A 72,089-nucleotide genomic window follows, 5' to 3' on the forward strand; every position below is an offset into this window, starting at 1 on the left:
ATTTGCACCGGCACACTCGGGTGGGGTATCCGCAAGAAGTAATCACGCTAATTCGGCTTTTCGGGGTGGCTCGAAAATTAAAAAGTTATTCTCCGGTCAGGGAAAATGGAAGAGCGGCCATCTTGTTTTTCTAAAAGTCAACTCTGGAAATCGCGTTTTGACGGTGCAAATCGACCAAGTTGAGCATCCTGAACAACTTTCCTGTGTGGAGTCATGCAAAATTCGTAAAACCTTGGGAATTACAACTTTTTGGTGCAAAAGTGACGTCATAATTTGACCAAAAATCGTCGATTACCGCCAAAGTGAAACATTAAATGGGTTCAAATTTGCACCGGCACACTCGGGTGGGGTATCCGCAAGAAGTAATCACGCTAATTCGGCTTTTCGGGAGCTCGAAAATTAAAAAGTTTATTCCCCGGGAAGGGAAAAGGGAAGAGCGGCCATCTTGTTTTCTAATAGTCAACTCTGGAAATCGCGTTTTGACGGTGCAAATCGACCAAGTTGAGCATCCTGAACAACTTTCCTGTGTGGAGTCATGCAAAATTCGCAAAACCTTGGGAATTACAACTTTTTGGTGCAAAAGTGAAGGCATAATTTGACAAAAAATCGTCGATTACCGCCAAAGTAAAACATTGACTGGGTTAAAATTTGCACAGGCACACTCGGGTGGGGTATCCGCAAGAAGTAATCACGCTAATTCGGCTTTTCGGGAGCTCGAAAATTAAAAAGTTTATTCCCCGGGCAGGGAAAAGGGAAGAGCGGCCATCTTGTTTTCTAATAGTCAACTCTGGAAATCGCGTTTTGACGGTGCAAATCGACCAAGTTGAGCATCCTGAACAACTTTCCTGTGTGGAGTCATGCAAAATTCGCAAAACCTTGGGAATTACAACTTTTTGGTGCAAAAGTGACGTCATAATTTGACAAAAAATCGTCGATTACCGCCAAAGTAAAACATTGATGGGGTTCAAAATTGCACAGGCACACTCGGGTGGGGTATCCGCAAGAAGTAATCACGCTAATTTGGCTTGTTGGGTGCTCGAAAATTAAAAAGTTTATTCCCCGGTCAGGGAAAAGGGAAGAGCGGCCATCTTGTTTTTCTAATAGTCAACTCTGGAAATCGCGTTTTGACGGTGCAAATCGACCAAGTTGAGCATCCTGAACAACTTTCCTGTGTGGAGTAATGCAAAATTCGCAAAACCTTGGGAATTACAACTTTTTGGTGCAAAAGTGACGTCATAATTTCTCCAAAAATCGTCGATTACCGCCAAAGTAAAACATTGACGGGGTTCAGATTTGCACCGGCACACTCGGGTGGGGTATCCGCAAGAAGTAATCACGCTAATTCGGCTTTTCGGGGTGGCTCGAAAATTAAAAAGTTATTCTCCGGTCAGGGAAAATGGAAGAACGGCCATCTTGTTTTTCTAAAAGTCAACTCTGGAAATCGCGTTTTGACGGTGCAAATCGACCAAGTTGAGCATCCTGAACAACTTTCCTGTGTGGAGTCATGCAAAATTCGTAAAACCTTGGGAATTACATCTTTTTGGTGCAAAAGTGACGTCATAATTTGTCAAAAAATCGTCGATTACCGCCAAAGTAAAACATTGACGGGGTTCAGATTTGCACCGGCACACTCGGGTGGGGTATCCGCAAGAAGTAATCAGGCTAATTCGGCTTGTCGGGGTGGCTCGAAAATTAAAAAGTTTATTCCCCGGGCAGGGAAAAGGGAAGAGCGGCCATCTTGTTTTCTAATAGTCAACTCTGGAAATCGCGTTTTGACGGTGCAAATCGACCAAGTTGAGCATCCTGAACAACTTTCCTGTGTGGAGTCATGCAAAATTCGTAAAACCTTGGGAATTACAACTTTTTGGTGCAAAAGTGACGTCATAATTTGTCCAAAAATCGTCGATTACCGCCAAAGTAAAACATTGACTGGGTTCAAATTTGCACAGGCACACTCGGGTGGGGGTATCCGCAAGAAGTAATCATGCTAATTCGGCTTTTCGGGAGCTCGAAAATTAAAAAGTTTATTCCCCGGGCAGGGAAAAGGGAAGAGCGGTCATCTTGTTTTCTAATAGTCAACTCTGGAAATCGCGTTTTGACGGTGCAAATCGACCAAGTTGAGCATCCTGAACAACTTTCCTGTGTGCAGTCATGCAAAATTCGCAAAACCTTGGGAATTACAACTTTTTGGTGCAAAAGTGACGTCATAGTTTGACAAAAAATCGTCGATTACCGCCAAAGTAAAACATTGATGGGGTTCAAATTTGCACAGGCACACTCGGGTGGGGTATCCGCAAGAAGTAATCACGCTAATTCGGCTTTTTGGGAGCTCGAAAATTAAAAAGTTTATTCCCCGGGCAGGGAAAAGGAAAGAGCGGCCATCTTGTTTTTCTAATAGTCAACTCTGGAAATCGCGTTTTGACGGTGCAAATCGACCAAGTTGAGCATCCTGAACAACTTTCCTGTGTGGAGTCATGCAAAATTCGTAAAACCTTGGGAATTACAACTTTTTGGTGCAAAAGTGACGTCATAATTTGACCAAAAATCGTCGATTACCGCCAAAGTGAAACATTAAATGGGTTCAAATTTGCACCGGCACACTCGGGTGGGGTATCCGCAAGAAGTAATCACGCTAATTCGGCTTTTCGGGAGCTCGAAAATTAAAAAGTTTATTCCCCGGGCAGGGAAAAGGGAAGAGCGGCCATCTTGTTTTCTAATAGTCAACTCTGGAAATCGCGTTTTGACGGTGCAAATCGACCAAGTTGAGCATCCTGAACAACTTTCCTGTGTGGAGTCATGCAAAATTCGCAATACCTTGGGAATTACAACTTTTTGGTGCAAAAGTGACGTCATAATTTGACAAAAAATCGTCGATTACCGCCAAAGTAAAACATTGATGGGGTTCAAATTTGCACAGGCACACTCGGGTGGGGTATCCGCAAGAAGTAATCACGCTAATTTGGCTTTTTGGGTGCTCGAAAATTAAAAAGTTTATTCCCCGGTCAGGGAAAAGGGAAGAGCGGCCATCTTGTTTTTCTAATAGTCAACTCTGGAAATCGCGTTTTGACGGTGCAAATCGACCAAGTTGAGCATCCTGAACAACTTTCCTGTGTGGAGTCATGCAAAACTCGCAAAACCTTGGGAATTACAACTATTTGGTGCAAAAGTGACGTCATAATTTGTCCAAAAATCGTCGATTACTGCCAAAGTAAAACATTGACGGGGTTCAGATTTGCACCGGCACACTCGGGTGGGGTATCCGCAAGAAGTAATCACGCTAATACGGCTTTTCGGGGTGGCTCGAAAATTAAAAAGTTATTCCCCGGTCAGGGAAAATGGAAGAGCGGCCATCTTGTTTTTCTAATATTCAACTCTGGAAATCGCGTTTTGACGGTGCAAATCGACCAAGTTGAGCATCCTGAACAACTTTCCTCTGTGGAGTCATGCAAAATTCGCAAAACCTAGGGAATTACAACTTTTTGGTGCAAAAGTGACGTCATTATTTGACCAAAAATCGTCGATTACCGCCAAAGTAAAACATTGACTGAGTTAAAATTTGCACAGGCACACTCGGGAGGGGTATCCGCAAGAAGTAATCACGCTAATTCGGCTTTTCGGGAGCTCGAAAATTAAAAAGTTTATTCCCCGGGCAGGGAAAAGGGAAGAGCGGTCATCTTGTTTTCTAATAGTCAACTCTGGAAAACGCGTTTTGACGGTGCAAATCGACCAAGTTGAGCATCCTGAACAACTTTCCTGTGTGGAGTCATGCAAAATTCGCAAAACCTTGGGAATTACAACTTTTTGGTGCAAAAGTGACGTCATAATTTGACAAAAAATCGTCGATTACCGCCAAAGTAAAACATTGATGGGGTTCAAATTTGCACAGGCACACTCGGGTGGGGTATCCGCAAGAAGTAATCACGCTAATTTGGCTTGTTGGGTGCTCGAAAATTAAAAAGTTTATTCCCCGGTCAGGGAAAAGGGAAGAGCGGCCATCTTGTTTTCTAATAGTCAACTCTGGAAATCGCGTTTTGACGGTGCAAATCGACCAAGTTGAGCATCCTGAACAACTTTCCTGTGTGGAGTCATGCAAAATTCGCAAAACCTTGGGAATTACAACTTTTTGGTGCAAAAGTGACGTCATGATTTGACAAAAAATCGTCGATTACCGCCAAAGTAAAACATTGATGGGGTTCAAATTTGCACAGGCACACTCGGGTGGGGTATCCGCAAGAAGTAATCACGCTAATTTGGCTTGTTGGGTGCTCGAAAATTAAAAAGTTTATTCCCCGGTCAGGGAAAAGGGAAGAGCGGCCATCTTGTTTTTCTAATAGTCAACTCTGGAAATCGCGTTTTGACGGTGCAAATCGACCAAGTTGAGCATCCTGAACAACTTTCCTGTGTGGAGTCATGCAAAATTCGCAAAACCTTGGGAATTACAACTTTTTGGTGCAAAAGTGACGTCATAATTTGTCCAAAAATCGTCGATTACCGCCAAAGTAAAACATTGACGGGGTTCAGATTTGCACCGGCACACTCGGGTGGGGTATCCGCAAGAAGTAATCACGCTAATTCGGCTTTTCGGGGTGGCTCGAAAATTAAAAAGTTATTCTCCGGTCAGGGAAAATGGAAGAGCGGCCATCTTGTTTTTCTAAAAGTCAACTCTGGAAATCGCGTTTTGACGGTGCAAATCGACCAAGTTGAGCATCCTGAACAACTTTCCTGTGTGGAGTAATGCAAAATTCGCAAAACCTTGGGAATAACAACTTTTTGGTGCAAAAGTGACGTCATAATTTCTCCAAAAATCGTCGATTACCGCCAAAGTAAAACATTGACGGGGTTCAGATTTGCACCGGCACACTCGGGTGGGGTATCCGCAAGAAGTAATCACGCTAATTCGGCTTTTCGGGGTGGCTCGAAAATTAAAAAGTTATTCTCCGGTCAGGGAAAATGGAAGAGCGGCCATCTTGTTTTTCTAAAAGTCAACTCTGGAAATCGCGTTTTGACGGTGCAAATCGACCAAGTTGAGCATCCTGAACAACTTTCCTGTGTGGAGTCATGCAAAATTCGTAAAACCTTGGGAATTACAACTTTTTGGTGCAAAAGTGACGTCATAATTTGACAAAAAATCGTCGATTACCGCCAAAGTAAAACATTGATGGGGTTCAAATTTGCACAGGCACACTCGGGTGGGGTATCCGCAAGAAGTAATCATGCTAATTTGGCTTGTTGGGTGCTCGAAAATTAAAAAGTTTATTCCCCGGTCAGGGAAAAGGGAAGAGCGGCCATCTTGTTTTCTAATAGTCAACTCTGGAAATCGCGTTTTGACGGTGCAAATCGACCAAGTTGAGCATCCTGAACAACTTTCCTGTGTGGAGTCATGCAAAATTCGCAAAACCTTGGGAATTACAACTTTTTGGTGCAAAAGTGACGTCATGATTTGACAAAAAATCGTCGATTACCGCCAAAGTAAAACATTGATGGGGTTCAAATTTGCACAGGCACACTCGGGTGGGGTATCCGCAAGAAGTAATCACGCTAATTTGGCTTGTTGGGTGCTCGAAAATTAAAAAGTTTATTCCCCGGTCAGGGAAAAGGGAAGAGCGGCCATCTTGTTTTTCTAATAGTCAACTCTGGAAATCGCGTTTTGACGGTGCAAATCGACCAAGTTGAGCATCCTGAACAACTTTCCTGTGTGGAGTCATGCAAAATTCGCAAAACCTTGGGAATTACAACTTTTTGGTGCAAAAGTGACGTCATAATTTGTCCAAAAATCGTCGATTACCGCCAAAGTAAAACATTGACGGGGTTCAGATTTGCACCGGCACACTCGGGTGGGGTATCCGCAAGAAGTAATCACGCTAATTCGGCTTTTCGGGGTGGCTCGAAAATTAAAAAGTTATTCTCCGGTCAGGGAAAATGGAAGAGCGGCCATCTTGTTTTTCTAAAAGTCAACTCTGGAAATCGCGTTTTGACGGTGCAAATCGACCAAGTTGAGCATCCTGAACAACTTTCCTGTGTGGAGTAATGCAAAATTCGCAAAACCTTGGGAATAACAACTTTTTGGTGCAAAAGTGACGTCATAATTTCTCCAAAAATCGTCGATTACCGCCAAAGTAAAACATTGACGGGGTTCAGATTTGCACCGGCACACTCGGGTGGGGTATCCGCAAGAAGTAATCACGCTAATTCGGCTTTTCGGGGTGGCTCGAAAACTAAAAAGTTATTCTCCGGTCAGGGAAAATGGAAGAGCGGCCATCTTGTTTTTCTAAAAGTCAACTCTGGAAATCGCGTTTTGACGGTGCAAATCGACCAAGTTGAGCATCCTGAACAACTTTCCTGTGTGGAGTCATGCAAAATTCGTAAAACCTTGGGAATTACAACTTTTTGGTGCAAAAGTGACGTCATAATTTGACCAAAAATCGTCGATTACCGCCAAAGTGAAACATTAAATGGGTTCAAATTTGCACCGGCACACTCGGGTGGGGTATCCGCAAGAAGTAATCACGCTAATTCGGCTTTTCGGGAGCTCGAAAATTAAAAAGTTTATTCCCCGGGAAGGGAAAAGGGAAGAGCGGCCATCTTGTTTTCTAATAGTCAACTCTGGAAATCGCGTTTTGACGGTGCAAATCGACCAAGTTGAGCATCCTGAACAACTTTCCTGTGTGGAGTCATGCAAAATTCGCAAAACCTTGGGAATTACAACTTTTTGGTGCAAAAGTGAAGGCATAATTTGACAAAAAATCGTCGATTACCGCCAAAGTAAAACATTGACTGGGTTAAAATTTGCACAGGCACACTCGGGTGGGGTATCCGCAAGAAGTAATCACGCTAATTCGGCTTTTCGGGAGCTCGAAAATTAAAAAGTTTATTCCCCGGGCAGGGAAAAGGGAAGAGCGGCCATCTTGTTTTCTAATAGTCAACTCTGGAAATCGCGTTTTGACGGTGCAAATCGACCAAGTTGAGCATCCTGAACAACTTTCCTGTGTGGAGTCATGCAAAATTCGCAAAACCTTGGGAATTACAACTTTTTGGTGCAAAAGTGACGTCATAATTTGACAAAAAATCGTCGATTACCGCCAAAGTAAAACATTGATGGGGTTCAAAATTGCACAGGCACACTCGGGTGGGGTATCCGCAAGAAGTAATCACGCTAATTTGGCTTGTTGGGTGCTCGAAAATTAAAAAGTTTATTCCCCGGTCAGGGAAAAGGGAAGAGCGGCCATCTTGTTTTTCTAATAGTCAACTCTGGAAATCGCGTTTTGACGGTGCAAATCGACCAAGTTGAGCATCCTGAACAACTTTCCTGTGTGGAGTAATGCAAAATTCGCAAAACCTTGGGAATTACAACTTTTTGGTGCAAAAGTGACGTCATAATTTCTCCCAAAATCGTCGATTACCGCCAAAGTAAAACATTGACGGGGTTCAGATTTGCACCGGCACACTCGGGTGGGGTATCCGCAAGAAGTAATCACGCTAATTCGGCTTTTCGGGGTGGCTCGAAAATTAAAAAGTTATTCTCCGGTCAGGGAAAATGGAAGAACGGCCATCTTGTTTTTCTAAAAGTCAACTCTGGAAATCGCGTTTTGACGGTGCAAATCGACCAAGTTGAGCATCCTGAACAACTTTCCTGTGTGGAGTCATGCAAAATTCGTAAAACCTTGGGAATTACATCTTTTTGGTGCAAAAGTGACGTCATAATTTGTCAAAAAATCGTCGATTACCGCCAAAGTAAAACATTGACGGGGTTCAGATTTGCACCGGCACACTCGGGTGGGGTATCCGCAAGAAGTAATCAGGCTAATTCGGCTTGTCGGGGTGGCTCGAAAATTAAAAAGTTTATTCCCCGGGCAGGGAAAAGGGAAGAGCGGCCATCTTGTTTTCTAATAGTCAACTCTGGAAATCGCGTTTTGACGGTGCAAATCGACCAAGTTGAGCATCCTGAACAACTTTCCTGTGTGGAGTCATGCAAAATTCGTAAAACCTTGGGAATTACAACTTTTTGGTGCAAAAGTGACGTCATAATTTGTCCAAAAATCGTCGATTACCGCCAAAGTAAAACATTGACTGGGTTCAAATTTGCACAGGCACACTCGGGTGGGGGTATCCGCAAGAAGTAATCATGCTAATTCGGCTTTTCGGGAGCTCGAAAATTAAAAAGTTTATTCCCCGGGCAGGGAAAAGGGAAGAGCGGTCATCTTGTTTTCTAATAGTCAACTCTGGAAATCGCGTTTTGACGGTGCAAATCGACCAAGTTGAGCATCCTGAACAACTTTCCTGTGTGCAGTCATGCAAAATTCGCAAAACCTTTGGAATTACAACTTTTTGGTGCAAAAGTGACGTCATAGTTTGACAAAAAATCGTCGATTACCGCCAAAGTAAAACATTGATGGGGTTCAAATTTGCACAGGCACACTCGGGTGGGGTATCCGCAAGAAGTAATCACGCTAATTCGGCTTTTTGGGAGCTCGAAAATTAAAAAGTTTATTCCCCGGGCAGGGAAAAGGAAAGAGCGGCCATCTTGTTTTTCTAATAGTCAACTCTGGAAATCGCGTTTTGACGGTGCAAATCGACCAAGTTGAGCATCCTGAACAATTTTCCTGTGTGGAGTCATGCAAAATTCGCAAAATCTTGGGAATTACAACTTTTTGGTGCAAAAGTGACGTCATAGTTTGACAAAAAATCGTCGATTACCGCCAAAGTAAAACCTTGATGGGGTTCAAATTTGCACAGGCACACTCGGGTGGGGTATCCGCAAGAAGTAATCACGCTAATTTGGCTTTTTGGGAGCTCAAAAATTAAAACGTTTATTCCCCGGGCAGGGAAAAGGGAACAGCGGCCATCTTGTTTTTCTAATAGTCAACTCTGGAAATCGCGTTTTGACGGTGCAAATCGACCAAGTTGAGCATCCTGAACAACTTTCCTGTGTGGAGTCATGCAAAATTCGTAAAACCTTGGGAATTACAACTTTTTGGTGCAAAAGTGACGTCATAATTTGACCAAAAATCGTCGATTACCGCCAAAGTGAAACATTAAATGGGTTCAAATTTGCACCGGCACACTCGGGTGGGGTATCCGCAAGAAGTAATCACGCTAATTCGGCTTTTCGGGAGCTCGAAAATTAAAAAGTTTATTCCCCGGGCAGGGAAAAGGGAAGAGCGGCCATCTTGTTTTCTAATAGTCAACTCTGGAAATCGCGTTTTGACGGTGCAAATCGACCAAGTTGAGCATCCTGAACAACTTTCCTGTGTGGAGTCATGCAAAATTCGCAATACCTTGGGAATTACAACTTTTTGGTGCAAAAGTGACGTCATAATTTGACAAAAAATCGTCGATTACCGCCAAAGTAAAACATTGATGGGGTTCAAATTTGCACAGGCACACTCGGGTGGGGTATCCGCAAGAAGTAATCACGCTAATTTGGCTTTTTGGGTGCTCGAAAATTAAAAAGTTTATTCCCCGGTCAGGGAAAAGGGAAGAGCGGCCATCTTGTTTTTCTAATAGTCAACTCTGGAAATCGCGTTTTGACGGTGCAAATCGACCAAGTTGAGCATCCTGAACAACTTCCCTGTGTGGAGTCATGCAAAACTCGCAAAACCTTGGGAATTACAACTTTTTGGTGCAAAAGTGACGTCATAATTTGTCCAAAAATCGTCGATTACTGCCAAAGTAAAACATTGACGGGGTTCAGATTTGCACCGGCACACTCGGGTGGGGTATCCGCAAGAAGTAATCACGCTAATACGGCTTTTCGGGGTGGCTCGAAAATTAAAAAGTTATTCCCCGGTCAGGGAAAATGGAAGAGCGGCCATCTTGTTTTTCTAATATTCAACTCTGGAAATCGCGTTTTGACGGTGCAAATCGACCAAGTTGAGCATCCTGAACAACTTTCCTCTGTGGAGTCATGCAAAATTCGCAAAACCTAGGGAATTACAACTTTTTGGTGCAAAAGTGACGTCATTATTTGACCAAAAATCGTCGATTACCGCCAAAGTAAAACATTGACTGGGTTAAAATTTGCACAGGCACACTCGGGAGGGGTATCCGCAAGAAGTAATCACGCTAATTCGGCTTTTCGGGAGCTCGAAAATTAAAAAGTTTATTCCCCGGGCAGGGAAAAGGGAAGAGCGGTCATCTTGTTTTCTAATAGTCAACTCTGGAAAACGCGTTTTGACGGTGCAAATCGACCAAGTTGAGCATCCTGAACAACTTTCCTGTGTGGAGTCATGCAAAATTCGCAAAACCTTGGGAATTACAACTTTTTGGTGCAAAAGTGACGTCATAATTTGACAAAAAATCGTCGATTACCGCCAAAGTAAAACATTGATGGGGTTCAAATTTGCACAGGCACACTCGGGTGGGGTATCCGCAAGAAGTAATCACGCTAATTTGGCTTGTTGGGTGCTCGAAAATTAAAAAGTTTATTCCCCGGTCAGGGAAAAGGGAAGAGCGGCCATCTTGTTTTCTAATAGTCAACTCTGGAAATCGCGTTTTGACGGTGCAAATCGACCAAGTTGAGCATCCTGAACAACTTTCCTGTGTGGAGTCATGCAAAATTCGCAAAACCTTGGGAATTACAACTTTTTGGTGCAAAAGTGACGTCATGATTTGACAAAAAATCGTCGATTACCGCCAAAGTAAAACATTGATGGGGTTCAAATTTGCACAGGCACACTCGGGTGGGGTATCCGCAAGAAGTAATCACGCTAATTTGGCTTGTTGGGTGCTCGAAAATTAAAAAGTTTATTCCCCGGTCAGGGAAAAGGGAAGAGCGGCCATCTTGTTTTTCTAATAGTCAACTCTGGAAATCGCGTTTTGACGGTGCAAATCGACCAAGTTGAGCATCCTGAACAACTTTCCTGTGTGGAGTCATGCAAAAATCGCAAAACCTTGGGAATTACAACTTTTTGGTGCAAAAGTGACGTCATAATTTGTCCAAAAATCGTCGATTACCGCCAAAGTAAAACATTGACGGGGTTCAGATTTGCACCGGCACACTCGGGTGGGGTATCCGCAAGAAGTAATCTCGCTAATTCGGCTTTTCGGGGTGGCTCGAAAATTAAAAAGTTATTCTCCGGTCAGGGAAAATGGAAGAGCGACCATCTTGTTTTTCTAAAAGTCAACTCTGGAAATCGCGTTTTGACGGTGCAAATCGACCAAGTTGAGCATCCTGAACAACTTTCCTGTGTGGAGTAATGCAAAATTCGCAAAACCTTGGGAATAACAACTTTTTGGTGCAAAAGTGACGTCATAATTTCTCCAAAAATCGTCGATTACCGCCAAAGTAAAACATTGACGGGGTTCAGATTTGCACCGGCACACTCGGGTGGGGTATCCGCAAGAAGTAATCACGCTAATTCGGCTTTTCGGGCTGGCTCGAAAATTAAAAAGTTATTCTCCGGTCAGGGAAAATGGAAGAGCGGCCATCTTGTTTTTCTAAAAGTCAACTCTGGAAATCGCGTTTTGACGGTGCAAATCGACCAAGTTGAGCATCCTGAACAACTTTCCTGTGTGGAGTCATGCAAAATTCGTAAAACCTTGGGAATTACAACTTTTTGGTGCAAAAGTGACGTCATAATTTGACCAAAAATCGTCGATTACCGCCAAAGTAAAACATTTAATGGGTTCAAATTTGCACCGGCACACTCGGGTGGGGTATCCGCAAGAAGTAATCACGCTAATTCGGCTTTTCGGGAGCTCGAAAATTAAAAAGTTTATTCCCCGGGAAGGGAAAAGGGAAGAGCGGCCATCTTGTTTTCTAATAGTCAACTCTGGAAATCGCGTTTTGACGGTGCAAATCGACCAAGTTGAGCATCCTGAACAACTTTCCTGTGTGGAGTCATGCAAAATTCGCAAAACCTTGGGAATTACAACTTTTTGGTGCAAAAGTGAAGTCATAATTTGACAAAAAATCGTCGATTACCGCCAAAGTAAAACATTGACTGGGTTAAAATTTGCACAGGCACACTCGGGTGGGGTATCCGCAAGAAGTAATCACGCTAATTCGGCTTTTCGGGAGCTCGAAAATTAAAAAGTTTATTCCCCGGGCAGGGAAAAGGGAAGAGCGGCCATCTTGTTTTCTAATAGTCAACTCTGGAAATCGCGTTTTGACGGTGCAAATCGACCAAGTTGAGCATCCTGAACAACTTTCCTGTGTGGAGTCATGCAAAATTCGTAAAACCTTGGGAATTACAACTTTTTGGTGCAAAAGTGACGTCATAATTTGTCCAAAAATCGTCGATTACCGCCAAAGTAAAACATTGACTGGGTTCAAATTTGCACAGGCACACTCGGGTGGGGGTATCCGCAAGAAGTAATCATGCTAATTCGGCTTTTCGGGAGCTCGAAAATTAAAAAGTTTATTCCCCGGGCAGGGAAAAGGAAAGAGCGGCCATCTTGTTTTTCTAATAGTCAACTCTGGAAATCGCGTTTTGACGGTGCAAATCGACCAAGTTGAGCATCCTGAACAATTTTCCTGTGTGCAGTCATGCAAAATTCGCAAAACCTTGGGAATTACAACTTTTTGGTGCAAAAGTGACGTCATAGTTTGACAAAAAATCGTCGATTACCGCCAAAGTAAAACATTGATGGGGTTCAAATTTGCACAGGCACACTCGGGTGGGGTATCCGCAAGAAGTAATCACGCTAATTCGGCTTTTTGGGAGCTCGAAAATTAAAAAGTTTATTCCCCGGGCAGGGAAAAGGAAAGAGCGGCCATCTTCTTTTTCTAATAGTCAACTCTGGAAATCGCGTTTTGACGGTGCAAATCGACCAAGTTGAGCATCCTGAACAATTTTCCTGTGTGGAGTCATGCAAAATTCGCAAAATCTTGGGAATTACAACTTTTTGGTGCAAAAGTGACGTCATAGTTTGACAAAAAATCGTCGATTACCGCCAAAGTAAAACCTTGATGGGGTTCAAATTTGCACAGGCACACTCGGGTGGGGTATCCGCAAGAAGTAATCACGCTAATTTGGCTTTTTGGGAGCTCAAAAATTAAAACGTTTATTCCCCGGGCAGGGAAAAGGGAACAGCGGCCATCTTGTTTTTCTAATAGTCAACTCTGGAAATCGCGTTTTGACGGTGCAAATCGACCAAGTTGAGCATCCTGAACAACTTTCCTGTGTGGAGTCATGCAAAATTCGTAAAACCTTGGGAATTACAACTTTTTGGTGCAAAAGTGACGTCATAATTTGACCAAAAATCGTCGATTACCGCCAAAGTGAAACATTAAATGGGTTCAAATTTGCACCGGCACACTCGGGTGGGGTATCCGCAAGAAGTAATCACGCTAATTCGGCTTTTCGGGAGCTCGAAAATTAAAAAGTTTATTCCCCGGGCAGGGAAAAGGGAAGAGCGGCCATCTTGTTTTCTAATAGTCAACTCTGGAAATCGCGTTTTGACGGTGCAAATCGACCAAGTTGAGCATCCTGAACAACTTTCCTGTGTGGAGTCATGCAAAATTCGCAATACCTTGGGAATTACAACTTTTTGGTGCAAAAGTGACGTCATAATTTGACAAAAAATCGTCGATTACCGCCAAAGTAAAACATTGATGGGGTTCAAATTTGCACAGGCACACTCGGGTGGGGTATCCGCAAGAAGTAATCACGCTAATTTGGCTTTTTGGGTGCTCGAAAATTAAAAAGTTTATTCCCCGGTCAGGGAAAAGGGAAGAGCGGCCATCTTGTTTTTCTAATAGTCAACTCTGGAAATCGCGTTTTGACGGTGCAAATCGACCAAGTTGAGCATCCTGAACAACTTCCCTGTGTGGAGTCATGCAAAACTCGCAAAACCTTGGGAATTACAACTTTTTGGTGCAAAAGTGACGTCATAATTTGTCCAAAAATCGTCGATTACTGCCAAAGTAAAACATTGACGGGGTTCAGATTTGCACCGGCACACTCGGGTGGGGTATCCGCAAGAAGTAATCACGCTAATACGGCTTTTCGGGGTGGCTCGAAAATTAAAAAGTTATTCCCCGGTCAGGGAAAATGGAAGAGCGGCCATCTTGTTTTTCTAATATTCAACTCTGGAAATCGCGTTTTGACGGTGCAAATCGACCAAGTTGAGCATCCTGAACAACTTTCCTCTGTGGAGTCATGCAAAATTCGCAAAACCTAGGGAATTACAACTTTTTGGTGCAAAAGTGACGTCATGATTTGACAAAAAATCGTCGATTACCGCCAAAGTAAAACCTTGATGGGGTTCAAATTTGCACAGGCACACTCGGGTGGGGTATCCGCAAGAAGTAATCACGCTAATTTGGCTTTTTGGGAGCTCAAAAATTAAAACGTTTATTCCCCGGGCAGGGAAAAGGGAACAGCGGCCATCTTGTTTTTCTAATAGTCAACTCTGGAAATCGCGTTTTGACGGTGCAAATCGACCAAGTTGAGCATCCTGAACAACTTTCCTGTGTGGAGTCATGCAAAATTCGTAAAACCTTGGGAATTACAACTTTTTGGTGCAAAAGTGACGTCATAATTTGACCAAAAATCGTCGATTACCGCCAAAGTGAAACATTAAATGGGTTCAAATTTGCACCGGCACACTCGGGTGGGGTATCCGCAAGAAGTAATCACGCTAATTCGGCTTTTCGGGAGCTCGAAAATTAAAAAGTTTATTCCCCGGGCAGGGAAAAGGGAAGAGCGGCCATCTTGTTTTCTAATAGTCAACTCTGGAAATCGCGTTTTGACGGTGCAAATCGACCAAGTTGAGCATCCTGAACAACTTTCCTGTGTGGAGTCATGCAAAATTCGCAATACCTTGGGAATTACAACTTTTTGGTGCAAAAGTGACGTCATAATTTGACAAAAAATCGTCGATTACCGCCAAAGTAAAACATTGATGGGGTTCAAATTTGCACAGGCACACTCGGGTGGGGTATCCGCAAGAAGTAATCACGCTAATTTGGCTTTTTGGGTGCTCGAAAATTAAAAAGTTTATTCCCCGGTCAGGGAAAAGGGAAGAGCGGCCATCTTGTTTTTCTAATAGTCAACTCTGGAAATCGCGTTTTGACGGTGCAAATCGACCAAGTTGAGCATCCTGAACAACTTCCCTGTGTGGAGTCATGCAAAACTCGCAAAACCTTGGGAATTACAACTTTTTGGTGCAAAAGTGACGTCATAATTTGTCCAAAAATCGTCGATTACTGCCAAAGTAAAACATTGACGGGGTTCAGATTTGCACCGGCACACTCGGGTGGGGTATCCGCAAGAAGTAATCACGCTAATACGGCTTTTCGGGGTGGCTCGAAAATTAAAAAGTTATTCCCCGGTCAGGGAAAATGGAAGAGCGGCCATCTTGTTTTTCTAATATTCAACTCTGGAAATCGCGTTTTGACGGTGCAAATCGACCAAGTTGAGCATCCTGAACAACTTTCCTCTGTGGAGTCATGCAAAATTCGCAAAACCTAGGGAATTACAACTTTTTGGTGCAAAAGTGACGTCATTATTTGACCAAAAATCGTCGATTACCGCCAAAGTAAAACATTGATGGGGTTCAAATTTGCACAGGCACACTCGGGTGGGGTATCCGCAAGAAGTAATCACGCTAATTTGGCTTGTTGGGTGCTCGAAAATTAAAAAGTTTATTCCCCGGTCAGGGAAAAGGGAAGAGCGGCCATCTTGTTTTCTAATAGTCAACTCTGGAAATCGCGTTTTGACGGTGCAAATCGACCAAGTTGAGCATCCTGAACAACTTTCCTGTGTGGAGTCATGCAAAATTCGCAAAACCTTGGGAATTACAACTTTTTGGTGCAAAAGTGACGTCATGATTTGACAAAAAATCGTCGATTACCGCCAAAGTAAAACATTGATGGGGTTCAAATTTGCACAGGCACACTCGGGTGGGGTATCCGCAAGAAGTAATCACGCTAATTTGGCTTGTTGGGTGCTCGAAAATTAAAAAGTTTATTCCCCGGTCAGGGAAAAGGGAAGAGCGGCCATCTTGTTTTTCTAATAGTCAACTCTGGAAATCGCGTTTTGACGGTGCAAATCGACCAAGTTGAGCATCCTGAACAATTTTCCTGTGTGGAGTCATGCAAAAATCGCAAAACCTTGGGAATTACAACTTTTTGGTGCAAAAGTGACGTCATAATTTGTCCAAAAATCGTCGATTACCGCCAAAGTAAAACATTGACGGGGTTCAGATTTGCACCGGCACACTCGGGTGGGGTATCCGCAAGAAGTAATCTCGCTAATTCGGCTTTTCGGGGTGGCTCGAAAATTAAAAAGTTATTCTCCGGTCAGGGAAAATGGAAGAGCGACCATCTTGTTTTTCTAAAAGTCAACTCTGGAAATCGCGTTTTGACGGTGCAAATCGACCAAGTTGAGCATCCTGAACAACTTTCCTGTGTGGAGTAATGCAAAATTCGCAAAACCTTGGGAATAACAACTTTTTGGTGCAAAAGTGACGTCATAATTTCTCCAAAAATCGTCGATTACCGCCAAAGTAAAACATTGACGGGGTTCAGATTTGCACCGGCACACTCGGGTGGGGTATCCGCAAGAAGTAATCACGCTAATTCGGCTTTTCGGGGTGGCTCGAAAATTAAAAAGTTATTCTCCGGTCAGGGAAAATGGAAGAGCGGCCATCTTGTTTTTCTAAAAGTCAACTCTGGAAATCGCGTTTTGACGGTGCAAATCGACCAAGTTGAGCATCCTGAACAACTTTCCTGTGTGGAGTCATGCAAAATTCGTAAAACCTTGGGAATTACAACTTTTTGGTGCAAAAGTGACGTCATAATTTGACCAAAAATCGTCGATTACCGCCAAAGTAAAACATTTAATGGGTTCAAATTTGCACCGGCACACTCGGGTGGGGTATCCGCAAGAAGTAATCACGCTAATTCGGCTTTTCGGGAGCTCGAAAATTAAAAAGTTTATTCCCCGGGAAGGGAAAAGGGAAGAGCGGCCATCTTGTTTTCTAATAGTCAACTCTGGAAATCGCGTTTTGACGGTGCAAATCGACCAAGTTGAGCATCCTGAACAACTTTCCTGTGTGGAGTCATGCAAAATTCGCAAAACCTTGGGAATTACAACTTTTTGGTGCAAAAGTGAAGTCATAATTTGACAAAAAATCGTCGATTACCGCCAAAGTAAAACATTGACTGGGTTAAAATTTGCACAGGCACACTCGGGTGGGGTATCCGCAAGAAGTAATCACGCTAATTCGGCTTTTCGGGAGCTCGAAAATTAAAAAGTTTATTCCCCGGGCAGGGAAAAGGGAAGAGCGGCCATCTTGTTTTCTAATAGTCAACTCTGGAAATCGCGTTTTGACGGTGCAAATCGACCAAGTTGAGCATCCTGAACAACTTTCCTGTGTGGAGTCATGCAAAATTCGCAAAACCTTGGGAATTACAACTTTTTGGTGCAAAAGTGACGTCATAATTTGACAAAAAATCGTCGATTACCGCCAAAGTAAAACATTGATGGGGTTCAAATTTGCACAGGCACACTCGGGTGGGGTATCCGCAAGAAGTAATCACGCTAATTTGGCTTGTTGGGTGCTCGAAAATTAAAAAGTTTATTCCCCGGTCAGGGAAAAGGGAAGAGCGGCCATCTTGTTTTTCTAATAGTCAACTCTGGAAATCGCGTTTTGACGGTGCAAATCGACCAAGTTGAGCATCCTGAACAACTTTCCTGTGTGGAGTAATGCAAAATTCGCAAAACCTTGGGAATTACAACTTTTTGGTGCAAAAGTGACGTCATAATTTCTCCAAAAATCGTCGATTACCGCCAAAGTAAAACATTGACGGGGTTCAGATTTGCACCGGCACACTCGGGTGGGGTATCCGCAAGAAGTAATCACGCTAATTCGGCTTTTCGGGGTGGCTCGAAAATTAAAAAGTTATTCTCCGGTCAGGGAAAATGGAAGAACGGCCATCTTGTTTTTCTAAAAGTCAACTCTGGAAATCGCGTTTTGACGGTGCAAATCGACCAAGTTGAGCATCCTGAACAACTTTCCTGTGTGGAGTCATGCAAAATTCGTAAAACCTTGGGAATTACATCTTTTTGGTGCAAAAGTGACGTCATAATTTGTCAAAAAATCGTCGATTACCGCCAAAGTAAAACATTGACGGGGTTCAGATTTGCACCGGCACACTCGGGTGGGGTATCCGCAAGAAGTAATCAGGCTAATTCGGCTTGTCGGGGTGGCTCGAAAATTAAAAAGTTTATTCCCCGGGCAGGGAAAAGGGAAGAGCGGCCATCTTGTTTTCTAATAGTCAACTCTGGAAATCGCGTTTTGACGGTGCAAATCGACCAAGTTGAGCATCCTGAACAACTTTCCTGTGTGGAGTCATGCAAAATTCGCAAAACCTTGGGAATTACAACTTTTTGGTGCAAAAGTGACGTCATAGTTTGACAAAAAATCGTCGATTACCGCCAAAGAAAAACATTGATGGGGTTCAAATTTGCACAGGCACACTCGGGTGGGGTATCCGCAAGAAGTAATCACGCTAATTCGGCTTTTCGGGAGCTAGAAAATTAAAAAGTTTATTCCCCGTGCAGGGAAAAGGGAAGAGCGGCCATCTTGTTTTTCTAAGAGTCAACTCTGGAAATCGCGTTTTGACGGTGCAAATCGACCAAGTTGAGCATCCTGAACAACTTTCCTGTGTGGAGTCATGCAAAATTCGCAAAACCTTGGGAATTACAACTTTTTGGTGCAAAAGTGACGTCATAATTTGACAAAAAATCGTCGATTACCGCCAAAGTAAAACATTGATGGGGTTCAAATTTGCACAGGCACACTCGGGTGGGGTATCCGCAAGAAGTAATCACGCTAATCTGGCTTTTTGGGAGCTCGAAAATTAAAAAGTTTATTCCCCGGGCAGGGAAAAGGGAAGAGCGGCCATCTTGTTTTTCTAATAGTCAACTCTGGAAATCGCGTTTTGACGGTGCAAATCGACCAAGTTGAGCATCCTGAACAACTTTCCTGTGTGGAGTCATGCAAAATTCGTAAAACCTTGGGAATTACAACTTTTTGGTGCAAAAGTGACGTCATAATTTGACCAAAAATCGTCGATTACCGCCAAAGTGAAACATTAAATGGGTTCAAATTTGCACAGGCACACTCGGGTGGGGTATCCGCAAGAAGTAATCACGCTAATCTGGCTTTTTGGGAGCTCGAAAATTAAAAAGTTTATTCCCCGGGCAGGGAAAAGGGAAGAGCGGCCATCTTGTTTTTCTAATAGTCAACTCTGGAAATCGCGTTTTGACGGTGCAAATCGACCAAGTTGAGCATCCTGAACAACTTTCCTGTGTGGAGTCATGCAAAATTCGTAAAACCTTGGGAATTACATCTTTTTGGTGCAAAAGTGACGTCATAATTTGTCAAAAAATCGTCGATTACCGCCAAAGTAAAACATTGACGGGGTTCAGATTTGCACCGGCACACTCGGGTGGGGTATCCGCAAGAAGTAATCAGGCTAATTCGGCTTGTCGGGGTGGCTCGAAAATTAAAAAGTTTATTCCCCGGGCAGGGAAAAGGGAAGAGCGGCCATCTTGTTTTTCTAATAGTCAACTCTGGAAATCGCGTTTTGACGGTGCAAATCGACCAAGTTGAGCATCCTGAACAACTTTCCTGTGTGGAGTCATGCAAAATTCGCAAAACCTTGGGAATTACAACTTTTTGGTGCAAAAGTGACGTCATAGTTTGACAAAAAATCGTCGATTACCGCCAAAGAAAAACATTGATGGGGTTCAAATTTGCACAGGCACACTCGGGTGGGGTATCCGCAAGAAGTAATCACGCTAATTCGGCTTTTCGGGAGCTAGAAAATTAAAAAGTTTATTCCCCGTGCAGGGAAAAGGGAAGAGCGGCCATCTTGTTTTTCTAATAGTCAACTCTGGAAATCGCGTTTTGACGGTGCAAATCGACCAAGTTGAGCATCCTGAACAACTTTCCTGTGTGGAGTCATGCAAAATTCGCAAAACCTTGGGAATTACAACTTTTTGGTGCAAAAGTGACGTCATAATTTGACAAAAAATCGTCGATTACCGCCAAAGTAAAACATTGATGGGGTTCAAATTTGCACAGGCACACTCGGGTGGGGTATCCGCAAGAAGTAATCACGCTAATCTGGCTTTTTGGGAGCTCGAAAATTAAAAAGTTTATTCCCCGGGCAGGGAAAAGGGAAGAGCGGCCATCTTGTTTTTCTAATAGTCAACTCTGGAAATCGCGTTTTGACGGTGCAAATCGACCAAGTTGAGCATCCTGAACAACTTTCCTGTGTGGAGTCATGCAAAATTCGTAAAACCTTGGGAATTACAACTTTTTGGTGCAAAAGTGACGTCATAATTTGACCAAAAATCGTCGATTACCGCCAAAGTGAAACATTTAATGGGTTCAAATTTGCACAGGCACACTCGGGTGGGGTATCCGCAAGAAGTAATCACGCTAATTTGGCTTTTTGGGAGCTCGAAAATTAAAAAGTTTATTCCCCGGGCAGGGAAAAGGGAAGAGCGGCCATCTTGTTTTTCTAATAGTCAACTCTGGAAATCGCGTTTTGACGGTGCAAATCGACCAAGTTGAGCATCCTGAACAACTTTCCTGTGTGGAGTCATGCAAAATTCGTAAAACCTTGGGAATTACAACTTTTTGGTGCAAAAGTGACGTTATAATTTGACCAAAAATCGTCGATTACCGCCAAAGTGAAACATTAAATGGGTTCAAATTTGCACCGGCACACTCGGGTGGGGTATCCGCAAGAAGTAATCACGCTAATTCGGCTTTTCGGGAGCTCGAAAATTAAAAAGTTTATTCCCCGGGCAGGGAAAAGGGAAGAGCGGCCATCTTGTTTTTCTAATAGTCAACTCTGGAAATCGCGTTTTGACGGTGCAAATCGACCAAGTTGAGCATCCTGAACAACTTTCCTGTGTGGAGTCATGCAAAATTCGTAAAACCTTGGGAATTACAACTTTTTGGTGCAAAAGTGACGTCATAATTTTTCCAAAATTCGTCGATTACCGCCAATGTAAAACATTGACGGGGTTCAGATTTGCACCGGCACACTCGGGTGGGGTATCCGCAAGAAGTAATCACGCTAATTCGGCTTGTCGGGGTGGCTCGAAAATTAAAAAGTTTATTCCCCGGGCAGGGAAAAGGGAAGAGCGGCCATCTTGTTTTCTAAGAGTCAACTCTGGAAATCGCGTTTTGACGGTGCAAATCGACCAAGTTGAGCATCCTGAACAACTTTCCTGTGTGCAGTCATGCAAAATTCGCAAAACCTTGGGAATTACAACTTTTTGGTGCAAAAGTGACGTCATAGTTTGACAAAAAATCGTCGATTACCGCCAAAGTAAAACATTGATGGGGTTCAAATTTGCACAGGCACACTCGGGTGGGGTATCCGCAAGAAGTAATCACGCTAATTCGGCTTTTCGGGGTGGCTCGAAAATTAAAAAGTTATTCTCCGGTCAGGGAAAAGGGAAGAGCGGCCATCTTGTTTTTCTAAAAGTCAACTCTGGAAATCGCGTTTTGACGGTGCAAATCGACCAAGTTGAGCATCCTGAACAACTTTCCTGTGTGGAGTCATGCAAAATTCGCAAAACCTTGGGAATTACAACTTTTTGGTGCAAAAGTGACGTCATAATTTGACAAAAAATCGTCGATTACCGCCAAAGTAAAACATTGATGGGGTTCAAATTTGCACAGGCACACTCGGGTGGGGTATCCGCAAGAAGTAATCACGCTAATCTGGCTTTTTGGGAGCTCGAAAATTAAAAAGTTTATTCCCCGGGCAGGGAAAAGGGAAGAGCGGCCATCTTGTTTTTCTAATAGTCAACTCTGGAAATCGCGTTTTGACGGTGCAAATCGACCAAGTTGAGCATCCTGAACAACTTTCCTGTGTGGAGTCATGCAAAATTCGTAAAACCTTGGGAATTACAATTTTTTGGTGCAAAAGTGACGTCATAGTTTGACCAAAAATCGTCGATTACCGCCAAAGTAAAACATTAAATGGGTTCAAATTTGCACCGGCACACTCGGGTGGGGTATCCGCAAGAAGTAATCACGCTAATTCGGCTTTTCGGTGTGGCTCGAAAATTAAAAAGTTATTCTCCGGTCAGGGAAAATGGAAGAGCGGCCATCTTGTTTTTCTAATATTCAACTCTGGAAATCGAGTTTTGACGGTGCAAATCGACCAAGTTGAGCATCCTGAACAACTTTCCTGTGTGGAGTCATGCAAAATTCGTAAAACCTTGGGAATTACAACTTTTTGGTGCAAAAGTGACGTCATTATTTGACCAAAAATCGTCGATTACCGCCAAAGTAAAACATTGACTGGGTTCAAATTTGCACAGGCACACTCGGGTGGGGGTATCCGCAAGAAGTAATCATGCTAATTCGGCTTTTCGGGAGCTCGAAAATTAAAAAGTTTATTCCCCGGGCAGGGAAAAGGGAAGAGCGGCCATCTTGTTTTTCTAATAGTCAACTCTGGAAATCGCGTTTTGACGGTGCAAATCGACCAAGTTGAGCATCCTGAACAACTTTCCTGTGTGGAGTCATGCAAAATTCGTAAAACCTTGGGAATTACAACTTTTTGGTGCAAAAGTGACGTCATAATTTGACCAAAAATCGTCGATTACCGCCAAAGTGAAACATTAAATGGGTTCAAATTTGCACCGGCACACTCGGGTGGGGTATCCGCAAGAAGTAATCACGCTAATTCGGCTTTTTGGGAGCTCGAAAATTAAAAAGTTTATTCCCCGGGCAGGGAAAAGGGAAGAGCGGCCATCTTGTTTTTCTAATAGTCAACTCTGGAAATCGCGTTTTGACGGTGCAAATCGACCAAGTTGAGCATCCTGAACAACTTTCCTGTGTGGAGTCATGCAAAATTCGTAAAACCTTGGGTATTACAACTTTTTGGTGCAAAAGTGACGTCATAATTTGTCCAGAAATCGTCGATTACCGCCAATGTAAAACATTGACGGGGTTCAGATTTGCACCGGCACACTCGGGTGGGGTATCCGCAAGAAGTAATCACGCTAATTCGGCTTGTCGGGGTGGCTCGAAAATTAAAAAGTTTATTCCCCGGGCAGGGAAAAGGGAAGAGCGGCCATCTTGTTTTCTAATAGTCAACTCTGGAAATCGCGTTTTGACGGTGCAAATCGACCAAGTTGAGCATCCTGAACAACTTTCCTGTGTGGAGTTATGCAAAATTCGCAAAACCTTGGGAATTACAACTTTTTGGTGCAAAAGTGACGTCATAGTTTGACAAAAAATCGTCGGTTACCGCCAAAGTAAAACATTGATGGGGTTCAAATTTGCACAGGCACACTCGGGTGGGGTATCCGCAAGAAGTAATCACGCTAATTCGGCTTTTCGGGAGCTCGAAAATTAAAAAGTTTATTCCCCGGGCAGGGAAAAGGGAAGAGCGGCCATCTTGTTTTTCTAATAGTCAACTCTGGAAATCGCGTTTTGACGGTGCAAATCGACCAAGTTGAGCATCCTGAACAACTTTCCTGTGTGGAGTCATGCAAAATTCGCAAAACCTTGGGAATAACAACTTTTTGATGCAAAAGTGACGTCATAATTTGACAAATAATCGTCGATTACCGCCAAAGTAAAACATTGATGGGGTTCAAATTTGCACAGGCACACTCGGGTGGGGTATCCGCAAGAAGTAATCACGCTAATCTGGCTTTTTGGGAGCTCGAAAATTAAAAAGTTTATTCTCCGGGCAGGGAAAAGGGAAGAGCGGCCATCTTGTTTTCTAATAGTCAACTCTGGAAATCGCGTTTTGACGGTGCAAATCGACCAAGTTGAGCATCCTGAACAACTTTCCTGTGTGGAGTCATGCAAAATTCGTAAAACCTTGGGAATTACAACTTTTTGGTGCAAAAGTGACGTCATAATTTGTCAAAAAATCGTCGATTACCGCCAAAGTAAAACATTGACGGGGTTCAAATTTGCACAGGCACACTCGGGTGGGGTATCCGCAAGAAGTAATCACGCTAATTTGGCTTTTTGGGAGCTCGAAAATTAAAAAGTTATTATCCGGGCAGGGAAAATGGAAGAGCGGCCATCTTGTTTTTCTAATATTCAACTCTGGAAATCGCGTTTTGACGGTGCAAATCGACCAAGTTGAGCATCCTGAACAACTTTCCTGTGTGGAGTCATGCAAAATTCGCAAAACCTAGGGAATTACAACTTTTTGGTGCAAAAGTGACGTCATTATTTGACCAAAAATCGTCGATTACCGCCAAAGTAAAACATTGACTGGGTTCAAATTTGCACCGGCACACTCGGGTGGGGTATCCGCAAGAAGTAATCACGCTAATTCGGCTATTTGGGAGCTCGAAAAGTAAAATGTTTATTCCCCGGGCAGGGAAAAGAGAAGAGCGGCCATCTTGTTTTTCTAATAGTCAACTCTGGAAATTGCGTTTTGACGGTGCAATTCGACCAAGTTGAGCATCCTGAACAACTTTCCTGTGTGGAGTCATGCAAAATTTGTAAAACCTTGGGAATTACAACTTTTTGGTGCAAAAGTGACGTCATAATTTGACCAAAAATCGTCGATTACCGCCAAAGTGAAACATTAAATGGGTTCAAATTTGCACCGGCACACTCGGGTGGGGTATCCGCAAGAAGTAATCACGCTAATTCGGCTTTTCGGGAGCTCGAAAATTAAAAAGTTTATTCCCCGGGCAGGGAAAAGGGAAGAGCGGCCATCTTGTTTTTCTAATAGTCAACTCTGGAAATCGCGTTTTGACGGTGCAATTCGACCAAGTTGAGCATCCTGAACAACTTTCCTGTGTGGAGTCATGCAAAATTCGTAAAACCTTGGGAATTACAACTTTTTGGTGCAAAAGTGACGTCATAATTTGACCAAAAATCGTCGATTACCGCCAAAGTGAAACATTAAATGGGTTCAAATTTGCACCGGCACAGTCGGGTGGGGTATCCGCAAGAAGTAATCACGCTAATTCGGCTTTTCGGGAGCTCGAAAATTAAAAAGTTTATTCCCCGGGCAGGGAAAAGGGAAGAGCGGCCATCTTGTTTTTCTAATAGTCAACTCTGGAAATCGCGTTTTGACGGTGCAAATCGACCAAGTTGAGCATCCTGAACAACTTTCCTGTGTGGAGTCATGCAAAATTCGTAAAACCTTGGGAATTACAACTTTTTGGTGCAAAAGTGACGTCATAGTTTGTCCAAAAATCGTCGATTACCGCCAAAGTAAAACATTGACGGGGTTCAGATTTGCACCGGCACACTCGGGTGGGGTATCCGCAAGAAGTAATCACGCTAATTCGGCTTTTCGGGGTGGCTCGAAAATTAAAAAGTTATTCTCCGGTCAGGGAAAATGGAAAAGCGGCCATCTTGTTTTTCTAATATTCAACTCTGGAAATCGAGTTTTGACGGTGCAAATCGACCAAGTTGAGCATCCTGAACAACTTTCCTGTGTGGAGTCATGCAAAATTCGTAAAACCTTGGGAATTACAACTTTTTGGTGCAAAAGTGACGTCATTATTTGACCAAAAATCGTCGATTACCGCCAAAGTAAAACATTGACTGGGTTCAAATTTGCACAGGCACACTCGGGTGGGGGTATATCCGCAAGAAGTAATCATGCTAATTCGGCTTTTCGGGAGCTCGAAAATTAAAAAGTTTATTCCCCGGGCAGGGAAAAGGGAAGAGCGGCCATCTTGTTTTTCTAATAGTCAACTCTGGAAATCGCGTTTTGACGGTGCAAATCGACCAAGTTGAGCATCCTGAACAACTTTCCTGTGTGGAGTCATGCAAAATTCATAAAACCTTGGGAATTACAACTTTTAGGTGCAAAAGTGACGTCATAATTTGACCAAAAATCGTCGATTACCGCCAAAGTGAAACATTAAATGGGTTCAAATTTGCACCGGCACACTCGGGTGGGGTATCCGCAAGAAGTAATCACGCTAATTCGGCTTGTCGGGGTGGCTCGAAAATTAAAAAGTTTATTCCCCGGGCAGGGAAAAGGGAAGAGCGGCCATCTTGTTTTCTAATGGTCAACTCTGGAAATCGCGTTTTGACGGTGCAAATCGACCAAGTTGAGCATCCTGAACAACTTTCCTGTGTGGAGTCATGCAAAATTCGCAAAACCTTGGGAATTACAACTTTTTGGTGCAAAAGTGACGTCATAGTTTGACAAAAAATCGTCGATTACCGCCAAAGTAAAACATTGATGGGGTTCAAATTTGCACAGGCACACTCGGGTGGGGTATCCGCAAGAAGTAATCACGCTAATTCGGCTTTTCGGGAGCTCGAAAATTAAAAAGTTTATTCCCCGTGCAGGGAAAAGGGAAGAGCGGCCATCTTGTTTTTCTAAGAGTCAACTCTGGAAATCGCGTTTTGACGGTGCAAATCGACCAAGTTGAGCATCCTGAACAACTTTCCTGTGTGGAGTCATGCAAAATTCGTAAAACCTTGGGAATTACAACTTTTTGGTGCAAAAGTGACGTCATTATTTGACCAAAAATCGTCGATTACCGCCAAAGTAAAACATTGACTGGGTTCAAATTTGCACAGGCACACTCGGGTGGGGGTATCCGCAAGAAGTAATCATGCTAATTCGGCTTTTCGGGAGCTCGAAAATTAAAAAGTTTATTCCCCGGGCAGGGAAAAGGGAAGAGCGGCCATCTTGTTTTTCTAATAGTCAACTCTGGAAATCGCGTTTTGACGGTGCAAATCGACCAAGTTGAGCATCCTGAACAACTTTCCTGTGTGGAGTCATGCAAAATTCGTAAAACCTTGGGAATTACAACTTTTAGGTGCAAAAGTGACGTCATAATTTGACCAAAAATCGTCGATTACCGCCAAAGTGAAACATTAAATGGGTTCAAATTTGCACCGGCACACTCGGGTGGGGTATCCGCAAGAAGTAATCACGCTAATTCGGCTTGTCGGGGTGGCTCGAAAATTAAAAAGTTTATTCCCCGGGCAGGGAAAAGGGAAGAGCGGCCATCTTGTTTTCTAATAGTCAACTCTGGAAATCGCGTTTTGACGGTGCAAATCGACCAAGTTGAGCATCCTGAACAACTTTCCTGTGTGGAGTCATGCAAAATTCGCAAAACCTTGGGAATTACAACTTTTTGGTGCAAAAGTGACGTCATAGTTTGACAAAAAATCGTCGATTACCGCCAAAGTAAAACATTGATGGGGTTCAAATTTGCACAGGCACACTCGGGTGGGGTATCCGCAAGAAGTAATCACGCTAATTCGGCTTTTCGGGAGCTCGAAAATTAAAAAGTTTATTCCCCGTGCAGGGAAAAGGGAAGAGCGGCCATCTTGTTTTTCTAAGAGTCAACTCTGGAAATCGCGTTTTGACGGTGCAAATCGACCAAGTTGAGCATCCTGAACAACTTTCCTGTGTGGAGTCATGCAAAATTCGCAAAACCTTGGGAATTACAACTTTTTGGTGCAAAAGTGACGTCATAATTTGACAAAAAATCGTCGATTACCGCCAAAGTAAAACATTGATGGGGTTCAAATTTGCACAGGCACACTCGGACGGGGTATCCGCAAGAAGTAATCACGCTAATCTGGCTTTTTGGGAGCTCGAAAATTAAAAAGTTTATTCCCCGGGCAGGGAAAAGGGAAGAGCGGCCATCTTGTTTTTCTAATAGTCAACTCTGGAAATCGCGTTTTGACGGTGCAAATCGACCAAGTTGAGCATCCTGAACAACTTTCCTGTGTGGAGTCATGCAAAATTCGTAAAACCTTGGGAATTACAACTTTTTGGTGCAAAAGTGACGTCATAATTTGACCAAAAATCGTCGATTACCGCCAAAGTAAAACATTAAATGGGTTCAAATTTGCACCGGCACACTCGGGTGGGGTATCCGCAAGAAGTAATCACGCTAATTCGGCTTTTCGGGGTGGCTCGAAAATTAAAAAGTTATTCTCCGGGCAGGGAAAAGGGAAGAGCGGCCATCTTGTTTTTCTAATATTCAACTCTGGAAATCGCGTTTTGACGGTGCAAATCGACCAAGTTGAGCATCCTGAACAACTTTCATGTGTGGAGTCATTCAAAATTCGTAAAACCTTGGGAATTACAACTTTTTGGTGCAAAAGTGACGTCATAGTTTGTCCAAAAATCGTCGATTACCGCCAAAGTAAAACATTAAATGGGTTCAAATTTGCACCGGCACACTCGGGTGGGGTATCCGCAAGAAGTAATCACGCTAATTCGGCTTTTCGGGGTGGCTCGAAAATTAAAAAGTTATTCTCCGGTCAGGGAAAATGGAAGAGCGGCCATCTTGTTTTTCTAATATTCAACTCTGGAAATCGCGTTTTGACGGTGCAAATCGACCAAGTTGAGCATCCTGAACAACTTTCCTGTGTGGAGTCATGCAAAATTCGCAAAACCTAGGGAATTACAACTTTTTGGTGCAAAAGTGACGTCATAGTTTGACAAAAAATCGTCGATTACCGCCAAAGTAAAACATTGATGGGGTTCAAATTTGCACAGGCACACTCGGGTGGGGTATCCGCAAGAAGTAATCACGCTAATTCGGCTTTTCGGGAGCTCGAAAATTAAAAAGTTTGTTCCCCGGGCAGGGAAAAGGGAAGAGCGGCCATCTTGTTTTTCTAATAGTCAACTCTGGAAATCGCGTTTTGACGGTGCAAATCGACCAAGTTGAGCATCCTGAACAACTTTCCTGTGTGCAGTCATGCAAAATTCGTAAAACCTTGGGAATTACAACTTTTTGGTGCAAAAGTGACGTCATAATTTGTCCAAAAATCGTCGATTACCGCCAAAGTAAAACATTGACGGGGTTCAGATTTGCACCGGCACACTCGGGTGGGGTATCCGCAAGAAGTAATCACGCTAATTCGGCTTTTCGGGGTGGCTCGAAAATTAAAAAGTTTATTCCCCGGGCAGGGAAAAGGGAAGAGCGGCCATCTTGTTTTTCTAATAGTCAACTCTGGAAATCGCGTTTTGACGGTGCAAATCGACCAAGTTGAGCATCCTGAACAACTTTCCTGTGTGGAGTCATGCAAAATTCGCAAAACCTTGGGAATTACAACTTTTTGGTGCAAAAGTGACGTCATAATATGTCCAAAAATCGTCGATTACCGCCAAAGTAAAACATTGACAGGGTTCAGATTTGCACCGGCACACTCGGGTGGGGTATCCGCAAGAAGTAATCACCCACCCGAGTGTGCCGGTGCAAATTTGAACCCATTTAATGTTTCACTTTGGCGGTAATCGACGATTTTTGGTCAAATTATGACGTCACTTTTGCACCAAAAAGTTGTAATTCCCAAGGTTCTACGAATTTTGCATGACTCCACAGAGGAAAGTTGTTCAGGATGCTCAACTTGGTCGATTTGCACCGTCAAAACGCGATTTCCAGAGTTGACTATTAAAAAAACAAGATGGCCGCTCTTCCCTTTTCCCTGCCCGGGGAATAAACTTTTTAATTGTCGAGCTCCCGAAAAGCCGAATTAGCGTGATTACTTCTTGCGGATACCCCACCCGAGTGTGCCTGTGCAAATTTGAACCCCATCAATGTTTTACTTTGGCGGTAATCGACGATTTTTTGTCAAATTATAACGTCACTTTTGCACCAAAAAGTTGTAATTCCCAAGGTTTTGCGAATTTTGCATGACTCCACAGAGGAAAGTTGTTCAGGATGCTCAACTTGGTCGATTTGCACCGTCAAAACGCGATTTCCAGAGTTGACTATTAGAAAAACAAGATGGCCGCTCTTCCCTTTTCCCTGCCCGGGGAATAAACTTTTTACTTTTCGAGCACCCGAAAAGCCGAATTAGCGTGATTACTTCTTGCGGATACCCCACCCGAGTGTGCCGGTGCAAATTTGAACCCAGTCAATGTTTTACTTTGGCGGTAATCGACGATTTTTGGTCAAATAATGACGTCACTTTTGCACCAAAAAGTTGTAATTCCCTAGGTTTTGCGAATTTTGCATGACTCCACACAGGAAAGTTGTTCAGGATGCTCAACTTGGTCGATTTGCACCGTCAAAACGCGATTTCCAGAGTTGACTATTAGAAAAACAAGATGGCCGCTCTTCCCTTTTCCCTGCCCGGGGAATAAACTTTTTAATTTTCGAGCCACCCCGAAAAGCCGAATTAGCGTGATTACTTCTTGCGGATACCCCACCCGAGTGTGCCGGTGCAAATCTGAACCCCGTCAATGTTTTACTTTGGCGGTAATCGACGATTTTTGGTCAAATTATGACGTCACTTTTGCACCAAAAAGTTGTAATTCCCAAGGTTCTACGAATTTTGCATGACTCCACACAGGAAAGTTGTTCAGGATGCTCAACTTGGTCGATTTGCACGGTCAAAACGCGATTTCCAGAGTTGACTATTAAAAAAACAAGATGGCCGCTCTTCCCTTTTCCCTGCCCGGGGAATAAACTTTTTAATTTTCGAGCTCCCGAAAAGCCGAATGAGCGTGATTACTTCTTGCGGATACCCCACCCGAGTGTGCCTGTGCAAATTTGAACCCCATCAATGTTTTACTTTGGCGGTAATCGACGATTTTTTGTCAAACTATGACGTCACTTTTGCACCAAAAAGTTGTAATTCCCAAGGTTTTGCGAATTTTGCATGACTCCACACAGGAAAGTTGTTCAGGATTCTCAACTTGGTCGATTTGCACCGTCAAAACGCGATTTCCAGAGTTGACTCTTAGAAAAACAAGATGGCCGCTCTTCCCTTTTCCCTGCCCGGGGAATAAACTTTTTAATTTTCGAGCCACCCCGAAAAGCCGAATTAGCGTGATTACTTCTTGCGGATACCCCACCCGAGTGTGCCGGTGCAAATCTGAACCCCGATAATGTTTTACTTTGGCGGTAATCGACGATTTTTGGACAAATTATGACGTCACTTTTGCACCAAAAAGTTGTAATTCCCAAGGTTTTACGAATTTTGCATGACTGCACACAGGAAAGTTGTTCAGGATGCTCAACTTGGTCGATTTGCACCGTCAAAACGCGATTTCCAGAGTTGACTCTTAGAAAAACAAGATGGCCGCTCTTCCCTTTTCCCTGCCCGGGGAATAAACTTTTTAATTTTCGAGCTCCCGAAAAGCCGAATGAGCGTGATTACTTCTTGCGGATACCCCACCCGAGTGTGCCTGTGCAAATTTGAACCCCGTCAATGTTTTACATTGGCGGTAATCGACGATTTTTGGACAAATTATGACGTCACTTTTGCACCAAAAAGTTGTAATTCCCAAGGTTTTATGAATTTTGCATGACTCCACACAGGAAAGTTGTTCAGGATGCTCAACTTGGTCGATTTGCACCGTCAAAACGCGATTTCCAGAGTTGACTATTAGAAAAACAAGATGGCCGCTCTTCCCTTTTCCCTGCCCGGGGAATAAACTTTTTAATTTTCGAGCTCCCGAAAAGCCGAATTAGCGTGATTACTTCTTGCGGATACCCCCACCCGAGTGTGCCTGTGCAAATTTGAACCCAGTCAATGTTTTACTTTGGCGGTAATCAACGATTTTTGGTCAAATAATGACGTCACTTTTGCACCAAAAAGTTGTAATTCCCTAGGTTTTGCGAATTTTGCATGACTCCAAACAGGAAAGTTGTTCAGGATGCTCAACTTGGTCGATTTGCACTGTCAAAACGCGATTTCCAGAGTTGACTATTAGAAAAACAAGATGGCCGCTCTTCCCTTTTCCCTGCCCGGGGAATAAACTTTTTACTTTTCGAGCTCCCGAAAAGCCGAATTAGCGTGATTACTTCTTGCGGATACCCCACCCGAGTGTGCCGGTGCAAATTTGAACCCAGTCAATGTTTTACTTTGGCGGTAATCGACGATTTTTGGACAAATTATGACGTCACTTTTGCACCAAAAAGTTGTAATTCCCAAGGTTTTACGAATTTTGCATGACTCCACACAGGAAAGTTGTTCAGGATGCTCAACTTGGTCGATTTGCACCGTCAAAACGCGATTTCCAGAGTTGAATATTAGAAAAACAAGATGGCCGCTCTTCCATTTTCCCTGACCGGAGAATAACTTTTTAATTTTCGAGCCACCCCGAAAAGCCGAATTAGCGTGATTACTTCTTGCGGATACCCCACCCGAGTGTGCCGGTGCAAGTCTGAACCCCGTCAATGTTTTACATTGGCGGTAATCGACGATTTTTGGACAAATTATGACGTAACTTTTGCACCAAAAAGTTGAAATTCCCAAGGTTTTGCGAATTTTGCATGACTCCACAGAGGAAAGTTGTTCAGGATGCTCAACTTGTTCGATTTGCACCGTCAAAACGCGATTTCCAGAGTTGAATATTAGAAAAACAAGATGGCCGCTCTTCCCTTTTCCCTGCCCGGAGAATAACTTTTTAATTTTCGAGCCACCCCGAAAAGCCGAATTAGCGTGATTACTTCTTGCGGATACCCCACCCGAGTGTGCCTGTGCAAATTTGAACCCCATCAATGTTTTACTTTGGCGGTAATCGACGATTTTTTGTCAAATTATGACGTCACTTTTGCACCAAAAAGTTGTAATTCCCAAGGTTTTGCGAATTTTGCATGACTCCACACAGGAAAGTTGTTCAGGATGCTCAACTTGGTCGATTTGCACCGTCAAAACGCGATCTCCAGAGTTGACTCTTAGAAAAACAAGATGGCCGCTCTTCCCTTTTCCCTGCCCGGGGAATAAACTTTTTAATTTTCGAGCTCCCGAAAAGCCGAATTAGCGTGATTACTTCTTGCGGATACCCCACCCGAGTGTGCCGGTGCAAATTTGAACCCATTTAATGTTTCACTTTGGCGGTAATCGACGATTTTTGGTCAAATTATGACGTCACTTTTGCACCAAAAAGTTGTAATTCCCAAGGTTTTACGAATTTTGCATGACTCCACACAGGAAAGTTGTTCAGGATGCTCAACTTGGTCGATTTGCACCGTCAAAACGCGATTTCCAGAGTTGACTCTTAGAAAAACAAGATGGCCGCTCTTCCCTTTTCCCTGCCCGGGGAATAAACTTTTTAATTTTCGAGCTCCCGAAAAGCCGAATGAGCGTGATTACTTCTTGCGGATACCCCACCCGAGTGTGCCTGTGCAAATTTGAACCCCATCAATGTTTTACTTTGGCGGTAATCGACGATTTTTTGTCAAACTATGACGTCACTTTTGCACCAAAAAGTTGTAATTCCCAAGGTTTTGCGAATTTTGCATGACTCCACACAGGAAAGTTGTTCAGGATGCTCAACTTGGTCGATTTGCACCGTCAAAACGCGATTTCCAGAGTTGACTATTAGAAAAACAAGATGGCCGCTCTTCCCTTTTCCCTGCCCGGGGAATAAACTTTTTAATTTTCGAGCTCCCAAAAAGCCAAATTAGCGTGATTACTTCTTGCGGATACCCCACCCGAGTGTGCCTGTGCAAATTTGAACCCCATCAATGTTTTACTTTGGCGGTAATCGACGATTTTTTGTCAAATTATGACGTCACTTTTGCACAAAAAAGTTATAATTCCCAAGGTTTTGCGAATTTTGCATGACTCCACACAGGAAAGTTGTTCAGGATGCTCAACTTGGTCGATTTGCACCGTCAAAACGTGATTTCCAGAGTTGACTATTAGAAAACAAGATGGCCGCTCTTCCCTTTTCCCTGCCCGGGGAATAAACTTTTTAATTTTCGAGCTCCCTAAAAGCCGAATTAGCGTGATTACTTCTTGCGGATACCCCACCCGAGTGTGCCGGTGCAAATTTGAACCCATTTAATGTTTCACTTTGGCGGTAATCGACGTTTTTTGGTCAAATTATGACGTCACTTTTGCACCAAAAAGTTGTAATTCCCAAGGTTTTACGAATTTTGCATGACTCCACACAGGAAAGTTGTTCAGGATGCTCAACTTGGTCGATTTGCACCGTCAAAACGCGATTTCCAGAGTTGACTATTAGAAAAACAAGATGGCCGCTCTTCCCTTTTCCCTGCCCGGGGAATAAACTTTTTAATTTTCGAGCTCCCAAAAAGCCAAATTAGCGTGATTACTTCTTGCGGATACCGCACCCGAGTGTGCCTGTGCAAATTTGAACCCCATCAATGTTTTACTTTGGCGGTAATCGACGATTTTTTGTCAAATTATGACGTCACTTTTGCACCAAAAAGTTATAATTCCCAAGGTTTTGCGAATTTTGCATGACTCCACACAGGAAAGTTGTTCAGGATGCTCAACTTGGTCGATTTGCACCGTCAAAAAGTGATTTCCAGAGTTGACTATTAGAAAACAAGATGGCCGCTCTTCCCTTTTCCCTGCCCGGGGAATAAACTTTTTAATTTTCGAGCTCCCTAAAAGCCGAATTAGCGTGATTACTTCTTGCGGATACCCCACCCGAGTGTGCCGGTGCAAATTTGAACCCATTTAATGTTTCACTTTGGCGGTAATCGACGATTTTTGGTCAAATTATGACGTCACTTTTGCACCAAAAAGTTGTAATTCCCAAGGTTTTACGAATTTTGCATGACTCCACACAGGAAAGTTGTTCAGGATGCTCAACTTGGTCGATTTGCACCGTCAAAACGCGATTTCCAGAGTTGACTATTAGAAAAACAAGATGGCCGCTCTTCCCTTTTCCCTGCCCGGGGAATAAACTTTTTAATTTTCGAGCTCCCGAAAAGCCGAAGTAGCGTGATTACTTCTTGCGGATACCCCACCCGAGTGTGCCGGTGCAAATTTGAACCCATTTAATGTTTCACTTTGGCGGTAATCGACGATTTTTGGTCAAATTATGATGTCACTTTTGCACCAAAAAGTTGTAATTCCCAAGGTTTTACGAATTTTGCATGACTCCACACAGGAAAGTTGTTCAGGATGCTCAACTTGGTCGATTTGCACCGTCAAAACGCGATTTCCAGAGTTGACTATTAGAAAAACAAGATGGCCGCTCTTCCCTTTTCCCTGCCCGGGGAATAAACTTTTTAATTTTCGAGCTCCCAAAAAGCCAAATTAGCGTGATTACTTCTTGCGGATACCCCACCCGAGTGTGCCTGTGCAAATTTGAACCCCATCAATGTTTTACTTTGGCGGTAATCGACGATTTTTTTGTCAAATTATGACGTCACTTTTGCACCAAAAAGTTGTAATTCCCAAGGTTTTGCGAATTTTGCATGACTCCACACAGGAAAGTTGTTCAGGATGCTCAACTTGGTCGATTTGCACCGTCAAAACGCGATTTCCAGAGTTGACTCTTAGAAAAACAAGATGGCCGCTCTTCCCTTTTCCCTGCCCGGGGAATAAACTTTTTAATTTTCGAGCTCCCGAAAAGCCGAATGAGCGTGATTACTTCTTGCGGATACCCCACCCGAGTGTGCCTGTGCAAATTTGAACCCCATCAATGTTTTACTTTGGCGGTAATCGACGATTTTTTGTCAAACTATGACGTCACTTTTGCACCAAAAAGTTGTAATTCCCAAGGTTTTGCGAATTTTGCATGACTCCACACAGGAAAGTTGTTCAGGATGCTCAACTTGGTCGATTTGCACCGTCAAAACGCGATTTCCAGAGTTGACTATTAGAAAAACAAGATGGCCGCTCTTCCCTTTTCCCTGCCCGGGGAATAAACTTTTTAATTTTCGAGCTCCCAAAAAGCCAAATTAGCGTGATTACTTCTTGCGGATACCCCACCCGAGTGTGCCTGTGCAAATTTGAACCCCATCAATGTTTTACTTTGGCGGTAATCGACGATTTTTTGTCAAATTATGACGTCACTTTTGCACAAAAAAGTTATAATTCCCAAGGTTTTGCGAATTTTGCATGACTCCACACAGGAAAGTTGTTCAGGATGCTCAACTTGGTCGATTTGCACCGTCAAAACGTGATTTCCAGAGTTGACTATTAGAAAACAAGATGGCCGCTCTTCCCTTTTCCCTGCCCGGGGAATAAACTTTTTAATTTTCGAGCTCCCTAAAAGCCGAATTAGCGTGATTACTTCTTGCGGATACCCCACCCGAGTGTGCCGGTGCAAATTTGAACCCATTTAATGTTTCACTTTGGCGGTAATCGACGATTTTTGGTCAAATTATGACGTCACTTTTGCACCAAAAAGTTGTAATTCCCAAGGTTTTACGAATTTTGCATGACTCCACACAGGAAAGTTGTTCAGGATGCTCAACTTGGTCGATTTGCACCGTCAAAACGCGATTTCCAGAGTTGACTATTAGAAAAACAAGATGGCCGCTCTTCCCTTTTCCCTGCCCGGGGAATAAACTTTTTAATTTTCGAGCTCCCAAAAAGCCAAATTAGCGTGATTACTTCTTGCGGATACCCCACCCGAGTGTGCCTGTGCAAATTTGAACCCCATCAATGTTTTACTTTGGCGGTAATCGACGATTTTTTGTCAAATTATGACGTCACTTTTGCACAAAAAAGTTATAATTCCCAAGGTTTTGCGAATTTTGCATGACTCCACACAGGAAAGTTGTTCAGGATGCTCAACTTGGTCGATTTGCACCGTCAAAACGCGATTTCCAGAGTTGACTATTAGAAAAACAAGATGGCCGCTCTTCCCTTTTCCCTGCCCGGGGAATAAACTTTTTAATTTTCGAGCTCCCAAAAAGCCAAATTAGCGTGATTACTTCTTGCGGATACCGCACCCGAGTGTGCCTGTGCAAATTTGAACCCCATCAATGTTTTACTTTGGCGGTAATCGACGATTTTTTGTCAAATTATGACGTCACTTTTGCACCAAAAAGTTATAATTCCCAAGGTTTTGCGAATTTTGCATGACTCCACACAGGAAAGTTGTTCAGGATGCTCAACTTGGTCGATTTGCACCGTCAAAACGTGATTTCCAGAGTTGACTATTAGAAAACAAGATGGCCGCTCTTCCCTTTTCCCTGCCCGGGGAATAAACTTTTTAATTTTCGAGCTCCCTAAAAGCCGAATTAGCGTGATTACTTCTTGCGGATACCCCACCCGAGTGTGCCGGTGCAAATTTGAACCCATTTAATGTTTCACTTTGGCGGTAATCGACGATTTTTGGTCAAATTATGACGTCACTTTTGCACCAAAAAGTTGTAATTCCCAAGGTTTTACGAATTTTGCATGACTCCACACAGGAAAGTTGTTCAGGATGCTCAACTTGGTCGATTTGCACCGTCAAAACGCGATTTCCAGAGTTGACTATTAGAAAAACAAGATGGCCGCTCTTCCCTTTTCCCTGCCCGGGGAATAAACTTTTTAATTTTCGAGCTCCCAAAAAGCCAAATTAGCGTGATTACTTCTTGCGGATACCGCACCCGAGTGTGCCTGTGCAAATTTGAACCCCATCAATGTTTTACTTTGGCGGTAATCGACGATTTTTTGTCAAATTATGACGTCACTTTTGCACAAAAAAGTTATAATTCCCAAGGTTTTGCGAATTTTGCATGACTCCACACAGGAAAGTTGTTCAGGATGCTCAACTTGGTCGATTTGCACCGTCAAAACGTGATTTCCAGAGTTGACTATTAGAAAACAAGATGGCCGCTCTTCCCTTTTCCCTGCCCGGGGAATAAACTTTTTAATTTTCGAGCTCCCGAAAAGCCGAATGAGCGTGATTACTTCTTGCGGATACCCCACCCGAGTGTGCCTGTGCAAATTTGAACCCATTTAATGTTTCACTTTGGCGGTAATCGACGATTTTTGGTCAAATTATGACGTCACTTTTGCACCAAAAAGTTGTAATTCCCAAGGTTTTGCGAATTTTGCATGACTCCACACAGGAAAGTTGTTCAGGATGCTCAACTTGGTCGATTTGCACCGTCAAAACGTGATTTCCAGAGTTGACTATTAGAAAACAAGATGGCCGCTCTTCCCTTTTCCCTGCCCGGGGAATAAACTTTTTAATTTTCGAGCTCCCTAAAAGCCGAATTAGCGTGATTACTTCTTGCGGATACCCCACCCGAGTGTGCCGGTGCAAATTTGAACCCATTTAATGTTTCACTTTGGCGGTAATCGACGATTTTTGGTCAAATTATGACGTCACTTTTGCACCAAAAAGTTGTAATTCCCAAGGTTTTACGAATTTTGCATGACTCCACACAGGAAAGTTGTTCAGGATGCTCAACTTGGTCGATTTGCACCGTCAAAACGCGATTTCCAGAGTTGACTATTAGAAAAACAAGATGGCCGCTCTTCCCTTTTCCCTGCCCGGGGAATAAACTTTTTAATTTTCGAGCTCCCAAAAAGCCAAATTAGCGTGATTACTTCTTGCGGATACCGCACCCGAGTGTGCCTGTGCAAATTTGAACCCCATCAATGTTTTACTTTGGCGGTAATCGACGATTTTTTGTCAAATTATGACGTCACTTTTGCACCAAAAAGTTATAATTCCCAAGGTTTTGCGAATTTTGCATGACTCCACACAGGAAAGTTGTTCAGGATGCTCAACTTGGTCGATTTGCACCGTCAAAACGTGATTTCCAGAGTTGACTATTAGAAAACAAGATGGCCGCTCTTCCCTTTTCCCTGCCCGGGGAATAAACTTTTTAATTTTCGAGCTCCCTAAAAGCCGAATTAGCGTGATTACTTCTTGCGGATACCCCACCCGAGTGTGCCGGTGCAAATTTGAACCCATTTAATGTTTCACTTTGGCGGTAATCGACGATTTTTGGTCAAATTATGATGTCACTTTTGCACCAAAAAGTTGTAATTCCCAAGGTTTTACGAATTTTGCATGACTCCACACAGGAAAGTTGTTCAGGATGCTCAACTTGGTCGATTTGCACCGTCAAAACGCGATTTCCAGAGTTGACTATTAGAAAAACAAGATGGCCGCTCTTCCCTTTTCCCTGCCCGGGGAATAAACTTTTTAATTTTCGAGAACCCAAAAAGCCAAATTAGCGTGATTACTTCTTGCGGATACCCCACCCGAGTGTGCCTGTGCAAATTTGAACCCCATCAATGTTTTACTTTGGCGGTAATCGACGATTTTTTTGTCAAATTATGAGGTCACTTTTGCACCAAAAAGTTGTAATTTCTAAGGTTTTGCGAATTTTGCATGACTCCACACAGGAAAGTTGTTCAGGATGCTCAACTTGGTCGATTTGCACCGTCAAAACGCGATTTCCAGAGTTGACTCTTAGAAAAACAAGATGGCCGCTCTTCCCTTTTCCCTGCCCGGGGAATAAACTTTTTAATTTTCGAGCTCCCGAAAAGCCGAATGAGCGTGATTACTTCTTGCGGATACCCCACCCGAGTGTGCCTGTGCAAATTTGAACCCCATCAATGTTTTACTTTGGCGGTAATCGACGATTTTTTGTCAAACTATGACGTCACTTTTGCACCAAAAAGTTGTAATTCCCAAGGTTTTGCGAATTTTGCATGACTCCAAACAGGAAAGTTGTTCAGGATGCTCAACTTGGTCGATTTGCACTGTCAAAACGCGATTTCCAGAGTTGACTATTAGAAAAACAAGATGGCCGCTCTTCCCTTTTCCCTGCCCGGGGAATAAACTTTTTACTTTTCGAGCTCCCGAAAAGCCGAATTAGCGTGATTACTTCTTGCGGATACCCCACCCGAGTGTGCCGGTGCAAATTTGAACCCAGTCAATGTTTTACTTTGGCGGTAATCGACGATTTTTGGACAAATTATGACGTCACTTTTGCACCAAAAAGTTGTAATTCCCAAGGTTTTACGAATTTTGCATGACTCCACACAGGAAAGTTGTTCAGGATGCTCAACTTGGTCGATTTGCACCGTCAAAACGCGATTTCCAGAGTTGAATATTAGAAAAACAAGATGGCCGCTCTTCCATTTTCCCTGACCGGAGAATAACTTTTTAATTTTCGAGCCACCCCGAAAAGCCGAATTAGCGTGATTACTTCTTGCGGATACCCCACCCGAGTGTGCCGGTGCAAGTCTGAACCCCGTCAATGTTTTACATTGGCGGTAATCGACGATTTTTGGACAAATTATGACGTAACTTTTGCACCAAAAAGTTGAAATTCCCAAGGTTTTGCGAATTTTGCATGACTCCACAGAGGAAAGTTGTTGAGGATGCTCAACTTGTTCGATTTGCACCGTCAAAACGCGATTTCCAGAGTTGAATATTAGAAAAACAAGATGGCCGCTCTTCCCTTTTCCCTGCCCGGAGAATAACTTTTTAATTTTCGAGCCACCCCGAAAAGCCGAATTAGCGTGATTACTTCTTGCGGATACCCCACCCGAGTGTGCCTGTGCAAATTTGAACCCCATCAATGTTTTACTTTGGCGGTAATCGACGATTTTTTGTCAAATTATGACGTCACTTTTGCACCAAAAAGTTGTAATTCCCAAGGTTTTACGAATTTTGCATGACTCCACACAGGAAAGTTGTTCAGGATGCTCAACTTGGTCGATTTGCACCGTCAAAACGCGATTTCCAGAGTTTACTATTAGAAAAACAAGATGGCCGCTCTTCCCTTTTCCCTGCCCGTGGAATAAACTTTTTAATTTTCGAGCTCCCAAAAAGCCAAATTAGCGTGATTACTTCTTGCGGATACCCCACCCGAGTGTGCCTGTGCAAATTTGAACCCCATCAATGTTTCACTTTGGCGGTAATCGACGATTTTTTTGTCAAATTATGACGTCACTTTTGCACCAAAAAGTTGTAATTCCCAAGGTTTTGCGAATTTTGCATGACTCCACACAGGAAAGTTGTTCAGGATGCTCAACTTGGTCGATTTGCACCGTCAAAACGCGATTTCCAGAGTTGACTCTTAGAAAAACAAGATGGCCGCTCTTCCCTTTTCCCTGCCCGGGGAATAAACTTTTTAATTTTCGAGCTCCCGAAAAGCCGAATGAGCGTGATTACTTCTTGCGGATACCCCACCCGAGTGTGCCTGTGCAAATTTGAACCCCATCAATGTTTTACTTTGGCGGTAATCGACGATTTTTTGTCAAACTATGACGTCACTTTTGCACCAAAAAGTTGTAATTCCCAAGGTTTTGCGAATTTTGCATGACTCCACACAGGAAAGTTGTTCAGGATGCTCAACTTGGTCGATTTGCACCGTCAAAACGCGATTTCCAGAGTTGACTATTAGAAAAACAAGATGGCCGCTCTTCCCTTTTCCCTGCCCGGGGAATAAACTTTTTAATTTTCGAGCTCCCAAAAAGCCAAATTAGCGTGATTACTTCTTGCGGATACCCCACCCGAGTGTGCCTGTGCAAATTTGAACCCCATCAATGTTTTACTTTGGCGGTAATCGACGATTTCTTGTCAAATTATGACGTCACTTTTGCACAAAAAAGTTATAATTCCCAAGGTTTTGCGAATTTTGCATGACTCCACACAGGAAAGTTGTTCAGGATGCTCAACTTGGTCGATTTGCACCGTCAAAACGTGATTTCCAGAGTTGACTATTAGAAAACAAGATGGCCGCTCTTCCCTTTTCCCTGCCCGGGGAATAAACTTTTTAATTTTCGAGCTCCCTAAAAGCCGAATTAGCGTGATTACTTCTTGCGGATACCCCACCCGAGTGTGCCGGTGCAAATTTGAACCCATTTAATGTTTCACTTTGGCGGTAATCGACGATTTTTGGTCAAATTATGACGTCACTTTTGCACCAAAAAGTTGTAATTCCCAAGGTTTTACGAATTTTGCATGACTCCACACAGGAAAGTTGTTCAGGATGCTCAACTTGGTCGATTTGCACCGTCAAAACGCGATTTCCAGAGTTGACTATTAGAAAAACAAGATGGCCGCTCTTCCCTTTTCCCTGCCCGGGGAATAAACCTTTTAATTTTCGAGCTCCCAAAAAGCCAAATTAGCGTGATTACTTCTTGCGGATACCGCACCCGAGTGTGCCTGTGCAAATTTGAACCCCATCAATGTTTTACTTTGGCGGTAATCGACGATTTTTTGTCAAATTATGACGTCACTTTTGCACAAAAAAGTTATAATTCCCAAGGTTTTGCGAATTTTGCATGACTCCACACAGGAAAGTTGTTCAGGATGCTCAACTTGGTCGATTTGCACCGTCAAAACGTGATTTCCAGAGTTGACTATTAGAAAACAAGATGGCCGCTCTTCCCTTTTCCCTGCCCGGGGAATAAACTTTTTAATTTTCGAGCTCCCTAAAAGCCGAATTAGCGTGATTACTTCTTGCGGATACCCCACCCGAGTATGCCGGTGCAAATTTGAACCCATTTAATGTTTCACTTTGGCGGTAATCGACGATTTTTGGTCAAATTATGACGTCACTTTTGCACCAAAAAGTTGTAATTCCCAAGGTTTTACGAATTTTGCATGACTCCACACAGGAAAGTTGTTCAGGATGCTCAACTTGGTCGATTTGCACCGTCAAAACGCGATTTCCAGAGTTGAATATTAGAAAAACAAGATGGCCGCTCTTCCATTTTCCCTGACCGGAGAATAACTTTTTAATTTTCGAGCCACCCCGAAAAGCCGAATTAGCGTGATTACTTCTTGCGGATACCCCACCCGAGTGTGCCGGTGCAAGTCTGAACCCCGTCAATGTTTTACATTGGCGGTAATCGACGATTTTTGGACAAATTATGACGTAACTTTTGCACCAAAAAGTTGAAATTCCCAAGGTTTTGCGAATTTTGCATGACTCCACAGAGGAAAGTTGTTGAGGATGCTCAACTTGTTCGATTTGCACCGTCAAAACGCGATTTCCAGAGTTGAATATTAGAAAAACAAGATGGCCGCTCTTCCCTTTTCCCTGCCCGGAGAATAACTTTTTAATTTTCGAGCCACCCCGAAAAGCCGAATTAGCGTGATTACTTCTTGCGGATACCCCACCCGAGTGTGCCTGTGCAAATTTGAACCCCATCAATGTTTTACTTTGGCGGTAATCGACGATTTTTTGTCAAATTATGACGTCACTTTTGCACCAAAAAGTTGTAATTCCCAAGGTTTTACGAATTTTGCATGACTCCACACAGGAAAGTTGTTCAGGATGCTCAACTTGGTCGATTTGCACCGTCAAAACGCGATTTCCAGAGTTTACTATTAGAAAAACAAGATGGCCGCTCTTCCCTTTTCCCTGCCCGTGGAATAAACTTTTTAATTTTCGAGCTCCCAAAAAGCCAAATTAGCGTGATTACTTCTTGCGGATACCCCACCCGAGTGTGCCTGTGCAAATTTGAACCCCATCAATGTTTCACTTTGGCGGTAATCGACGATTTTTTTGTCAAATTATGACGTCACTTTTGCACCAAAAAGTTGTAATTCCCAAGGTTTTGCGAATTTTGCATGACTCCACACAGGAAAGTTGTTCAGGATGCTCAACTTGGTCGATTTGCACCGTCAAAACGCGATTTCCAGAGTTGACTCTTAGAAAAACAAGATGGCCGCTCTTCCCTTTTCCCTGCCCGGGGAATAAACTTTTTAATTTTCGAGCTCCCGAAAAGCCGAATGAGCGTGATTACTTCTTGCGGATACCCCACCCGAGTGTGCCTGTGCAAATTTGAACCCCATCAATGTTTTACTTTGGCGGTAATCGACGATTTCTTGTCAAATTATGACGTCACTTTTGCACAAAAAAGTTATAATTCCCAAGGTTTTGCGAATTTTGCATGACTCCACACAGGAAAGTTGTTCAGGATGCTCAACTTGGTCGATTTGCACCGTCAAAACGTGATTTCCAGAGTTGACTATTAGAAAACAAGATGGCCGCTCTTCCCTTTTCCCTGCCCGGGGAATAAACTTTTTAATTTTCGAGCTCCCTAAAAGCCGAATTAGCGTGATTACTTCTTGCGGATACCCCACCCGAGTGTGCCGGTGCAAATTTGAACCCATTTAATGTTTCACTTTGGCGGTAATCGACGATTTTTGGTCAAATTATGACGTCACTTTTGCACCAAAAAGTTGTAATTCCCAAGGTTTTACGAATTTTGCATGACTCCACACAGGAAAGTTGTTCAGGATGCTCAACTTGGTCGATTTGCACCGTCAAAACGCGATTTCCAGAGTTGACTATTAGAAAAACAAGATGGCCGCTCTTCCCTTTTCCCTGCCCGGGGAATAAACCTTTTAATTTTCGAGCTCCCAAAAAGCCAAATTAGCGTGATTACTTCTTGCGGATACCCCACCCGAGTGTGCCTGTGCAAATTTGAACCCCATCAATGTTTTACTTTGGCGGTAATCGACGATTTTTTGTCAAATTATGACGTCACTTTTGCACCAAAAAGTTGTAATTCCCAAGGTTTTGCGAATTTTGCATGACTCCACACAGGAAAGTTGTTCAGGATGCTCAACTTGGTCGATTTGCACCGTCAAAACGTGATTTCCAGAGTTGACTATTAGAAAACAAGATGGCCGCTCTTCCCTTTTCCCTGCCCGGGGAATAAACTTTTTAATTTTCGAGCTCCCTAAAAGCCGAATTAGCGTGATTACTTCTTGCGGATACCCCACCCGAGTGTGCCGGTGCAAATTTGAACCCATTTAATGTTTCACTTTGGCGGTAATCGACGATTTTTGGTCAAATTATGACGTCACTTTTGCACCAAAAAGTTGTAATTCCCAAGGTTTTACGAATTTTGCATGACTCCACACAGGAAAGTTGTTCAGGATGCTCAACTTGGTCGATTTGCACCGTCAAAACGCGATTTCCAGAGTTGACTATTAGAAAAACAAGATGGCCGCTCTTCCCTTTTCCCTGCCCGGGGAATAAACTTTTTAATTTTCGAGCTCCCAAAAAGCCAAATTAGCGTGATTACTTCTTGCGGATACCCCACCCGAGTGTGCCTGTGCAAATTTGAACCCCATCAATGTTTTACTTTGGCGGTAATCGACGATTTTTTAGTCAAACTATGACGTCACTTTTGCACCAAAAAGTTGTAATTCCCAAGGTTTTGCGAATTTTGCATGACTCCACACAGAAAAGTTGTTCAGGATGCTCAACTTGGTCGATTTGCACCGTCAAAACGCGATGTCCAGAGTTGACTCTTAGAAAAACAAGATGGCCGCTCTTCCCTTTTCGCTGCCCGGGGAATAAACTTTTTAATTTTCGAGCTCCCGAAAAGCCGAATGAGCGTGATTACTTCTTGCGGATACCCCACCCGAGTGTGCCTGTGCAAATTTGAACCCCATCAATGTTTTACTTTGGCGGTAATCGACGATTTTTTGTCAAATTATGACGTCACTTTTGCACCAAAAAGTTGTAATTCCCAAGGTTTTGCGAATTTTGCATGACTCCACACAGGAAAGTTGTTCAGGATGCTCAACTTGGTCGATTTGCACCGTCAAAACGCGATTTCCAGAGTTGACTATTAGAAAACAAGATGGCCGCTCTACCCTTTTCCCTGCCCGGGGAATAAACTTTTTAATTTTCGAGCTCCCGAAAAGCCGAATGAGCGTGATTACTTCTTGCGGATACCCCACCCGAGTGTGCCTGTGCAAATTTGAACCCCATCAATGTTTTACTTTGGCGGTAATCGACGATTTTTTGTCAAATTATGACGTCACTTTTGCACCAAAAAGTTGTAATTCCCAAGGTTTTGCGAATTTTGCATGACTCCACACAGGAAAGTTGTTCAGGATGCTCAACTTGGTCGATTTGCACCGTCAAAACGCGATTTCCAGAGTTGACTATTAGAAAACAAGATGGCCGCTCTACCCTTTTCCCTGCCCGGGCAATAAACTTTTTAATTTTCGAGCCACCCCGAAAAGCCGAATTAGCGTGATTACTTCTTGCGGATACCCCACCCGAGTGTGCCGGTGCAAATCTGAACCCCGTCAATGTTTTACTCTAGCGGTAATCGACGATTTTTTGACAAGTTATGACGTCACTTTTGCACCAAAAAGTTGTAATTCCCAAGGTTTTACGAATTTTAAATGACTCCACTCAGGAAAGTTGTTCAGGATGCTCAACTTGGTCGATTTGCACCGTCAAAACGCGATTTCCAGAGTTGACTATTAGAAAAACAAGATGGCCGCTCTTCCTTTTTCCCTGCACGGGGAATAAACTTTTTAATTTTCGAGCTCCCAAAAAGCCGAATTAGCGTGATTACTTCTTGCGGATACCCCACCCGAGTGTGCCGGTGCAAATTTGAACCCATTTAATGTTTCACTTTGGCGGTAATCGACGATTTTTGGTCAAATTATGACGTCACTTTTGCACCAAAAAGTTGTAATTCCCAAGGTTGTACGAATTTTGCATGACTCCACACAGGAAAGTTGTTCAGGATGCTCAACTTGGTCGATTTGCACCGTCAAAACGCGATTTCCAGAGTTGACTATTAGAAAAACAAGATGGCCGCTCTTCCCTTTTCCCTGCCCGGGGAATAAACTTTTTAATTTTCGAGCTCCCAAAAAGCCGAATTAGCGTGATTACTTCTTGCGGATACCCCAACCGAGTGTGCCGGTGCAAATTTGAACCCATTTAATGTTTCACTTTGGCGGTAATCGACGATTTTTGGTCAAATTATGACGTCACTTTTGCACCAAAAAGTTGTAATTCCCAAGGTTGTACGAATTTTGCATGACTCCACACAGGAAAGTTGTTCAGGATGCTCAACTTGGTCGATTTGCACCGTCAAAACGCGATTTCCAGAGTTGACTATTAGAAAAACAAGATGGCCGCTCTTCCCTTTTCCCTGCCCGGGGAATAAACTTTTTAATTTTCGAGCTCCCGAAAAGCCGAATTAGCATGATTACTTCTTGCGGATACCCCACCCGAGTGTGCCGGTGCAAATTTGAACCCATTTAATGTTTCACTTTGGCGGTAATCGACGATTTTTGGTCAAATTATGACGTCACTTTTGCACCAAAAAGTTGTAATTCCCAAGGTTTTACGAATTTTGCATGACTCCACACAGGAAAGTTGTTCAGGATGCTCAACTTGGTCGATTTGCACCGTCAAAACGCGATTTCCAGAGTTGACTATTAGAAAACAAGATGGCCGCTCTTCCCTTTTCCCTGCCCGGGGAATAAACTTTTTAATTTTCGAGCCACCCCGAAAAGCCGAATTAGCGTGATTACTTCTTGCGGATACCCCACCCGAGTGTGCCTGTGCAAATTTGAACCCCATCATTGTTTTACTTTGGCGGTAATCGACGATTTTTTGTCAAATTATGACGTCACTTTTGCACCAAAAAGTTGTAATTCCCAAGGTTTTGCGAATTTTGCATGACTCCACACAGGAAAGTTCTTCAGGATGCTCAACTTGGTCGATTTGCATCGTCAAAACGCGATTTCCAGAGTTGACTATTAGAAAACAAGATGGCCGCTCTTCCCTTTTCCCTGCCCGGGGAATAAACTTTTTAATTTTCGAGCTCCCGAAAAGCCGAATTAGCATGATTACTTCTTGCGGATACCCCCACCCGAGTGTGCCTGTGCAAATTTGAACCCAGTCAATGCTTTACTTTGGCGGTAATCGACGATTTTTGGTCAAATAATGACGTCACTTTTGCACCAAAAAGTTGTAATTCCCTAGGTTTTGCGAATTTTGCATGACTCCACACAGGAAAGTTGATCAGGATGCTCAACTTGGTCGATTTGCACCGTCAAAACGCGATTTCCAGAGTTGAACATTAGAAAAACAAGATGGCCGCTCTTCCCTTTTCCCTGCCCGGGAAATAAACTTTTTAATTTTCGAGCTCCCAAAAAGCCAAATTAGCGTGATTACTTATTGCGGATACCCCACCCGAGTGTGCCTGTGCAAATTTGAACCCCATCAATGTTTTACTTTGACGGTAATCGACGATTTTTTGTCAAATTATGACGTCACTTTTGCACCAAAAAGTTGTAATTCCCAAGGTTTTGCGAATTTTGCATGACTCCACACAGGAAAGTTGTTCAGGATGCTCAACTTGGTCGATTTGCACCGTCAAAACGCGATTTCCAGAGTTGAATATTAGAAAAACAAGATGGCCGCTCTTCCATTTTCCCTGACCGGAGAATAACTTTTTAATTTTCGAGCCAACCCGAAAAGCCGAATTAGCGTGATTACTTCTTGCGGATACCCCACCCGAGTGTGCCGGTGCAAATTTGAACCCATTTAATGTTTCACTTTGGCGGTAATCGACGATTTTTGGTCAAATTATGACGTCACTTTTGCACCAAAAAGTTGTAATTCCCAAGGTTGTACGAATTTTGCATGACTCCACACAGGAAAGTTGTTCAGGATGCTCAACTTGGTCGATTTGCACCGTCAAAACGCGATTTCCAGAGTTGACTATTAGAAAAACAAGATGGCCGCTCTTCCCTTTTCCCTGCCCGGGGAATAAACTTTTTAATTTTCGAGCTCCCAAAAAGCCGAATTAGCGTGATTACTTCTTGCGGATACCCCACCCGAGTGTGCCGGTGCAAATTTGAACCCATTTAATGTTTCACTTTGGCGGTAATCGACGATTTTTGGTCAAATTATGACGTCACTTTTGCACCAAAAAGTTGTAATTCCCAAGGTTTTACGAATTTTGCATGACTCCACACAGGAAAGTTGTTCAGGATGCTCAACTTGGTCGATTTGCACCGTCAAAACGCGATTTCCAGAGTTGACTATTAGAAAACAAGATGGCCGCTCTTCCCTTTTCCCTGCCCGGGGAATAAACTTTTTAATTTTCGAGCCTCCCCGAAAAGCCGAATTAGCGTGATTACTTCTTGCGGATACCCCACCCGAGTGTGCCTGTGCAAATTTGAACCCCATCATTGTTTTACTTTGGCGGTAATCGACGATTTTTGGTCAAATTATGACGTCACTTTTGCACAAAAAAGTTGTAATTCCCAAGGTTTTGCGAATTTTGCATGACTCCACACAGGAAAGTTGTTCAGGATGCTCAACTTGGTCGATTTGCATCGTCAAAACGCGATTTCCAGAGTTGACTATTAGAAAACAAGATGGCCGCTCTTCCCTTTTCCCTGCCCGGGGAATAAACTTTTTAATTTTCGAGCTCCCGAAAAGCCGAATTAGCATGATTACTTCTTGCGGATACCCCCACCCGAGTGTGCCTGTGCAAATTTGAACCCAGTCAATGCTTTACTTTGGCGGTAATCGACGATTTTTGGTCAAATAATGACGTCACTTTTGCACCAAAAAGTTGTAATTCCCTAGGTTTTGCGAATTTTGCATGACTCCACACAGGAAAGTTGATCAGGATGCTCAACTTGGTCGATTTGCACCGTCAAAACGCGATTTCCAGAGTTGAACATTAGAAAAACAAGATGGCCGCTCTTCCCTTTTCCCTGCCCGGGAAATAAACTTTTTAATTTTCGAGCTCCCAAAAAGCCAAATTAGCGTGATTACTTATTGCGGATACCCCACCCGAGTGTGCCTGTGCAAATTTGAACCCCATCAATGTTTTACTTTGACGGTAATCGACGATTTTTTGTCAAATTATGACGTCACTTTTGCACCAAAAAGTTGTAATTCCCAAGGTTTTGCGAATTTTGCATGACTCCACACAGGAAAGTTGTTCAGGATGCTCAACTTGGTCGATTTGCACCGTCAAAACGCGATTTCCAGAGTTGAATATTAGAAAAACAAGATGGCCGCTCTTCCATTTTCCCTGACCGGAGAATAACTTTTTAATTTTCGAGCCAACCCGAAAAGCCGAATTAGCGTGATTACTTCTTGCGGATACCCCACCCGAGTGTGCCGGTGCAAATCTGAACCCCGTCAATGTTTTACTTTGGCGGTAATCGACGATTTTTGGACAAATTATGACGTCACTTTTGCACCAAAAAGTTGTAATTCCCAAGGTTTTACGAATTTTGCATGACTCCACTCAGGAAAGTTGTTCAGGATGCTCAACTTGGTCGATTTGCACCGTCAAAACGCGATTTCCAGAGTTGACTATTAGAAAAACAAGATGGCCGCTCTTCCTTTTTCCCTGCACGGGGAATAAACTTTTTAATTTTCGAGCTCCCAAAAAGCCGAATTAGAGTGATTACTTCTTGCGGATACCCCACCCGAGTGTGCCGGTGCAAATTTGAACCCATTTAATGTTTCACTTTGGCGGTAATCGACGATTTTTGGTCAAATTATGACGTCACTTTTGCACCAAAAAGTTGTAATTCCCAAGGTTGTACGAATTTGCATGACTCCACACAGGAAAGTTGTTCAGGATGCTCAACTTGGTCGATTTGCACCGTCAAAACGCGATTTCCAGAGTTGACTATTAGAAAAACAAGATGGCCGCTCTTCCCTTTTCCCTGCCCGGGGAATAAACTTTTTAATTTTCGAGCTCCCAAAAAGCCGAATTAGCGTGATTACTTCTTGCGGATACCCCACCCGAGTGTGCCGGTGCAAATTTGAACCCATTTAATGTTTCACTTTGGCGGTAATCGACGATTTTTGGTCAAATTATGACGTCACTTTTGCACCAAAAAGTTGTAATTCCCAAGGTTTTACGAATTTTGCATGACTCCACACAGGAAAGTTGTTCAGGATGCTCAACTTGGTCGATTTGCACCGTCAAAACGCGATTTCCAGAGTTGACTATTAGAAAACAAGATGGCCGCTCTTCCCTTTTCCCTGCCCGGGGAATAAACTTTTTAATTTTCGAGCCTCCCCGAAAAGCCGAATTAGCGTGATTACTTCTTGCGGATACCCCACCCGAGTGTGCCTGTGCAAATTTGAACCCCATCATTGTTTTACTTTGGCGGTAATCGACGATTTTTTGTCAAATTATGACGTCACTTTTGCACCAAAAAGTTGTAATTCCCAAGGTTTTGCGAATTTTGCATGACTCCACACAGGAAAGTTGTTCAGGATGCTCAACTTGGTCGATTTGCATCGTCAAAACGCGATTTCCAGAGTTGACTATTAGAAAACAAGATGGCCGCTCTTCCCTTTTCCCTGCCCGGGGAATAAACTTTTTAATTTTCGAGCTCCCGAAAAGCCGAATTAGCATGATTACTTCTTGCGGATACCCTCACCCGAGTGTGCCTGTGCAAATTTGAACCCAGTCAATGTTTTACTTTGGCGGTAATCGACGATTTTTGGTCAAATAATGACGTCACTTTTGCACCAAAAAGTTGTAATTCCCTAGGTTTTGCGAATTTTGCATGACTCCACACAGGAAAGTTGATCAGGATGCTCAACTTGGTCGATTTGCACCGTCAAAACGCGATTTCCAGAGTTGAATATTAGAAAAACAAGATGGCCGCTCTTCCCTTTTCCCTGCCCGGGAAATAAACTTTTTAATTTTCGAGCTCCCAAAAAGCCAAATTAGCGTGATTACTTATTGCGGATACCCCACCCGAGTGTGCCTGTGCAAATTTGAACCCCATCAATGTTTTACTTTGGCGGTAATCGACGATTTTTTGTCAAATTATGACGTCACTTTTGCACGAAAAAGATGTAATTCCCAAGGTTTTACGAATTTTGCATGACTCCACACAGGAAAGTTGTTCAGGATGCTCAACTTGGTCGATTTGCACCGTCAAAACGCGATTTCCAGAGTTGACTGTTAGAAAACAAGATGGCCGCTCTTCCCCTTTCCCTGCCCGGGGAATAAACTTTTTAATTTTCGGGCCACCCCGAAAAGCCGAATAAGCATGATTACTTCTTGCGGATACCCCCACCCGAGTGTGCCTGTGCAAATTTGAACCCAGTCAATGTTTTACTTTGGCGGTAATCGACGATTTTTGGTCAAATAATGACGTCACTTTTGCACCAAAAAGTTGTAATTCCCTAGGTTTTGCGAATTTTGCATGACTCCACACAGGAAAGTTGATCAGGATGCTCAACTTGGTCGATTTGCACCGTCAAAACGCGATTTCCAGAGTTGAATATTAGAAAAACAAGATGGCCGCTCTTCCCTTTTCCCTGCCCGGGAAATAAACTTTTTAATTTTCGAGCTCCCAAAAAGCCAAATTAGCGTGATCACTTATTGCGGATACCCCACCCGAGTGTGCCTGTGCAAATTTGAACCCCATCAATGTTTTACTTTGGCGGTAATCGACGATTTTTTGTCAAATTATGACGTCACTTTTGCACAAAAAAGATGTAATTCCCAAGGTTTTACGAATTTTGCATGACTCCACACAGGAAAGTTGTTCAGGATGCTCAACTTGGTCGATTTGCACCGTCAAAACGCGATTTCCAGAGTTGACTATTAGAAAACAAGATGGCCGCTCTTCCCTTTTCCCTGCCCGGGGAATAAACTTTTTAATTTTCGAGCCTCCCCGAAAAGCCGAATTAGCGTGATTACTTCTTGCGGATACCCCACCCGAGTGTGCCTGTGCAAATTTGAACCCCATCATTGTTTTACTTTGGCGGTAATCGACGATTTTTTGTCAAATTATGACGTCACTTTTGCACCAAAAAGTTGTAATTCCCAAGGTTTTGCGAATTTTGCATGACTCCACACAGGAAAGTTGTTCAGGATGCTCAACTTGGTCGATTTGCATCGTCAAAACGCGATTTCCAGAGTTGACTATTAGAAAACAAGATGGCCGCTCTTCCCTTTTCCCTGCCCGGGGAATAAACTTTTTAATTTTCGAGCTCCCGAAAAGCCGAATTAGCATGATTACTTCTTGCGGATACCCTCACCCGAGTGTGCCTGTGCAAATTTGAACCCAGTCAATGTTTTACTTTGGCGGTAATCGACGATTTTTGGTCAAATAATGACGTCACTTTTGCACCAAAAAGTTGTAATTCCCTAGGTTTTGCGAATTTGGCATGACTCCACACAGGAAAGTTGATCAGGATGCTCAACTTGGTCGATTTGCACCGTCAAAACGCGATTTCCAGAGTTGAATATTAGAAAAACAAGATGGCCGCTCTTCCCTTTTCCCTGCCCGGGAAATAAACTTTTTAATTTTCGAGCTCCCAAAAAGCCAAATTAGCGTGATTACTTATTGCGGATACCCCACCCGAGTGTGCCTGTGCAAATTTGAACCCCATCAATGTTTTACTTTGGCGGTAATCGACGATTTTTTGTCAAATTATGACGTCACTTTTGCACGAAAAAGATGTAATTCCCAAGGTTTTACGAATTTTGCATGACTCCACACAGGAAAGTTGTTCAGGATGCTCAACTTGGTCGATTTGCACCGTCAAAACGCGATTTCCAGAGTTGACTGTTAGAAAACAAGATGGCCGCTCTTCCCCTTTCCCTGCCCGGGGAATAAACTTTTTAATTTTCGAGCCACCCCGAAAAGCCGAATAAGCATGATTACTTCTTGCGGATACCCCCACCCGAGTGTGCCTGTGCAAATTTGAACCCAGTCAATGTTTTACTTTGGCGGTAATCGACGATTTTTGGTCAAATAATGACGTCACTTTTGCACCAAAAAGTTGTAATTCCCTAGGTTTTGCGAATTTTGCATGACTCCACACAGGAAAGTTGATCAGGATGCTCAACTTGGTCGATTTGCACCGTCAAAACGCGATTTCCAGAGTTGAATATTAGAAAAACAAGATGGCCGCTCTTCCCTTTTCCCTGCCCGGGAAATAAACTTTTTAATTTTCGAGCTCCCAAAAAGCCAAATTAGCGTGATCACTTATTGCGGATACCCCACCCGAGTGTGCCTGTGCAAATTTGAACCCCATCAATGTTTTACTTTGGCGGTAATCGACGATTTTTTGTCAAATTATGACGTCACTTTTGCACAAAAAAGATGTAATTCCCAAGGTTTTACGAATTTTGCATGACTCCACACAGGAAAGTTGTTCAGGATGCTCAACTTGGTCGATTTGCACCGTCAAAACGCGATTTCCAGAGTTGACTATTAGAAAACAAGAAGGCCGCTCTTCCCCTTTCCCTGCCCGGGGAATAAACTTTTTAATTTTCGAGCTCCCAAAAAGCCGAATTAGCGTGATTACTTCTTGCGGATACCCCACCCGAGTGTGCCTGTGCAAATTTGAACCCCGTCAATGTTTTACTTTGGCGGTAATCGACGATTTTTGGTCAAATAATGACGTCACTTTTGCATCAAAAACTTGTAATTCCCTAGGTTTTGCGAATTTTGCATGACTCCACACAGGAAAGTTGTTCAGTATGCTCAACTTGGTCGATTTGCACCGTCAAAACGCGATTTCCAGAGTAGAATATTAGAAAAACAAGATGGCCGCTCTTTCATTTTCCCTGACCGGAGAATAACTTTTTAATTTTCGAGCTCCCAAAAAGCCGAATTAGCGTGATTACTTCTTGCGGATACCCCACCCGAGTGTGCCGGTGCAAATTTGAACCCATTTAATGTTTCACTTTGGCGGTAATCGACGATTTTTGGTCAAATTATGACGTCACTTTTGCACAAAAAAGTTGTAATTCCCAAGGTTGTACGAATTTTGCATGACTCCACACAGGAAAGTTGTTCAGGATGCTCAACTTGGTCGATTTGCACCGTCAAAACGCGATTTCCAGAGTTGACTATTAGAAAACAAGAAGGCCGCTCTTCCCCTTTCCCTGCCCGGGGAATAAACTTTTTAATTTTCGAGCCACCCCGAAAAGCCGAATTAGCGTGATTACTTATTGCGGATACCCCACCCGAGTGTGCCTGTGCAAATTTGAACCCCATCAATGTTTTACTTTGGCGGTAATCGACGATTTTTTGTCAAATTATGACGTCACTTTTGCACCAAATAGTTGTAATTCCCAAGGTTTTGCGAATTTTGCATGACTCCACACAGGAAAGTTGTTCAGGATGCTCAACTTGGTCGATTTGCACCGTCAAAACGCGATTTCCAGAGTTGACTATTAGAAAAACAAGATGGCCGCTCTTCCCTTTTCCCTGCCCGGGGAATAAACTTTTTAATTTTCGAGCTCCCAAAAAGCCGAATTAGCGTGATTACTTCTTGCGGATACCCCACCCGAGTGTGCCTGTGCAAATTTGAACCCCGTCAATGTTTTACTTTGGCGGTAATCGACGATTTTTGGTCGAATAATGACGTCACTTTTGCACCAAAAACTTGTAATTCCCTAGGTTTTGCGAATTTTGCATGACTCCACACAGGAAAGTTGTTCAGGATGCTCAACTTGGTCGATTTGCACCGTCAAAACGCGATTTCCAGAGTAGAACATTAGAAAAACAAGATGGCCGCTCTTTCATTTTCCCTGACCGGAGAATAACTTTTTAATTTTCGAGCTCCCAAAAAGCCGAATTAGCGTGATTACTTCTTGCGGATACCCCACCCGAGTGTGCCGGTGCAAATTTGAACCCATTTAATGTTTCACTTTGGCGGTAATCGACGATTTTTGGTCAAATTATGACGTCACTTTTGCACCAAAAAGTTGTAATTCCCAAGGTTGTACGAATTTTGCATGACTCCACACAGGAAAGTTGTTCAGGATGCTCAACTTGGTCGATTTGCACCGTCAAAACGCGATTTCCAGAGTTGACTATTAGAAAACAAGATGGCCGCTCTTCCCTTTTCCCTGCCCGGGGAACAAACTTTTTAGTTTTCGAGCCAACCCGAAAAGCCGAATTAGCGTGATTACTTCTTGCGGATACCCCACCCGAGTGTGCCTGTGCAAATTTGAACCCCATCATTGTTTTACTTTGGCGGTAATCGACGATTTTTTGTCAAATTATGACGTCACTTTTGCACCAAAAAGTTGTAATTCCCAAGGTTTTGCGAATTTTGCATGACTCCACACAGGAAAGTTGTTCAGGATGCTCAACTTGGTCGATTTGCATCGTCAAAACGCGATTTCCAGAGTTGACTATTAGAAAACAAGATGGCCGCTCTTCCCTTTTCCCTGCCCGGGGAATAAACTTTTTAATTTTCGAGGCACCCCGAAAAGCCGAATTAGCGTGATTACTTCTTGCGGATACCCCACCCGAGTGTGCCGGTGCAAATCTGAACCCCGTCAATGTTTTACTTTGGCGGTAATCGACGATTTTTGGACAAATTATGACGTCACTTTTGCACCAAAAAGTTGTAATTCCCAAGGTTTTACGAATTTTGCATGACTCCACACAGGAAAGTTGTTCAGGATGCTCAACTTGGTCGATTTGCACCGTCAAAACGCGATTTCCAGAGTTGACTATTAGAAAAACAAGATGGCCGCTCTTCCCTTTTCCCTGCCCGGGGAATAAACTTTTTAATTTTCGAGCTCCCGAAAAGCCGAATTAGCATGATTACTTCTTGCGGATACCCCCACCCGAGTGTGCCTGTGCAAATTTGAACCCAGTCAATGTTTTACTTTGGCGGTAATCGACGATTTTTGGTCAAATTATGACGTCACTTTTGCACCAAAAAGTTGTAATTCCCAAGGTTTTGCGAATTTTGCATGACTCCACACAGGAAAGTTGTTCAGGATGCTCAACTTGGTCGATTTGCATCGTCAAAACGCGATTTCCAGAGTTGACTATTAGAAAACAAGATGGCCGCTCTTCCCTTTTCCCTGCCCGGGGAATAAACTTTTTAATTTTCGAGGCACCCCGAAAAGCCGAATTAGCGTGATTACTTCTTGCGGATACCCCACCCGAGTGTGCCGGTGCAAATTTGAACCCATTTAATGTTTCACTTTGGCGGTAATCGACGATTTTTGGTCAAATTATGACGTCACTTTTGCACCAAAAAGTTGTAATTCCCAAGGTTTTACAAATTTTGCATGACTCCACACAGGAAAGTTGTTCAGGATGCTCAACTTGGTCGATTTGCACCGTCAAAACGCGATTTCCAGAGTTGACTATTAGAAAAACAAGATGGCCGCTCTTCCCTTTTCCCTGCCCGGGGAATAAACTTTTTAATTTTCGAGCTCCCGAAAAGCCGAATTAGCGTGATTACTTCTTGCGGATACCCCACCCGAGTGTGCCTGTGCAAATTTGAACCCCATCAATGTTTTACTTTGGCGGTAATCGACGATTTTTTGTCAAACTATGACGTCACTTTTGCACCAAAAAGTTGTAATTCCCAAGGTTTTGCGAATTTTGCATAACTCCACACAGGAAAGTTGTTCAGGATGCTCAACTTGGTCGATTTGCACCGTCAAAACGCGATTTCCAGAGTTGACTATTAGAAAACAAGATGGCCGCTCTTCCCTTTTCCCTGCCCGGGGAATAAACTTTTTAATTTTCGAGCCACCCCGACAAGCCGAATTAGCGTGATTACTTCTTGCGGATACCCCACCCGAGTGTGCCGGTGCAAATCTGAACCCCGTCAATGTTTTACATTGGCGGTAATCGACGATTTCTGGACAAATTATGACGTCACTTTTGCACCAAAAAGTTGTAATACCCAAGGTTTTACGAATTTTGCATGACTCCACACAGGAAAGTTGTTCAGGATGCTCAACTTGGTCGATTTGCACCGTCAAAACGCGATTTCCAGAGTTGACTATTAGAAAAACAAGATGGCCGCTCTTCCCTTTTCCCTGCCCGGGGAATAAACTTTTTAATTTTCGAGCTCCCAAAAAGCCGAATTAGCGTGATTACTTCTTGCGGATACCCCACCCGAGTGTGCCGGTGCAAATTTGAACCCATTTAATGTTTCACTTTGGCGGTAATCGACGATTTTTGGTCAAATTATGACGTCACTTTTGCACCAAAAAGTTGTAATTCCCAAGGTTTTACGAATTTTGCATGACTCCACACAGGAAAGTTGTTCAGGATGCTCAACTTGGTCGATTTGCACCGTCAAAACGCGATTTCCAGAGTTGAATATTAGAAAAACAAGATGGCCGCTCTTCCATTTTCCCTGACCGGAGAATAACTTTTTAATTTTCGAGCCACACCGAAAAGCCGAATTAGCGTGATTACTTCTTGCGGATACCCCACCCGAGTGTGCCGGTGCAAATTTGAACCCATTTAATGTTTTACTTTGGCGGTAATCGACGATTTTTGGTCAAATTATGACGTCACTTTTGCACCAAAAAGTTGTAATTCCCAAGGTTTTACGAATTTTGCATGACTCCACACAGGAAAGTTGTTCAGGATGCTCAACTTGGTCGATTTGCACCGTCAAAACGCGATTTCCAGAGTTGACTATTAGAAAAACAAGATGGCCGCTCTTCCCTTTTCCCTGCCCGGGGAATAAACTTTTTAATTTTCGAGCTCCCAAAAAGCCAGATTAGCGTGATTACTTCTTGCGGATACCCCACCCGAGTGTGCCTGTGCAAATTTGAACCCCATCAATGTTTTACTTTGGCGGTAATCGACGATTTTTTGTCAAATTATGACGTCACTTTTGCACCAAAAAGTTGTAATTCCCAAGGTTTTGCGAATTTTGCATGACTCCACACAGGAAAGTTGTTCAGGATGCTCAACTTGGTCGATTTGCACCGTCAAAACGCGATTTCCAGAGTTGACTTTTAGAAAAACAAGATGGCCGCTCTTCCATTTTCCCTGACCGGAAAATAACTTTTTAATTTTCGAGCCACCCCGAAAAGCCGAATTAGCGTGATTACTTCTTGCGGATACCCCACCCGAGTGTGCCTGTGCAAATTTGAACCCCATCAATGTTTTACTTTGGCGGTAATCGACGATTTTTTGTCAAACTATGACGTCACTTTTGCACCAAAAAGTTGTAATTCCCAAGGTTTTGCGAATTTTGCATGACTGCACACAGGAAAGTTGTTCAGGATGCTCAACTTGGTCGATTTGCACCGTCAAAACGCGATTTCCAGAGTTGACTCTTAGAAAACAAGATGGCCGCTCTTCCCTTTTCCCTGCCCGGGGAATAAACTTTTTAATTTTCGAGCCACCCCGACAAGCCGAATTAGCGTGATTACTTCTTGCGGATACCCCACCCGAGTGTGCCGGTGCAAATCTGAACCCCGTCAATGTTTTACATTGGCGGTAATCGACGAATTTTGGACAAATTATGACGTCACTTTTGCACCAAAAAGTTGTAATTCCCAAGGTTTTACGAATTTTGCATGACTCCACACAGGAAAGTTGTTCAGGATGCTCAACTTGGTCGATTTGCACCGTCAAAACGCGATTTCCAGAGTTGACTATTAGAAAAACAAGATGGCCGCTCTTCCCTTTTCCCTGCCCGGGGAATAAACTTTTTAATTTTCGAGCTCCCGAAAAGCCGAATTAGCGTGATTACTTCTTGCGGATACCCCACCCGAGTGTGCCGGTGCAAATTTGAACCCATTTAATGTTTCACTTTGGCGGTAATCGACGATTTTTGGTCAAATTATAACGTCACTTTTGCACCAAAAAGTTGTAATTCCCAAGGTTTTACGAATTTTGCATGACTCCACACAGGAAAGTTGTTCAGGATGCTCAACTTGGTCGATTTGCACCGTCAAAACGCGATTTCCAGAGTTGACTATTAGAAAAACAAGATGGCCGCTCTTCCCTTTTCCCTGCCCGGGGAATAAACTTTTTAATTTTCGAGCTCCCAAAAAGCCAGATTAGCGTGATTACTTCTTGCGGATACCCCACCCGAGTGTGCCTGTGCAAATTTGAACCCCATCAATGTTTTACTTTGGCGGTAATCGACGATTTTTTGTCAAATTATGACGCCACTTTTGCACCAAAAAGTTGTAATTCCCAAGGTTTTGCGAATTTTGCATGACTCCACACAGGAAAGTTGTTCAGGATGCTCAACTTGGTCGATTTGCACCGTCAAAACGCGATTTCCAGAGTTGACTCTTAGAAAAACAAGATGGCCGCTCTTCCCTTTTCCCTGCACGGGGAATAAACTTTTTAATTTTCTAGCTCCCGAAAAGCCGAATTAGCGTGATTACTTCTTGCGGATACCCCACCCGAGTGTGCCTGTGCAAATTTGAACCCCATCAATGTTTTTCTTTGGCGGTAATCGACGATTTTTTGTCAAACTATGACGTCACTTTTGCACCAAAAAGTTGTAATTCCCAAGGTTTTGCGAATTTTGCATGACTCCACACAGGAAAGTTGTTCAGGATGCTCAACTTGGTCGATTTGCACCGTCAAAACGCGATTTCCAGAGTTGACTATTAGAAAAACAAGATGGCCGCTCTTCCCTTTTCCCTGCCCGGGGAATAATCTTTTTAATTTTCGAGCCACCCCGACAAGCCGAATTAGCCTGATTACTTCTTGCGGATACCCCACCCGAGTGTGCCGGTGCAAATCTGAACCCCGTCAATGTTTTACTTTGGCGGTAATCGACGATTTTTTGACAAATTATGACGTCACTTTTGCACCAAAAAGATGTAATTCCCAAGGTTTTACGAATTTTGCATGACTCCACACAGGAAAGTTGTTCAGGATGCTCAACTTGGTCGATTTGCACCGTCAAAACGCGATTTCCAGAGTTGACTATTAGAAAAACAAGATGGCCGCTCTTCCCTTTTCCCTGCCCGGGGAATAAACTTTTTAATTTTCGAGCTCCCAAAAAGCCAGATTAGCGTGATTACTTCTTGCGGATACCCCACCCGAGTGTGCCTGTGCAAATTTGAACTCATTTAATGTTTCACTTTGGCGGTAATCGACGATTTTTGGTCAAATTATGACGTCACTTTTGCACCAAAAAGTTGTAATTCCCAAGGTTTTACGAATTTTGCATGACTCCACACAGGAAAGTTGTTCAGGATGCTCAACTTGGTCGATTTGCACCGTCAAAACGCGATTTCCAGAGTTGACTATTAGAAAAACAAGATGGCCGCTCTTCCCTTTTCCCTGCCCGGGGAATAAACTTTTTAATTTTCGAGCTCCCAAAAAGCCAGATTAGCGTGATTACTTCTTGCGGATACCCCACCCGAGTGTGCCTGTGCAAATTTGAACCCCATCAATGTTTTACTTTGGCGGTAATCGACGATTTTTTGTCAAATTATGACGTCACTTTTGCACCAAAAAGTTGTAATTCCCAAGGTTTTGCGAATTTTGCATGACTCCACACAGGAAAGTTGTTCAGGATGCTCAACTTGGTCGATTTGCACCGTCAAAACGCGATTTCCAGAGTTGACTCTTAGAAAAACAAGATGGCCGCTCTTCCCTTTTCCCTGCACGGGGAATAAACTTTTTAATTTTCTAGCTCCCGAAAAGCCGAATTAGCGTGATTACTTCTTGCGGATACCCCACCCGAGTGTGCCTGTGCAAATTTGAACCCCATCAATGTTTTTCTTTGGCGGTAATCGACGATTTTTTGTCAAACTATGACGTCACTTTTGCACCAAAAAGTTGTAATTCCCAAGGTTTTGCGAATTTTGCATGACTCCACACAGGAAAGTTGTTCAGGATGCTCAACTTGGTCGATTTGCACCGTCAAAACGCGATTTCCAGAGTTGACTATTAGAAAACAAGATGGCCGCTCTTCCCTTTTCCCTGCCCGGGGAATAAACTTTTTAATTTTCGAGCCACCCCGACAAGCCGAATTAGCCTGATTACTTCTTGCGGATACCCCACCCGAGTGTGCCGGTGCAAATCTGAACCCCGTCAATGTTTTACTTTGGCGGTAATCGACGATTTTTTGACAAATTATGACGTCACTTTTGCACCAAAAAGATGTAATTCCCAAGGTTTTACGAATTTTGCATGACTCCACACAGGAAAGTTGTTCAGGATGCTCAACTTGGTCGATTTGCACCGTCAAAACGCGATTTCCAGAGTTGACTATTAGAAAAACAAGATGGCCGCTCTTCCCTTTTCCCTGCCCGGGGAATAAACTTTTTAATTTTCGAGCTCCCGAAAAGCCGAATTAGCGTGATTACTTCTTGCGGATACCCCACCCGAGTGTGCCGGTGCAAATTTGAACCCATTTAATGTTTCACTTTGGCGGTAATCGACGATTTTTGGTCAAATTATAACGTCACTTTTGCACCAAAAAGTTGTAATTCCCAAGGTTTTACGAATTTTGCATGACTCCACACAGGAAAGTTGTTCAGGATGCTCAACTTGGTCGATTTGCACCGTCAAAACGCGATTTCCAGAGTTGACTATTAGAAAAACAAGATGGCCGCTCTTCCCTTTTCCCTGCCCGGGGAATAAACTTTTTAATTTTCGAGCTCCCAAAAAGCCAGATTAGCGTGATTACTTCTTGCGGATACCCCACCCGAGTGTGCCTGTGCAAATTTGAACCCCATCAATGTTTTACTTTGGCGGTAATCGACGATTTTTTGTCAAATTATGACGCCACTTTTGCACCAAAAAGATGTAATTCCCAAGGTTTTGCGAATTTTGCATGACTCCACACAGGAAAGTTGTTCAGGATGCTCAACTTGGTCGATTTGCACCGTCAAAACGCGATTTCCAGAGTTGACTCTTAGAAAAACAAGATGGCCGCTCTTCCCTTTTCCCTGCACGGGGAATAAACTTTTTAATTTTCTAGCTCCCGAAAAGCCGAATTAGCGTGATTACTTCTTGCGGATACCCCACCCGAGTGTGCCTGTGCAAATTTGAACCCCATCAATGTTTTTCTTTGGCGGTAATCGACGATTTTTTGTCAAACTATGACGTCACTTTTGCACCAAAAAGTTGTAATTCCCAAGGTTTTGCGAATTTTGCATGACTCCACACAGGAAAGTTGTTCAGGATGCTCAACTTGGTCGATTTGCACCGTCAAAACGCGATTTCCAGAGTTGACTATTAGAAAAACAAGATGGCCGCTCTTCCCTTTTCCCTGCCCGGGGAATAAACTTTTTAATTTTCGAGCCACCCCGACAAGCCGAATTAGCCTGATTACTTCTTGCGGATACCCCACCCGAGTGTGCCGGTGCAAATCTGAACCCCGTCAATGTTTTACTTTGGCGGTAATCGACGATTTTTTGACAAATTATGACGTCACTTTTGCACCAAAAAGATGTAATTCCCAAGGTTTTACGAATTTTGCATGACTCCACACAGGAAAGTTGTTCAGGATGCTCAACTTGGTCGATTTGCACCGTCAAAACGCGATTTCCAGAGTTGACTATTAGAAAAACAAGATGGCCGCTCTTCCCTTTTCCCTGCCCGGGGAATAAACTTTTTAATTTTCGAGCTCCCAAAAAGCCAGATTAGCGTGATTACTTCTTGCGGATACCCCACCCGAGTGTGCCTGTGCAAATTTGAACCCATTTAATGTTTCACTTTGGCGGTAATCGACGATTTTTGGTCAAATTATGACGTCACTTTTGCACCAAAAAGTTGTAATTCCCAAGGTTTTACGAATTTTGCATGACTCCACACAGGAAAGTTGTTCAGGATGCTCAACTTGGTCGATTTGCACCGTCAAAACGCGATTTCCAGAGTTGACTATTAGAAAAACAAGATGGCCGCTCTTCCCTTTTCCCTGCCCGGGGAATAAACTTTTTAATTTTCGAGCTCCCAAAAAGCCAGATTAGCGTGATTACTTCTTGCGGATACCCCACCCGAGTGTGCCTGTGCAAATTTGAACCCCATCAATGTTTTACTTTGGCGGTAATCGACGATTTTTTGTCAAATTATGACGTCCGTTTTGCACCAAAAAGTTGTAATTCCCAAGGTTTTGCGAATTTTGCATGACTCCACACAGGAAAGTTGTTCAGGATGCTCAACTTGGTCGATTTGCACCGTCAAAACGCGATTTCCAGAGTTGACTCTTAGAAAAACAAGATGGCCGCTCTTCCCTTTTCCCTGCACGGGGAATAAACTTTTTAATTTTCTAGCTCCCGAAAAGCCGAATTAGCGTGATTACTTCTTGCGGATACCCCACCCGAGTGTGCCTGTGCAAATTTGAACCCCATCAATGTTTTTCTTTGGCGGTAATCGACGATTTTTTGTCAAACTATGACGTCACTTTTGCACCAAAAAGTTGTAATTCCCAAGGTTTTGCGAATTTTGCATGACTCCACACAGGAAAGTTGTTCAGGATGCTCAACTTGGTCGATTTGCACCGTCAAAACGCGATTTCCAGAGTTGACTATTAGAAAACAAGATGGCCGCTCTTCCCTTTTCCCTGCCCGGGGAATAAACTTTTTAATTTTCGAGCCACCCCGACAAGCCGAATTAGCCTGATTACTTCTTGCGGATACCCCACCCGAGTGTGCCGGTGCAAATCTGAACCCCGTCAATGTTTTACTTTGGCGGTAATCGACGATTTTTGGACAAATTATGACGTCACTTTTGCACCAAAAAGATGTAATTCCCAAGGTTTTACGAATTTTGCATGACTCCACACAGGAAAGTTGTTCAGGATGCTCAACTTGGTCGATTTGCACCGTCAAAACGCGATTTCCAGAGTTGACTTTTAGAAAAACAAGATGGCCGTTCTTCCATTTTCCCTGACCGGAGAATAACTTTTTAATTTTCGAGCCACCCCGAAAAGCCGAATTAGCGTGATTACTTCTTGCGGATACCCCACCCGAGTGTGCCGGTGCAAATCTGAACCCCGTCAATGTTTTACTTTGGCGGTAATCGACGATTTTTGGAGAAATTATGACGTCACTTTTGCACCAAAAAGTTGTAATTCCCAAGGTTTTGCGAATTTTGCATTACTCCACACAGGAAAGTTGTTCAGGATGCTCAACTTGGTCGATTTGCACCGTCAAAACGCGATTTCCAGAGTTGACTATTAGAAAAACAAGATGGCCGCTCTTCCCTTTTCCCTGACCGGGGAATAAACTTTTTAATTTTCGAGCACCCAACAAGCCAAATTAGCGTGATTACTTCTTGCGGATACCCCACCCGAGTGTGCCTGTGCAAATTTGAACCCCATCAATGTTTTACTTTGGCGGTAATCGACGATTTTTTGTCAAATTATGACGTCACTTTTGCACCAAAAAGTTGTAATTCCCAAGGTTTTGCGAATTTTGCATGACTCCACACAGGAAAGTTGTTCAGGATGCTCAACTTGGTCGATTTGCACCGTCAAAACGCGATTTCCAGAGTTGACTATTAGAAAACAAGATGGCCGCTCTTCCCTTTTCCCTGCCCGGGGAATAAACTTTTTAATTTTCGAGCTCCCGAAAAGCCGAATTAGCGTGATTACTTCTTGCGGATACCCCACCCGAGTGTGCCTGTGCAAATTTTAACCCAGTCAATGTTTTACTTTGGCGGTAATCGACGATTTTTTGTCAAATTATGACTTCACTTTTGCACCAAAAAGTTGTAATTCCCAAGGTTTTGCGAATTTTGCATGACTCCACACAGGAAAGTTGTTCAGGATGCTCAACTTGGTCGATTTGCACCGTCAAAACGCGATTTCCAGAGTTGACTATTAGAAAAACAAGATGGCCGCTTTTCCCTTTTCCCTGCACGGGGAATAAACTTTTAAATTTTCGAGCCACCCCGAAAAGCCGAATTAGCGTGATTACTTCTTGCGGATACCCCACCCGAGTGTGCCGGTGCAAATCTGAACCCTGTCAATGTTTTACTTTGGCGGTAATCGACGATTTTTGGACATATTATGACGTCACTTTTGCACCAAAAAGTTGTAATTCCCAAGGTTTTGCGAATTTTGCATGACTCCACACAGGAAAGTTGTTCAGGATGCTCAACTTGGTCGATTTGCACCGTCAAAACGCGATTTCCAGAGTTGACTATTAGAAAAACAAGATGGCCGCTCTTCCCTTTTCCCTGCCCGGGGAATAAACTTTTTAATTTTCGAGCTCCCGAAAAGCCGAATTAGCGTGATTACTTCTTGCGGATACCCAACCGAGTGTGCCTGTGCAAATTTGAACCCCATCAATGTTTTACTTTGGCGGTAATCGACGATTTTTTGTCAAATTATGACGTCACTTTTGCACCAAAAAGTTGTAATTCCCAAGGTTTTGCGAATTTTGCATGACTCCACACAGGAAAGTTGTTCAGGATGCTCAACTTGGTCGATTTGCACCGTCAAAACGCGATTTCCAGAGTTGACTATTAGAAAAACAAGATGGCCGCTCTTCCCTTTTCCCTGCCCGGGGAATAAACTTTTTAATTTTCGAGCCACCCCGAAAAGCCGAATTAGCGTGATTACTTCTTGCGGATACCCCACCCGAGTGTGCCGGTGCAAATCTGAACCCCGTCAATGTTTTACTTTGGCGGTAATCGACGATTTTTGGACAAATTATGACGTCACTTTTGCACCAAAAAGTTGTAATTCCCAAGGTTTTACGAATTTTGCATGACTGCACACAGGAAAGTTGTTCAGGATGCTCAACTTGGTCGATTTGCACCGTCAAAACGCGATTTCCAGAGTTGACTATTAGAAAAACAAGATGGCCGCTCTTCCCTTTTCCCTGCCCGGGGAACAAACTTTTTAATTTTCGAGCTCCCGAAAAGCCGAATTAGCGTGATTACTTCTTGCGGATACCCCACCCGAGTGTGCCTGTGCAAATTTGAACCCCATCAATGTTTTACTTTGGCGGTAATCGACGATTTTTTGTCAAACTATGACGTCACTTTTGCACCAAAAAGTTGTAATTCCCTAGGTTTTGCGAATTTTGCATGACTCCACACAGGAAAGTTGTTCAGGATGCTCAACTTGGTCGATTTGCACCGTCAAAACGCGATTTCCAGAGTTGACTATTAGAAAAACAAGATGGCCGCTCTTCCCTTTTCCCTGCCCGGGGAATAAACTTTTTAATTTTCGAGCCACCCCGAAAAGCCGAATTAGCGTGATTACTTCTTGCGGATACCCCACCCGAGTGTGCCGGTGCAAATCTGAACCCCGTCAATGTTTTACTTTGGCGGTAATCGACGATTTTTGGACAAATTATGACGTCACTTTTGCACCAAAAAGTTGTAATTCCCAAGGTTTTACGAATTTTGCATGACTCCACACAGCAAAGTTGTTCAGGATGCTCAACTTGGTCGATTTGCACCGTCAAAACGCGATTTCCAGAGTTGACTATTAGAAAAACAAGATGGCCGCTTTTCCCTTTTCCCTGCACGGGGAATAAACTTTTAAATTTTCGAGCCACCCCGAAAAGCCGAATTAGCGGGTATCCGCAAGAAGTAATCACGCTCATTCGGCTTTTCGGGAGCTCGAAAATTAAAAAGTTTATTCTCCGGGCAGGGAAAAGGGAAGAGCGGCCATCTTGTTTTTCTAAGAGTCAACTCTGGAAATCGCGTTTTGACGGTGCAAATCGACCAAGTTGAGCATCCTGAACAACTTTCCTGTGTGGAGTCATGCAAAATTCGCAAAACCTTGGGAATTACAACTTTTTGGTGCAAAAGTGACGTCATAATTTGACAAAAAATCGTCGATTACCGCCAAAGTAAAACATTGATGGGGTTCAAATTTGCACAGGCACACTCGGGTTGGGTATCCGCAAGAAGTAATCACGCTAATTTGGCTTTTTGGGAGCTCGAAAATTAAAAAGTTTATTCCCCGGGCAGGGAAAAGGGAAGAGCGGCCATCTTGTTTTTCTAATAGTCAACTCTGGAAATCGCGTTTTGACGGTGCAAATCGACCAAGTTGAGCATCCTGAACAACTTTCCTGTGTGGAGTCATGCAAAGTTCGCAAAACCTTGGGAATTACAACTTTTTGGTGCAAAAGTGACGTCATAGTTTGACAAAAAATCGTCGATTACCGCCAAAGTAAAACATTGATGGGGTTCAAATTTGCACAGGCACACTCGGGTGGGGTATCCGCAAGAAGTAATCACGCTCATTCGGCTTTTCGGGAGCTCGAAAATTAAAAAGTTTATTCCCCGGGCAGGGAAAAGGGAAGAGCGGCCATCTTGTTTTTCTAATAGTCAACTCTGGAAATCGCGTTTTGACGGTGCAAATCGACCAAGTTGAGCATCCTGAACAACTTTCCTGTGTGGAGTCATGCAAAATTCGCAAAACCTTGGGAATTACAACTTTTTGGTGCAAAAGTGACGTCATAATTTGACAAAAAATCGTCGATTACCGCCAAAGTAAAACATTGATGAGGTTCAAATTTGCACCGGCACACTCGGGTGGGGTATCCGCAAGAAGTAATCACGCTAATTTGGCTTTTTGGGAGCTCGAAAATTAAAAAGTTTATTCCCCGGGCAGGGAAAAGGGAAGAGCGGCCATCTTGTTTTTCTAATAGTCAACTCTGGAAATCGCGTTTTGACGGTGCAAATCGACCAAGTTGAGCATCCTGAACAACTTTCCTGTGTGGAGTCATGCAAAACTCGTAAAACCTTGGGAATTACAACTTTTTGGTGCAAAAGTGACGTCATAATTTGACCAAACATCGTCGATTAACGCCAAAGTGAAACATTAATTGGGTTCAAATTTGCACCGGCACACTCGGGTGGGGTATCCGCAAGAAGTAATCACGCTAATTTGGCTTTTTGGGAGCTCGAAAATTAAAAAGTTTATTCCCCGGGCAGGGAAAAGGGAAGAGCGGCCATCTTGTTTTTCTAAGAGTCAACTCTGGAAATCGCGTTTTGACGGTGCAAATCGACCAAGTTGAGCATCCTGAACAACTTTCCTGTGTGGAGTCATGCAAAATTCGCAAAACCTTGGGAATTACAACTTTTTGGTGCAAAAGTGACGTCATAATTTGACAAAAAATCGTCGATTACCGCCAAAGTAAAACATTGATGAGGTTCAAATTTGCACCGGCACACTCGGGTGGGGTATCCGCAAGAAGTAATCACGCTAATTTGGCTTTTTGGGAGCTCAAAAATTAAAAAGTTTATTCCCCGGGCAGGGAAAAGGGAAGAGCGGCCATCTTGTTTTTCTAATAGTCAACTCTGGAAATCGCGTTTTGACGGTGCAAATCGACAAAGTTGAGCATCCTGAACAACTTTCCTGTGTGGAGTCATGCAAAACTCGTAAAACCTTGGGAATTACAACTTTTTGGTGCAAAAGTGACGTCATAATTTGACCAAAAATCGTCGATTACCGCCAAAGTGAAACATTAATTGGGTTCAAATTTGCACCGGCACACTCGGGTGGGGTATCCGCAAGAAGTAATCACGCTAATCTGGCTTTTTGGGAGCTCGAAAATTAAAAAGTTTATTCCCCGGGCAGGGAAAAGGGAAGAGCGGCCATCTTGTTTTTCTAATAGTCAACTCTGGAAATCGCGTTTTGACGGTGCAAATCGACCAAGTTGAGCATCCTGAACAACTTTCCTGTGTGGAGTCATGCAAAATTCGTAAAACCTTGGGAATTACAACTTTTTGGTGCAAAAGTGACGTCATAATTTGACCAAAAATCGTCGATTACCGCCAAAGTGAAACATTAAATGGGTTCAAATTTGCACCGGCACACTCGGGTGGGGTATCCGCAAGAAGTAATCACGCTAATTCGGCTTTTCGGGAGCTAGAAAATTAAAAAGTTTATTCCCCGTGCAGGGAAAAGGGAAGAGCGGCCATCTTGTTTTTCTAAGAGTCAACTCTGGAAATCGCGTTTTGACGGTGCAAATCGACCAAGTTGAGCATCCTGAACAACTTTCCTGTGTGGAGTCATGCAAAATTCGTAAAACCTTGGGAATTACAACTTTTAGGTGCAAAAGTGACGTCATAATTTGACCAAAAATCGTCGATTACCGCCAAAGTGAAACATTAAATGGGTTCAAATTTGCACAGGCACACTCGGGTGGGGTATCCGCAAGAAGTAATCACGCTAATCTGGCTTTTTGGGAGCTCGAAAATTAAAAAGTTTATTCCCCGGGCAGGGAAAAGGGAAGAGCGGCCGTCTTGTTTTTCTAATAGTCAACTCTGGAAATCGCGTTTTGACGGTGCAAATCGACCAAGTTGAGCATCCTGAACAACTTTCCTGTGTGGAGTCATGCAAAATTCGTAAAACCTTGGGAATTACAACTTTTTGGTGCAAAAGTGACGTCATAATTTGACCAAAAATCGTCGATTACCGCCAAAGTGAAACATTAAATGGGTTCAAATTTGCACCGGCACACTCGGGTGGGGTATCCGCAAGAAGTAATCACGCTAATTCGGCTTTTCGGGAGCTCGAAAATTAAAAAGTTTATTCCCCGGGCAGGGAAAAGGGAAGAGCGGCCATCTTGTTTTTCTAATAGTCAACTCTGGAAATCGCGTTTTGACGGTGCAAATCGACCAAGTTGAGCATCCTGAACAACTTTCCTGTGTGGAGTCATGCAAAATTCGTAAAACCTTGGGAATTACAACTTTTTGGTGCAAAAGTGACGTCATAATTTGTCCAAAAATCGTCGATTACCGCCAATGTAAAACATTGACGGGGTTCAGATTTGCACCGGCACACTCGGGTGGGGTATCCGCAAGAAGTAATCACGCTAATTCGGCTTGTCGGGGTGGCTCGAAAATTAAAAAGTTTATTCCCCGGGCAGGGAAAAGGGAAGAGCGGCCATCTTGTTTTTCTAATAGTCAACTCTGGAAATCGCGTTTTGACGGTGCAAATCGACCAAGTTGAGCATCCTGAACAACTTTCCTGTGTGGAGTCATGCAAAATTCGTAAAACCTTGGGAATTACAACTTTTTGGTGCAAAAGTGACGTCATAATTTGACCAAAAATCGTCGATTACCGCCAAAGTGAAACATTAAATGGGTTCAAATTTGCACCGGCACACTCGGGTGGGGTATCCGCAAGAAGTAATCACGCTAATTCGGCTTTTCGGGAGCTAGAAAATTAAAAAGTTTATTCCCCGTGCAGGGAAAAGGGAAGAGCGGCCATCTTGTTTTTCTAAGAGTCAACTCTGGAAATCGCGTTTTGACGGTGCAAATCGACCAAGTTGAGCATCCTGAACAACTTTCCTGTGTGGAGTCATGCAAAATTCGTAAAACCTTGGGAATTACAACTTTTAGGTGCAAAAGTGACGTCATAATTTGACCAAAAATCGTCGATTACCGCCAAAGTGAAACATTAAATGGGTTCAAATTTGCACAGGCACACTCGGGTGGGGTATCCGCAAGAAGTAATCACGCTAATCTGGCTTTTTGGGAGCTCGAAAATTAAAAAGTTTATTCCCCGGGCAGGGAAAAGGGAAGAGCGGCCATCTTGTTTTTCTAATAGTCAACTCTGGAAATCGCGTTTTGACGGTGCAAATCGACCAAGTTGAGCATCCTGAACAACTTTCCTGTGTGGAGTCATGCAAAATTCGTAAAACCTTGGGAATTACAACTTTTTGGTGCAAAAGTGACGTCATAATTTGACCAAAAATCGTCGATTACCGCCAAAGTGAAACATTAAATGGGTTCAAATTTGCACCGGCACACTCGGGTGGGGTATCCGCAAGAAGTAATCACGCTAATTCGGCTTTTCGGGAGCTCGAAAATTAAAAAGTTTATTCCCCGGGCAGGGAAAAGGGAAGAGCGGCCATCTTGTTTTTCTAATAGTCAACTCTGGAAATCGCGTTTTGACGGTGCAAATCGACCAAGTTGAGCATCCTGAACAACTTTCCTGTGTGGAGTCATGCAAAATTCGTAAAACCTTGGGAATTACAACTTTTTGGTGCAAAAGTGACGTCATAATTTGTCCAAAAATCGTCGATTACCGCCAATGTAAAACATTGACGGGGTTCAGATTTGCACCGGCACACTCGGGTGGGGTATCCGCAAGAAGTAATCACGCTAATTCGGCTTGTCGGGGTGGCTCGAAAATTAAAAAGTTTATTCCCCGGGCAGGGAAAAGGGAAGAGCGGCCATCTTGTTTTCTAATAGTCAACTCTGGAAATCGCGTTTTGACGGTGCAAATCGACCAAGTTGAGCATCCTGAACAACTTTCCTGTGTGGAGTCATGCAAAATTCGCAAAACCTTGGGAATTACAACTTTTTGGTGCAAAAGTGACGTCATAGTTTGACAAAAAATCGTCGATTACCGCCAAAGTAAAACATTGATGGGGTTCAAATTTGCACAGGCACACTCGGGTGGGGTATCCGCAAGAAGTAATCACGCTAATTCGGCTTTTCGGGAGCTCGAAAATTAAAAAGTTTATTCCCCGTGCAGGGAAAAGGGAAGAGCGGCCATCTTGTTTTTCTAAGAGTCAACTCTGGAAATCGCGTTTTGACGGTGCAAATCGACCAAGTTGAGCATCCTGAACAACTTTCCTGTGTGGAGTCATGCAAAATTCGCAAAACCTTGGGAATTACAACTTTTTGGTGCAAAAGTGACGTCATAATTTGACAAAAAATCGTCGATTACCGCCAAAGTAAAACATTGATGGGGTTCAAATTTGCACAGGCACACTCGGGTGGGGTATCCGCAAGAAGTAATCACGCTTATCTGGCTTTTTGGGAGCTCGAAAATTAAAAAGTTTATTCCCCGGGCAGGGAAAAGGGAAGAGCGGCCATCTTGTTTTTCTAATAGTCAAATCTGGAAATCGCGTTTTGACGGTGCAAATCGACCAAGTTGAGCATCCTGAACAACTTTCCTGTGTGGAGTCATGCAAAATTCGTAAAACCTTGGGAATTACAACTTTTTGGTGCAAAAGTGACGTCATAATTTGACCAAAAATCGTCGATTACCGCCAAAGTGAAACATTAAATGGGTTCAAATTTG

This window comes from Asterias amurensis, chromosome 14 (genome assembly GCF_032118995.1).
Source record: "Asterias amurensis chromosome 14, ASM3211899v1".
NCBI classification, from domain to species: Eukaryota; Metazoa; Echinodermata; class Asteroidea; order Forcipulatida; family Asteriidae; genus Asterias; species Asterias amurensis.